We start from the raw sequence: 70,355 nt of genomic DNA, 5'->3' as shown, positions 1-70,355 counted from the left end.
CTGTGTTTGTTGAAACATTATTTCATTATTCATAAATAATGTAAACATTATTTACAATAGCCAAATTATGCAAGCAGCCTAAGCGTCCACCAATAGATGAATGGAGAAAGAAGATGTGGCATATATATATATATATATGTATATGTACATATATATATGAATATTATTCAGCCATGAAAAAGAAACATTTTGCCATTTTTAACAAAGTGGGTGGAGCTAGAGAGTATTATGCTAAGAAATAAGTAAGTCAGAGAAAGACAAATACCATAGGATCTCACTCATGTGTGGAATTTAAGAAACCAAAAAAATGAACAAAGGAAAAGAGAGAAAGAGACAGAGAAACCACAAAACAGACTCTTAACTGTAGAGAACAAACTGATGGCTGCCAGAGAGGAGGTGGATGGGGGGTGGGCGATGGGTGAAATAGGTGATGGGGATTAAAGAGCACACTTCACGCAATGAGCACTGAGTAATGTATAGAATTGTCGAATCACTATATTGCATACCTGAAACTAATATAACGCTGTATGTTAACTATACCGGGATTAAAATTGAAAACGTAATTGAAAATTTTAACAAAAGGAAGTAGGGAATACAAAAAGTACCCATTGATTGAAAATTGCAGGAAGACACTTCCACCCCTGGAATTGGAAGAGAGAAAGAAAAATGGTGCAGATCCCACGACTGCAGGTGAAGAAAATCACTGGAGGGAAGTCTCGTGAGCCCATGACAACTTCATATGGATAGAGCCCTGCAGTCACTCGAATGAAGCCTGCATGCCATTGTGACATTGAGAGGGCTTTAGGCCACAGTGGGCCCGTGCATAGCAGTTGTCTTAGCTTTTGTTTGCCATTGATTTGCGGATGACTTTGACAGAGCTCTGGAGTTCGGGTGGAACATATGGTTGTAAATGGATGTTTAAGACTTTGTGTATCTATTAGAAAACTTGTCCCATAAATTGAGACCCACCCGAGTCATTGCTGAGTAGAATTCTCCAGAAGAGACTGTATACTAAAATAAATGGAGTAACACATAACAGTAAGAGGTTCTGGACAAAGGGGTAAGGTCTTCTTCTAGTGGATGCATCATTGCAATGTTTCTGTAAGTTTGAAAATGAAAAACTGTGTTCCTGAGGTAAAACGTATTGTGTTGAACACAGCTTCTTAGCCCATCCACAGAGTGTACATGATCTAGCTGGGTCGTGGGAGTGCCTGCTGATTGGGAGTTGATGCGTGAAGTCAATTTACAGGTGGACATAGGGTCTTCAAACTCTGGTGTGTGTCCCAGATGGCCCCTGGACCGGATTCCCAGCACTATGAGCTGAGCGAGTAGGGCAGTGCACACAATGAGGAAGTGTTATGGAAAATTGAGGAGCATATCAAGCATTTCTGATGTTTTCCTACCTTCTTCCTTCTAGGTAAGGATACAGAAAAGAGATGTAGACATCACAGGACCATCACTTCATGGCAAGAGTTGGTGAGTAAGGGGGAAAAAAATACAATCTCTGATGTCCATGGCCTTTGATGCCCAGGGTGTGGGGTCCCTTTGTAGCTCCCAGCTTGTAGCAGGGTGTCTGAGCATGCGTGGGTACGTGGGTATGTGGTCTGCAGGATGTAGTCAGTAGGGGTACATCAAGTGACACATTTCTTTGATGAACCTCAACCCATCAATCCTGTAGGCTCCACTGTGAGGCAAGAAGTAACAAATGGCTTTGAGAAGTTTACAACATAGAGTACATTGGTGTTTTGTGTTCCATTAGAGATGTTTACAACTTGGGATAAAGATCCAACACAATTGTTTAATGCTTCTTAAATATATGATGTAAAATATTATTAATAAGTCCTCTTAATGAGCAGAAAAAGCCCTACTTTGATTTTATGTATCTACAGATATCATTTACTGCTAAATGGAGGCAATTTTATTCATGCTTTTCATCTTTATAGATGTGAATTCTGACGATACTTCCCTCTTTTCACAGATGTGAAAAGAATGAGTACGTGGTAGCTATGTCATTCTATTCTTTGAATTCTTTTGAGCTATAGGCTAAAGACGCCATTGTAATTTATCACGTTGTACTTATACAGTTTATCATTGTAATTATTTTTGATGATTTTTCGGCCCCAGCTAAATTAGTGTGATTTTATAAAAACAGAACTAGAAACCACTTCACTTAAACATTTTGTGTCCACAAATTACTTTAAGTTGTTAGGGTTTTGTTTTTTTTTTAAGTCTGCATATCTTCACATGCAGAGTCCAGGCTCTGTGTGAAGAGTCTGATGGAGGCGTGCCTGGGTGGCTCAGTTGGTGGCTCAGGTCATGATCTCAGGGTTTGTGAGTTTGAACCCCACATCCGGCTCTCTGCTGTCTCATCAGGATCTCTACTATCAGCCTGGAACCCGCTTCAGATGCTCTGTCTCCCTCCCTCTCTGCCCCTCCCCTGCTCATGCTCTCTTTCTCTCTCTCAAAAATAAATAAATCTTTTAAAACAGAGAGCGAGTCTGATGGATGAAGATATGTCTTCTGTCTTTGGTAATCGGAACAGGAGGGATCATGTAAATGAACATGAGGAGGGTTCAAGTGACCACATGTAGGTTATGGTAACAGTAGATGTGGATGTTATGATCTAGAAGTGACCCCTTACAAGTTTCATCCCCCCAGTATGTGTTTGCCAGTGAAGATCAAAGTTCTAGAGACTCCCTGGGACTTCACCCTGGGCCAGAAGGGACATGTATGACTAGCACATCCAGCTGAGGATGAGGACAGGAGCCCAGGGACTCGGTGGGCCTTGGGGATAACTACTGTCTAACCCCATCCATCACCCTCCTGTACCATTTGTTCTAAGGGTCACCGTTTAGGACTTTAAAATCCCAATAATAGTCACTTTGATGTGACCATAAAACAGTGAATGAATTAAGCGACTGAAAAGCAATGGTGTTAGGTAAGAGTCATTTCAGGTGAACTGGAGTCTTATGCTGAAGTAACACTCTGTTCCCACTTAGGACAAATAAATATTCCTTGTTGGCAGAGTTCATGACATTCACTTTCATATTTGATTTGGGGAATCAGGTGGTTTCGTTTGTTTGACATGCTGCTTATATTTTCCCCTTTCTGTTACACAATCACAATAGCTGACATTTGCTTCCAGACACCGTGCTGGGCATTTTTCCTGCATTCATCTGTTTATCCTAACACAGAAAACTTTTCTGATATCCCCACAGGTAGAAAGTGCCAGATCTGAGCTTGAACCCAGGTAGTCCGGGCCCAAAGTGGACCTCCTCCCCACTACACAATAAATGAAAATATGCAAATTTTGAAAGATTGAAACAGTATTTCAGATTCAAAGCAGAGCATAAAGCTATCATGTTATGATTCTGGTTGGGACAGCGCTGAATTTTTAAAAATAATTTGAAAGCGGTCAACATCTCTGCATTTTTTAAATATTTCCTTTCAAACACCATGTGCTTCTGCTTATTTAAGGACTACCTTTTATACCTGTGAGTCAAGTCTGATTTTATCCTTCAGAGTTTGCATATTTCCAACAGGTACATTACATGTCCATGTTGCCATTATGGTTCCTGTTGCCAGTGGCATCATTTTTTCCATAATGTCATGTAATCCTAATAGCTGTTTTGTAGGAAAGGAGTAGGTTTTTATAGCTGACTCTATGTTCAGTTAACTTTATGAATTCTCACCAGTTCTAAAAGTTTTACTCAGTAGATTCTCTGAGATTTCCTTCACTGTCGGGGGGGGCGGGGCTGTGAAGGTTCCCCATGTGGGCTATGCAATGTGGTGTCTCTCCCGATCAGATGGAGGCCACCACACGTGCAGTGTCCCAATTGGGTGGCAGCCACTGGTGTGGGCAGTGAAAGAATTCACCCAAGGCAGAGCAGAAAAGATACAAGTTTGTTGAGTTCACTGCAAGGGAGGGTGGGCAGGACAGCCAAGGAGAGACTGTCTGCCACAAGGCAACGGTGGGGTGGGGGGGTGGCTGTAGTTAAAGGGCAGAGTGATAGAGTATGCGAACGTCTGGAATTTTCCAGCTTTTGGTACCTGTGCTTCGTTGTAAGTAGCCCATTGGTTAGTTAGGGCCTCTGGCTATTTCAAGGTGAGTCACTTAATGAGCCTGTTTGTACCCAGTTCAGTGGCCAAGTTGCCATTGCTCAAGCCTATTGCCTAAAAGCAGACTCTACACTGACAGTTGATCAGCTGTCTATAAACGTGACCTATCCATTCATTTGTTTTTCTTATATGGATGTTTTACCTTGTTTGAAGAGAATATTCTCCACAACGTGTTTTCCTCCTATCTGTCTTTGATAGAGCTTATTTTGAGGAGAGTTTTAGCTTCACAGCAAAATTGAGCAGAAACTACAGAGAGTTCCCATAGATCTCCTACTCACGCATACACACAGCCTCCCCCAGCATCGACATCCCCGCCAGATGGTACATTGGTTACAACTGATGGGCCTCTATGGACACGTCCTTATCGCCCAAAGTCCATGCTGTACATTGGGGTTCATTCTTGGTGTCGTACACTCTATGCCTTTTGTGAAATGTATGTGATGTGCACCCCCCCCCTTTTTATACTACAGAAGAATTTCACTGCCCTTAAAACCATCTGAGCTCTGCCTGTTCGTTCCTTCCTCTCCCCAACCACTGTCTTCTCAATGTCCCCATAGTCTTGACACTTCCAGAATGTCTTCCACTGAATGCAGAGATCCAGTAAGGCCCCAAGTCCCTTGGAGAAGCTGGAGCCACTCAATGGGAGGAGTCTGGGTTCCTGAATGACTGGATGTGGTCACGGTGCATCATGGACAAGCCACTGGGAGCACCCTGCTCTAGGTCAATGTAACAATTATTTAGAACGTCCAGCAAGGTGGAGCAAGTTATCTATGGTATTGTCTAGAAACACTAGCTCATGGTGATCATGACAAGCTATTGACTTTTATTCCATTTCATGGTCATTCTTTTTAAATTTTTTGATGTTTATTTCTTTTTGAGAGACAGAGACAGAGAGAGACAGAGTGCAAGCAGGGCAGGGGCAGAGAGAGAGAGGAGACACAGAATCTGAAGCAGGCTCCAGGCTCTAAGCTGTCAGTACAGAGCCTGATACGGTGCTTGAACTCAGGAGGCATGAGACCACGACCTGAGCTGAAGTTAGACACTTAACCGACCAAGCCACCCAGGCGCCCCGATTTCAATGTCATGTTTAAGTTCTCCACACATTGTGTGCCCATTCCTTGCCCACACCCTGTGGGGACCCTTCCCCCTCACCACTCTTGGACCTCCAGCACGTCACGGAGCATCTTCCCTGTCCAGGCCAAGTACATTGCACTGAGATGTGCTAATAACAAACCATCATTTTTAATCCACTGATATAATAAAAAATAAGTAGAAAATTAAAGATATGTAGCCTTTTTGGAGATAAAGAAATATCAGAGACTCAGAAATGACTTCTGCAGCCAAATAGAATAGATTGGCACTTGGCCCTATCTCTGAGCAGTGTCTTTTCCAAAAATACACAATCCAACCACTGAAAAATGGTTTCTAAACAACGACAGTACTTGTAATTGTATTTTTAATACATAGGAATATTCAGTGTGAAATAGTTCTTACATCCTGTTTTACTCTTAATCAGTTTCTCTCACCTCTTGGGTCTTTACTCAAATGTCTCTTGCTCAGTGAGAAGAGTAGCAGTTTTAGATTTTTCCAAGTCTCCATGTCGGGCTCAGTAGAAGACAGCTGATTTTATATATTTGCTTCAGTCTTTTTTTTTTTAATGTTTATTTATTTTTGACAGAGAGAGTGAGAGACAGCATGAGCGAGGGAGGGGCAGAGAGAGAGAGGGAGACACAGAATCCGAAGCAGGCTCCAGGCTCTGAACTGTCATCACATAGCCCGATGCAAGGCTCGAACTCACAGACCGCGAGATCATGACCTGAGCCAAAGTTGGACGCTCAACTGACTGAGCCACCCAGCCGCCCCTATTTGCTTCAGTCTTAAATGTTGCAACATCACATGTCACGTAGCCTCTGAAAAATTCCACTGTCCATTTATGAAAGAATGAGAGTAACCCAGGAAAATGGAACTTAATATTATTATTAAAATAACATTCCTCTCAGTCCCACTGAGTCTTGGGCTCCCCTCAGCAGTCCCTGAAACCACTGAAGTGTGTAAATGTGTGTGTACATATTTCTCCTCTGTAACATTTCTCCTCTGTGTACCAAAAAGCAAAAACCAGAGAGGGCTCTTAACTTGAAAGATTAAACACATGTGCAGGATTCCAGAAAGAACATCAAAATTCATAATTAGCATTATTATTATTACCTCAGCAAATGAATAGAGAAAACCTCGTAATTATATGAGTAAAGTTAATTTGATCAAATCTTGTTATCATTCTTAGTAGAATTTCTAAGTGAAGAAAAAACAGAAGAAAACTATTTAGAACCAAGAAAAAAAAATCCATTTTCAAAGTCAACAGCAAACCTCACTCCAAAAGAGTGAGTGTTAAAAATACTTCCATGAAAATCAGGGAAACAGAATGTCTGTTAGATTCATTGTTAGTCAATGTTGGTTTGTAAGTTCTAAATGTCACGTTAAAATAAGAAGAGGAAATCAGCATAAATATTTCCAAATGAGATAAAATACTTTCTTTTGCAGGCAGTTCTATTCTTACACCAAGAGACATGAGACATGTCACAAACTCTCCTGGAAGTATTAAAATGATAAGATGAGATACTGTGTAAGTGGCTGTATATGTGCTCAACGTATAAAAATACAACAGTTTCTGTGCGGTATGAGATAGCCGGTGAGAATCGTACGCGGCCAAAGGCATCCCATTTGCCAAAGGAACAAAATCATAAAATACCTAAGAACAAATCAGAAGTAAGATACACACCATGTCTTTGGATGTTAATTATAAAAGTGCCAATCGTTCCAAAATGGATACGTAAATGTAATATACTTTGGATCTGGCTCCCATTGGAGCTTTAGCAAGGAACTAGATAAAATTATTTTAAAATTCATATGGAAGAATACGTGTCTGACAACGGCCAGAAGATTAGGATGAACATGACTGGTGACTTGCTGTGTAAGATACTGAAACTTACTGAAAAACAAACAAACACAATTTGCCTTGATCCACACTAGTGTTGGCACAGAAATAGACAACCATATCTAGAACATAATAGAGCGTTCAAAAATGGATCCATATAGGGGTGCCTGGGTAGCTCAGTCGGTTAGGCATCTGACTTCAGCTCATGATCTCGTGGTCCATGAGGTCAAGCCCCGCATCGGGCTCTGTGCTGGCAGCTCAGACCCTGGGAGCCTGCTTCGGATTCTGTGTCCTCCTTCTCTCTTGGTCCCTCCCCCACTCATGCTCTGTCTCTCAAAAATGAATAAATGTTAAAAAAATTTTTTACAAACTCTCTTTAGGACAGACATTGCTAATAACCGTCTGGAAGAAAGAAAACATGACCTCTACCCCTTATGCTATAAAAAATTGAACCTGCCTTTAAGATTAAAATATAAGACACTAGGAGCTTTCGTTAAATTGTTAGGGTGGAAGCCACATGGCTTCTGGATAAGGAGTGAATCCAAAGTGAAAAAATGAACACTCTCGAGGATCTTGTCATTATTAGTCCATAAGTTGGTGAACGGAACAGGTATGTTGTCTCCTGGAATACTGCTCCCTAGGTTAATTAAGGACAATATGTGTTTGTACAAGGACTAAGAGCTGTCTGGCCAGACCTTGGGGAGGTGTTCCACAAGGAATGCTCACCCGCCAGACACCTCACACTCTCTCCCTCACCTCCTTCACCTGAGCTCAGAGGTCGTCTCTTCAGGGAGTCCTTTCATACTATGTGCTCTGGGTTTCAGGAGTAGATTCCCATGATTCATCGCTTACATACAACAACCAGTGCTCATCCCAACAAGTGACCTCCTCAATGACCATCACCCATTTCCCTTCTGCCCTGTTCCCCCCATCAACCCTCAGTTTGTTCTCTGTATTTAAGAGACTCTTATGGTTTGCCTCCCTCTCTGTTTGATACTATTTTCCTCCCTTCCCTTCCCCCGTGTTCTTCTGTTAAGTTCCTCAAATTCCATATTTGAGTGAAAATATATGATATCTGTCTTTCTCTGAATGACTTATTTCACTTAGCATAATACCCTCCAGTTCCATTCATGTTGTTGCAAATGGCAAGATTTCATTCTTTCTCATTGCCAGGTATTATTCCATTGTATATATAAACCACATCTGTTGTATCCATTCATCAGTTGATGGACATTTAGGGTCTTTCCATAATTTGCCTATTGTTGATAGCACTGCTATAAACATTGGGGTACATGCCCTTATGAATCAGCACTTCTGGATCCTTTGGATAAATTCCTAGTAGTGCTATGGCAGGGTGGTAGGGTAATTCTATTTTTAATTTTTTGAGGAACCTCCACACTGTTTTCAGAGTGGCTGCACCAGTTTGCATTCCCACCAACAGTGCAAGAGGGATCCCTTTTCTCCACTCCTCACCAGCATCTGTTGTTTCCTGAGTTGTTCATTTTAGCCACTCTGATCGGTGTCAGGTGGTATCTGGATGTGGTTTTGATTTGGATTTCCCTGATGATGAGCGATGTTGAGCATCTTTTCATGTGTCTGTTGGCCATCTGTATGTCTTCTTTGGAAAAGTGTCTATTCATGTCTGCTGCACATTTCTTCACTGGATTATTTGGTTTTTGCTGTTGACTTTAGTAAGTTGTTTCTATACTTTGGATACTAATCCTTTATCACATATGTCATTTGCAAATATCTTCTCTCATTCCGTAGGTTGCCTTTTAGTTTTGTTGATTGTTTCCTTTCCTGTGCAGAAGCTTTTTATCTTGATGATGTCCCAATAGTTCATTTTTGCTTGCATTTCCCTTGCCTAGGCAGGAAGTTTTTATACATTTTAGACAAAGAGATCATAAAACTGTGCGGAATTGATAAGAGAAAGAAAACTTAATTTTGAGACCTATAATTACTAGGAAGTTCCAAACAGAATTTGGGCTGCAGTGATAAGTCAGTAAAAAGTAACAAGGAGAGTCTTCTGGGCTCTCAATTTTCTATCTCTGGCGATAAGGATGTCTCTTGACTTCCCAATACAGGGAAAACAACTTGTATGGGGAGATTTATTTCCTGCTTTCAGGGCAACAGAGGACAGTCTGAGTGTCTTTCTTGAACCGATTGTCTCTCAGTTAAATTTATTTCAGATAATCAATACGCCAAAGTGGCAAATTTGGGTGCAACCTACCCTAGGGCCCTACAAAATGCATGTTCAGTAAAAAATTTATGAACATGAGTGTAAGAACTTGGTCAGTGGGAGGACCCAGTGGAGGGACTATCAATGAGAGAAAAGGTTTCCCGGGCAGAGACTTGATGGTGAGGAAGTGACAATGGAATTGAACAAAAGATAATTCCAGACTACGGTACAAAACCCAAGAATCATCAGCAAAGATATGGGAGCCCCAGCATGGTCTGACTTGCATTGCATCATGTGTTTACTCTCTGGGCTACTGGAGATTATTGCAAGATGTGAGGGTGGGGGGGTTGAAACCAGAAACCCTGGGGGCCGGAAGCTTGTGAATGATTCTCTTCAATGGGGCAGCAAAGCCTTCCCTGTGAGGGGACCTAACAATCCCACTGAGCCAGAAGTGCAAAGCAATATCACTCCAAGAACTTGTATCCCACTGGGGATGGAGATCCTAAGTGGCTTGTGATACAGGAAGGAATTCTGGAATTTCACTTAAAAGTCAACATGGGTGGAGAAGCGATAGACGTGCGGGGTATTAAAGGGATGAAACAGATGTGTCTGAGTCCTGTTCATCGGTTTGCGCATAAGTGAGCATACTCAGGGGAACACAGACAGACAAGTGTTTTCCTTAGTTTTAGGGCTATGGGCACAGAGGAGTATAAAAAATCCCCAAAGATAATTTGAGCTCGCTTCCAGAGAGGATTCCTGCTTGTGGGTTCAAGCAACCCAGGCATTGGGGTGGAAGGAACTGATTCAGAGCACCGGCAAATAGCTACAGCCAACCTGGGTTTCACCTGATTGCAGTTTTGCCCGCTTCCCCAAAAGTCCATGTTGTTCAGGTCCAAGCATGCAGTGAGTCCAGGCCTTTCTGTTTTGACTCTGTGCAAAGTTGTTGAAGGTTGGCTGTTACTCTAACATAGACGCTTCCTTTATCTTCTTGTCATACCCGCCAAGAAGCCTCCCTGAATATCACCTGGTAAGGGAGTCATTTTCCATGATCCCATAATTTGTAAAGCACGGTCTTTGCTGGGCCTCTGTGGGTAAGGTAGACCCTGCTTCTACAACCACTGCAAGAGGTGACGTCAAAAGCTGAGAAAACGTGACGTTTGCTCTCTTCCCACCTTCAGAGTCCCATCAGTGCCTATCACTGGAGAACCTAACAAGGCAGCACTGGCAAGAGACTCTGGGATACTTAACTCACAGGCCTTCAGTTCTAGTGACAGAGAGATGAGTAGACAAAGCAACTCTAGAGCTAAGAAAATATAGAGCCTACCTGGCATACCATGATTTAATCTACAGAGACTTGGTTTTAGCTCCAGCCTGCTGGAGACCACTTGCCTGACCTATAGAAAAGTGAATCGCTGGTATGTTTGTTGCCTACAACATGATAACATGACTTATTATCATAATAAATACATTAATTAATCAACACATAAGCTTTATTGGTCAATATCTGTGTATTGGCTAATGCTGGCATAAGAAAACTTCCTTGAGGTCTGATGTCTTAAACCCAGGGTGGCAGATCTACAATGAGAGATTGGGGAAGATGCTCAAGCTATGTGTATATAAATATTAGAGTATAATGGAGATTAAAGAGGATCAATACTGGGGTGCAGCCCATTGAGTATCTGACTCTTGACTGCGGTTCAAGTCATGATCCCAGGGTCATAGGATCGAGCCCCATGTCCAGCATGGAGCCTGGTTAAGATTCTCTCTCTCTCCCCCTCTCTCTGTCTCTGTCTCTCTCTGTCTCTGTCTCTGTCTCTCTCTCTTCCCCTCTCTCTGCCCCACCCCCGCACCTCTGCCCTGCTCGTGCTCTTTCTCTCTGTCTAAAATAATGATAATAATTATGACAAAATTAATAATATTGTGAAGATCAATACTCACAAGGAGCCAGTTACCTTTACTGTCCACTTCACTACAAAAGACTACTCAAGAAGAAAGGTCTTTCTGATAAGCAAAGTATAAACGTAAGCAAAGGATAGTCTTGAGATGTGTACAGTGAGTATTAATTCATTGGTTTCCTGGCACACCTCACAAGTCCTGAGGTGATTTGGCCCCCTTCTTCATGCAGCTCTTCCAAAATTTATAACCAACTTCACTCAACCTGTTAGTCATGCCACAGGGAAGCTGCTATAGTCCTTAGGCTAAAGGTGGAGAATATCTGTTTATTTTCATCATCCTAAGTGGCATCTGAGTGCCATTTACTTAAGTGTTGGCAGAAGACTCAAGTTCCCCCTTATTCAACGGTACATTTGATGAGGTTGTGACCTGCTGTCTTCAAGTTTCTCATTCACATGTGGGGCCCGACTTACAATGAAGAGCATGTACGTCAGGGATGGACCAGCACACCTGACTGACTGTGGGGATGGTCATGAAGAGTGGGGAGCACTTGTCCTTGAATGCTGCAAGACCTCCCCTCTGGGATTGCTCTCTGTAACACCAGTCGCTCATATAGAACACATATATTCTAACAGAGTCTCACCTTGGTCTGGTAGCCTTGACTCCAACTTAAAAGGAGATCAGGATGAAGGGAGAGTCCTTGACATTCAAGAGTCTTCTGTTGGCGGAAGAAAAATGCTGGCCTTCTCCCTGGAAATCTCATGGGCCCATGACAATTTCATGTGTGAAGTGCTTCACAGCCCATTTAATTGAAGCCTGTATGTTTCTTGTGTCATGGGGGGGGCATGGGACCACTGTACGCTTATTACATGTAATCGGTTTAGTGTGTAATTTGCCAGTGGATTTGTGTATGAATTTGCCTGAGTCCAAGAATGGGGTATGATATAAGGTAGTGAGTTGATGTTCAAGACTTTGCAAATCTGTGGAAAATTTTGTCTCATGAGTTAACACTCTTCGTCTTAGTCTTATTTCTAACAGTATTGCCACAGAGAAGGTGTATATGGAGCAAAGGGACTAACTCATCCACAACCCATGGAGCTGGGTAAATGTGTATCTGTTCTTCTTGGGTACATAGCAAAGCATCATCATCTATGAGTTGGTGGCTATTTTCAAATACAAAGTTAACACTTTATTGCTGAAGCAGAACGGGATGAACAAAACTCTGCCTCCCCAGGAAGGAAGGAAGGAAGGAAGGAAAGAAGGAAGGAAGGAAGGAAGGAAGGAAGGAAGGGTCATGCCATCCAGGGAGAGTGCATGACACAGCTGGGTAAGAGGAGGACCCCAGTAACAGGTGGTAATGTATGAAGTCAATGTGAAGTTGGAGGAAGGGTCCTCAAACTCCAGATTGTATCTGAAGGGGCGCCTGGGGGCACCTGGGTGGCTCAATCGCTTAAGCATCTGATTTGGCTCAGGCATGATCTCATGGCTCATGAATTCAAGCTCCGCATTGGGCTCTGCACTGACCGTGGAAAGTCTGCTTGGGATTCTCAGTCTCTCCCTCTCTGGCCCTCTGGCCCCTCTCATACATGCCCCCTCGCATGTATATGTTAACGACTTATGGACAAACTCTAGAGAATCCCTGGGATCTCAACCTCAACCAAAGGACACGTGTGCCCAGCACATCCTCCTGTGAAGAGGGGCCCCGAGACCCTGTGTGCCTTGGAGATACCTGATATCTATCTCCACCCACCACTCTCCTATGCCTTTAGTTCCAGTATTCGGTGTTTAGGAATTGAAAATCACAACGGCAATTTCAATGTGGTCATAAAACAATACATCAAGTGACCGAAAGGTAATGTGGGGGAAATGTTAACTGAGAGAAATCCCACGTTACCGGAGAGACATCCCAACGGAACCGAAGCCAAACTCTGAAGCACACTTTGTTAGCCTTTAGGATAAATAAACATTCCTCGTTGGAAGAGTCAGTTCGAGTCAGTTCGAGATCTACTTGGGAGTGAGCTGGTTTATTGGGCTTGATATTCTAGTTCCACATTTTCCTTTCTGTTCCATACTGAAGTAGCTGACATTTACTGCCAGACCCTGTGCTGAGCATTTTCCTTTAATACTTCGTTCACCCTAACATCAATCCGATGAGGTAGGCACTATTATTCTCACCTAATTGTACAGATGAGGCACCAGGCTAAGAGGGTTAGTAACTTGCTGATGTCCCCACAGGTAGAAAGTGCCAGAGCTGAGCTGAACCAGTGGTCTGGCCCTAAAGTTGGGCCCTTCCGCACTGCTCACACCGCTCAAAAGATGAACACATTCTGCTCTGAAAGATCCAAACAGCTCCTGAGAATTCAAAATAAAGGGTAAAACTGCCCCCAGTGTGGGGCTGGATTGGATTTATAAAATAATTCGAGAATAATGGGCTTCCTTAAGTGTTCTAATATTTCCTTCAGGAGGAAAGTGTATGCCTCTGATGTTGTGATTCCTTTCATATCTCTGTAAGTAAAATTTCTTGATTGTATCCTTACAGTTTTGCATATTCCCACTTACATACATTTCAACATATTTTTGTTGCTGCTATTGTTCTGTTCCCAATGGCATCCTTGTTTTTCATGATGTCATGTCATGAGGAGAGCAGACTGATCAGAAAGTGATTGATCTTTACATGCTAATCTTATTTTCAGCTACATTAAGAACTTTTATCAGTTCCAATACTTTTTTCCAATACTTTTTTTTTTTTTTTACAGATCAACGATCTGTATGTGGTGACAGTTCCATTGGTTCATTTTTTTTTCTGATTGTTTTCTTGCTTGAAGGGAATTTTTTTAACAAGATGTTTCCCTTTTTCAAATCGCGTTTATTGTTTTAGAGAAGTTTTAGGTTCACAGAAAACTCGAGCAGAGCCCGCGGAGTTCCAATGTGCTCCTCACCCCCACACATGCACAGCCTCCCCCACCATCAACTTGCCACACCGGACGGTATGATTGTTACCACCGGTGAACCCATACGGACACATCATCAACACTCACAGTCAGTAGTTTGCAGTAGATTTCACTCAGGTTTTACATGTTTGATGGCTTTTGACAGATCCATAATGACATGTATCCAGCATCATAGTCTCATACACCAGCCTGCAAATCCTCTGCAGTGTGTATACTCATCCTTCTTTCCATCCCAACCAACAGACCCCGCTGTTGGTTACCATCTCAATAATTCTGCCTTTCCAGGATGTCATATAGCTGTAATCATACAGTACACAGCTCTTCAGGTTGGCTTCTTCGGTAATATGTATTGAAGGGTCTTCCATGCCTTTTCATGGCTCACAACCCAGCTTTAAGAGCTCAATGCCATAGAGTTTTAGAACTATATTCCAAGTCCGAAGGGATCACTGTTTCTTCAGCCATTGACCTACCGAAGGACATCTTAATTGCTTCCGAATTTTGGCAACGATGAATACAAGTGCCAAAAACATCATGTGCAGGTTTTGTGCAGACGTGTCTTCAGCTCCTTTGTGTAAATACCAAGAAACACAAGAGTATGTTCACTTTCACAGGAAACTCCCAAACTGTTTCCCAAAGTGGCTGTACCATTTTGCGTTCCCACCCGCAATGAATGAGGGTTCCTGTTGCTCCACATCCCAACCAGCATTTGGCGTTGTCAGTAAATTATCCTTTTTAAAGAGTAGTAGAAGAAGCAGAGAACTGGAGACAGAGAGACAGGAAGAAACTAGCTTGAGGATCATCGCCCAGAAGAAGTCAACGAAGTCAGAAACTGAGATGCAAGCAGAGAATTTCAAAGCCCTCCACCTCCGTTCCATCTGACATGTCACCACCCCCACCCACCCCAACGGAAGGTACCACTTTGTTACTTTATCATTCACAAGCCACCGTGCCTGGGCGAGACCTACTGTCTTCTAAACTGAATGAGTTTGAGCAAGGTCCTTGCCTTCTGCAAGTTAGTTGACTCAACTTAAAAGAGGAAATGTAATCGCATGTAAATTTGTAGCGATCATCGGAGATGATCAATTATGTCTGCGCGTTGTCCGGCCATAGCTAGCAGGCAAAAAATAGTGCTGCTCTTTTCATTACCACTGTTATTGGCCACAAGAGGCTTTGCAACCCAAACCACCTGCATGGAGGACTACACTCGTACATTTCAGGCAGAATCAGCTCACTATGACTTCGAGGACTGGACTTTAATGGAACATGATATTTTCCATCCCTCAGCCCCTGCCAAGCACCATTCTGTTCTCTATTTCTATGAATCGGACTACTCGAAGTACCTCATATCAGTGGGATCATGCGGTATTTGTCTTTTCTAGTGGCTATTTTCCCTTAATGTACTGTCCTCAAGGTTCACTCAAGTCGTATCACGTGACAGGGTTTCCTTGCTTTAGAAGGGTGAATGTGAAGAATATTACACGCACGTACCATATTTCATTGATTGATTCGCCTACCCATGACCACCGGGTGGTTTGCACCTCTTGGCTATTGAATAACACTAGTATAAACATGGGTATGCAAATATGTCTTTGAGAGCCTGCTTTCAATTCTTTTGCCTATGTCCTCAGAAGTGAACTTGACTGACTGACCGTATCGTAACTCTACTTTTAATTTTTTGAGGGACGTCCGGCCCTTATCCTCAGAAGCTGCATCATTTTACATTCCCCCCAAAATGCACAACACTTCCTTTTGCTCCACACCCTGGCCCACTGTTATTATTACCTTTCTTTTTTTTCTTTTAATGATAATCACAATAATGGATATGAAAAGCCCGTGTGATTTTGACTTGAGATCTGAGGCCCAGCATGCGTGTACTGGTGCAAATGAGCCCAGAAGCGTCTCACCTCACCCACTCATTCTGCTCCCACATCTCACACAGTCAAATGGAAACTCCCCTTGATTTGGCCCATCCTGTCTCTCCAGTCACAAAGCCTTCCCTGTCCCACCGTATACTGTGGCAGGTATTACATGTTTTGGGGTAACCTAGGTACCTGTTATTCCCCAGCCACGTGGTTTATGCCATCTTGTCTTGTCTCAAGCTCTTTCCTCAGGAACCCCTCTCCAGCTATTCCTTGATGTCAGAATTCTATATACCCTGCAATGGCTCTCACAGGGGCTCCCTCTGTATAACAAGACTGACATCCTAATACCTTCAGTAGGAAGTTTCCACGCCTCCCCTGTGCTCCCAGAGAGCACGCTGCTCATAGCTGGGGAGAGGCCAAGGACGAGCCCCTTGGGTAGCTCTATTGCCTGGACCCTGATGACTCAGAAGATCTGACCCTTCCAGTGGACAAGAAAAGCTAACGAGGAGCTTCTTTTGGTCAATGGAGAGCCTGACTTGATTTGAAATATCTTTTGATACTTTTAAACATCTGAGCTTAGAATAGCAAATTAGTAGTTGGGGAGGGAGTCTTCCCCGTGGCATCTTGGGATACCGAAAACCACTCATTGCTCTTACTCTGACTCTGATGCTATTGACCTTTCTGCAACTCACCTGCCCAAAGGAAAACGCGGCCTGGCAAGCATCATTTCACATTGAAGATATACTCTAACCAAGAGTAGTGGTTTCTTGATTCATAGTCCTTCGCTTATTGGAAGAATATTTGCTTTTCCTCCCCTGTGTGCCAGGCACTATGCTTAAGTAACGATGAGCAAAACCAGAGGCTGCGTCTTCAGTCAAGGAGTTCATGTCCAGGGGGGTGTGCATCAACTAACTGACTATACGCTTGTAAAACTACAAGCTGAGTTTTTGCTATAAAGGAGAGGCGCCTGGTGCCAGCAAGGCCTGTATATGGGAACATTCACCAAGTCACTGAGGTCTGTGACACCAATGGACGGCATGAGCCCTGAGTAAGGAAGGGAGGGCTGAAAGCCAGGCCCGTGACGTGACCACATGTTTATTTGGGCAGCACGAGGGAGGCCCTCTAGCTATAAATAGTCCTGGGCTCCTCAGGCTCCTGAGTTCAGCCACTAACTGCTCACCCTTCACTAAAGCTGAAAACTCAAAGCAAAATAAACCATGAGGCTGTTCCTGAGTGTCCTGCTGGTCGCTCTGGCTCTTTGCTGCTATGAGGGTGAGTATCATTTCTAATCAGACCAGCACCAGCCCTGGTGAGTACCCTTCTCTGAACTAGGTCAACCTAAGTGGCTTTCTTTAAAAAAAGAAGAAGAAGGGGCAGAAGAGCTAGTGTTCTCTGAGTCTCTAAATAATAAGTCTTCAAGGGGGCTCTGGGAAGCAGCAGCACTCACTATATCTACTAGTGAGTAGATCTCACTGTATCTGCCAGTCCCCTGCTTTTCCATGAGTACTACCAGTTAGTGCAATCGTGGGATTTCTGTTCATCTAGATCAATTCCAGCCATCTATTCAACAATATTTTTGTATGTCTTCTTACCCGTGATACGGACCCACGTCTTCCTGAGTTGTTCTAGTTCATCTGACTTTTTAAACACCCTCCTCTTTCCCCGTGTTGCCTCTGATTGAACCTCTCAACTTCTATGATCAGGGCTCAGATCAGAGCCTAGTAGGGCACTTCCCGGCTGCAGCGTGATTACAAAGACAGGGGGGCGGTGGCGGGGGGGGGGGGGGAATAGAGAGCCCACACCAGAAACAATGGTCACTTTCAGGCATCCGCACCATTTCAGTGGGGTCAGGAAAGAGCCTCAGTTCCTGTCTCTCACCCTCTCTAAGGAATTCTGAACATCACTGCAGGGAGAAAAAAAACAATCATAAATAACTTTGTGTATAAGCTTTAAAGTTGTTCAGACTGGTGACCTGGGGAGTTGTTTTGTATGCATGTGTTCAACTTTATTACCGTGTCTGCATCCAATAACAATCTTATTCTTTCATTTAGTCTCAAACTAGCATCTTCCAACATATATATAGTTTGATCTGCTCTTATCCAAATACCCACCCTCCTCTGCTCTCTGGTAAGGTCTGACTCTACTATTCACTTACAATCTTGATACTCAGGGGCCCTTGGGTGGCTCAGTCGGTGAAGTGTCAGACCTTGGCTCAGGTCATGTTCTCACTGTCTGCAGGGTTCAGGCCCCACGCCCGGCTCTGTGCTCACAGCTCAGAGCCTGGAGCCTGCTTCAGAATCTGTGTCTCTGGGACGCCTGGGTGGCGCAGTCGGTTAAGCGTCCGACTTCAGCCAGGTCACGATCTCGCGGTCCGTGAGTTCGAGCCCCGCATGGGGCTCTGGGCTGACGGCTCGGAGCCTGGAGCCTGCTTCAGAATCTGTGTCTCTGGGACACCTGGGTGGCGCAGTCGGTTAAGCGTCCGACTTCAGCCAGGTCACGATCTCGCGGTCCGTGAGTTCGAGCCCCGCGTCAGGCTCTGGGCTGACGGCTCGGAGCCTGGAGCCTGTTTCCGATTCTGTGTCTCCCTCTCTCTCTGCCCCTCCCCCGTTCATGCTCTGTCTCTCTCTGTCCCAAAAATAAATAAACGTTAAAAAAAAATTAAAAAAAAAAAAAAGAATCTGTGTCTCCCTCTCTCTCTCTGTACCTCCCCCCCACACACACACACTTCTTGTGCTCTCTCTCTCTCTCTTTCAAAAATAAATGAACATTAAAACATTAAAAAAAATAAAAAATTGATACTCAAACCTCCTCTTCTCTGATATTCAAGGCAAAAACAAGGTGTCATCCTGTGCAGGCAAACCTTAATTGTTTGAATTATAAAGAAAGTGAATGTCAGCAAACCAAGAGCGTCCTGGGAAAAAGGATGTGCTTTAAAAAGGATAAAAACTGAACTAGGGATTAGTAAGCCTGTATTCTAGTCCTGGCTCTTCTATACTTCCTTTGAGATGTGAGGAAGCCCCAGCTGCCGTGTCGGAACTGCTGTGCGATGAGATCATAAAACCCCTGGGGTTCCTGTCTAATTCTAACCTCAGGGAACCCAGGAAATGCGTGATTTTCCTTATATCGATTGCATTTCTTTTTCTTCGCTAGCCAATGCGTCGGCCTGTCCAGCCTTTGTTGCAGATCTCTCAGGCTTCCTCTGGAAAACTCCAGGTCTCTTCAAGCTATCACTTGCAAAATATAATGCACCTGAAGAAGCCGTTCAGGCCGTTTTGGATGTGAAGAGTTGCACAGATAACATCTCCATACCCAGAAAAACGATACTTACAGAAATATTGGTAACTTCTTTCTTCTTTGTGCACAGAGGCTTCTGCTCAGCTTCCTTAGCCAGGAAGGCAGTCAGGGTGCCGCTCTGTCGGGGGCGCAGGTGGCGGAGCCTCACAGCTTGCTCCTGAGAGGGTGACAGGTGGCCACAGGGTGGATGGCGTTACATGTGGCAGCTACACTAAGTCTGGGCACATTCCTGTTCAGGTCACTTCCCTGGGCGCCAGGTGCCCCATAGTGCCCTGAGGAGGAGGACAACTGGGACCCCACGCAGTGGTGTTAAAGGGTCAAAGTGTGGCTGCCCCCCTGCCTGGGAGCTTTCCTGAGGCCGAGCTCCCCTCGCCCAGTGGACACAGTCACTGGGGAATCTCGTGTCGGGTGTTGGGATGTTGAATAGGGAGACAGCTGGAGGGAGGGAATCAGCTCGGTGCCCTGACAGCATGGAGGGCAGCTGGTGCGGGCAGAAGGGGGACACCGAGCCAGCTCCTGCAGAGCCAAGGCCTCTCCCCACCACAACTCGGCCCACTCCGCCACTCCCCACCTCCCATTCCGTCCCTTATGGAGCCCGCAACCACACGCCTTGCTCGCTGTGCCTCCTGTGTCCACGTGTGAAGGTGACACGCCTAAATTACATCTTTGTCAAAAAATAAGATACTTAAAGGAGACTCTCAGCACATCGACTGCTGGATTGAGGTCACGAGTTTCCGTCACAAATGCCCGCAGGGACCGAGTTTTCAGTACCCAGGAGATGTGCCATCGGGTTGAATTGCCACACCACGAGCCTGGGAGTCTCCAGCCAGTACCCCCAAAGTCCCCTCCCACCCCTTTTCCAGTCTTTCACCCCTGTATCCCCTTTGCAGTGAAAAGGTAGAGTCCTCTGCCCTGGGATATCAGAGGAAAGATTCCGGGAGGCTCCTCCTTCCACTAGAAACCTCAGCCTCGCACGCAGTCACCTCTGGGTTTATCTGCCAGACTGTGGGAACGGTTTTCTCACGACTTGCATGGTTTGTTGTAATCACCTCAGGTATATTTAGTTGACCGGCCTCCCCGGTTTCCTGTCTTGTGCCCATTCTCCTTGCCTTTTGTCCGTTAAAACTTTACTGACAACTTCTTGTGACTGACAGTCTATGCTCACGTGTCATCCCCAGGGGCAGTATGAATAACCTTCTCTCTCTTTCTTTATCTATTTCAGGTGGAAATCACGGAAAAGTGTGCAAATTAAATCTTACATCGTAGTACCTCTGTCTTGCAGTGATCACCTGATCTTCTGGAAAATGTAAAGGTTTCAACATCTTGCTTCAATAAATCATTTGCCCTGCATTTCTCTACTTGTCTTGTTATTAAACGACACCTTCCGGCCTTGAGCTGGGATGGCTCTTGCCACAAAGTGGCCATTGGGTGTTGTCAATAGTAAAGTTCAGAGCCCTAATGTCCACTTACCCATGGCGGCCTGAGGACGAGGACCCCAGGAGGAAATGTTCGCTCAGAAATCATCCTGAATCACTTTATACATCTCCCATTCACATGGCCTTGAGTGAAAACTGAGTTCCAGGTCAAGGACCAATGAAAACATTCCTGCTACGGTTTTGTATTGAAGGATACCCACAGCCCAGCTGGCTGGCCAGTCATATGCTTCCCAACCAGCAGCATCACTAATGTTTTGTCCTCATCACAAGCACAACCAAACTGCTTGGTCCTCGCACCTTCGCTGTGGCTTCCATCCTATGAACTGTCCCGTGCAATTTGTCTTATGTCCACTTCTGAATTGTTAGTGACTCTCCAGAGTTCCTCCTTCAGTTACGTCTTTTTCCACTTTGCACACACACGTTGCTCATCAGGACTAGACCACTCACCGACACCTGGAGCTGATGCTTTTTCCCACACGTTCTCCCAAGAGCTCCAGAAACAGCATCCAGTGGCCATCGAAGCATCCGCATTCAAAGCGCCACAGTTACTTCCGAAGAAATATATAAAACTGTACACCCTGTCTGCCTACAACCAACTCTCCCTTCCCCGAACCCCCTTTCTGGCTAATGCCCCGAACAAAGAGGTACCCAATGCAGAAAATGTGGGTACATCCTAGGCTCCTGGATTCGTTTCCAGTGGCTGTTGAAAAATACTACCACACACTTGGTGGTTTACATCAATTATTTTCTCAGACTTTGGGTGACAGAGGTCCTCATTCTGTAACACTTGGCAGAAGTCGCGTGTCAGCAGGGCCACATCCCTCTGGAAGATTGAGGCGAAAATCTGTTCATGGCTGCTTCCAGCTTTGATGGCTGGAAACCAGCATTCCCTGTCTTGCCCCCATCATTCTGATCTCTGCCCTCAGACGTCACAGAGCCTTCTCCTTTTCTGTGTCTCTTAATCTGCCTCTGTCTCCCTCATATAAAATATATAGGGTTGCATATATCCTAGAAATCCAGAAAATTCAGGACAAGCTGCCCATGTCAGAATCTAGTTTTTATTGCATCTACAAAGTCCTCTTCTTTTTTTTAATTGTTTTTAACGTTTCTTTATTTTTTTTTAATTTTTTTTTTCAACGGTTTTTATTTATTTTTGGGACAGAGAGAGACAGAGCATGAATGGGGGAGGGGCAGAGAGAGAGGGAGACACAGAATCGGAATCAGGCTCCAGGCTCTGAGCCATCAGCCCAGAGCCTGACGCGGGGCTCGAACTCACGGACCGCGAGATCGTGACCTGGCTGAAGTCGGACGCTTAACCGACTGCGCCACCCAGGCGCCCCAACGTTTCTTTATTTTTGAGACAGAGAGGGACAGAACATGAACGGGGGAGGAGCAGAGAGAGAGGGAGACACAGAATCGGAAGCAGGCTCCCCGCTCTGAGCCATCAGCCCAGAGCCCGACGCGGGGCTCGAACTCACGGACCGCGAGATGGTGACCTGAGCTGAAGTCGGACGCTTAACCGACTGAGCCACCCAGGCGCCCCCCCTTTTTTTTTTTAACCATGAGGGGCATAATTGCAAGCTGCCGAGAATAAGATGTGGGTACGGTTTGGGGTTCCTGGGTGGCTCAGCTGGTGAAGAATCCGACTCGTGATTTCAGCTCAGGACATGATCTCATGGTTTGTGAGTTCAAGTCTTGTGCTGGTCTGTGCATCAAGAATGCAAAGCCTGCTTGGGACTTTTGTCTCCCTCCCTCTCTGCCCCTCCCCCCACTTTCTATCTTTCTCTCTCTCACTCTCAAAAAAAAAAAAAGATGTGTGTATCTTTTTGGTAGCTTACTGCATTCATCTCCCCCCACCCCGACATACAAAACTTCACTGAGTTCTGCCCCCTCCACTCCCACATCCTCACTTCTGAGCTTCCCCTCCTTGCCATCCCCAGGGCTGTCATCACAGTCCAGATCCAGTCCTGTCCAGCTTGGTTTAAGTCTCCTACATGGTTCTCTGGGCTCTGCGATACCCTTCCTGTAGTACATCCTCCTCATCGATGCCACAGTGACCCTCCTCTCAAGCTGTGAATCTCATCTCACTACTATAACCATGAACTACTAGAGGGCATGGGCTTCCAAATGCTATGATATGAGTAAGAAGGCTTTGTGAATCCTAAACTTAGCTCTCAAATCATAGTAGGTAGTTGATGCTACCTCTGGCCGAGAAATAGAAGCTAACAGCTATCTAGTATCATCAATTATTAGCAACGCCTTTAGAGTAGGTGTGTATTTTTAACACATCAGGAAACATGCACACTGAAATAGGTCCCCATTGTGTGAAACGCATTCCATAGTCAGCCTACGAACTATGCTCGGTGGACACAAGGATCATGGAGCTCTTGCAAACTCTGAGAAACGTCCAACTTTTGATGTCGACTCAGCTCCTGATCTCACGGTTTGTGGGTTCGAACTGAGAGTGAGAGAAATCAATAATTCAGAACAACAAATTGTTTCAATCATTATTGTTGTTGATCAAATAGTGAGCACTTACATCTACCGAGCACTCTTATGGGTGGGTCATTATCCCAGAAGGTTTACATGTTCTGTGTCAGTCCCTGCTAGTATCCGGGAAGGGAAAAGATGATTACCACCATTGAATGTGAGGAGGAAGAATGTCTTACTCAAGCGTTCCTCACCCCTGGCTCTGTGTTAGAATCACCCAGGAAGACCTAAAAAGCAAAATGATGCCCAGACTTCCCCCCAGCTGCTATACACACATGTAGATATCTCTGCAGGTAAAACCCATGCAGCCCTCATTTCCTCATCTCCAACTCCTTCGGGTGCCAGCTGCTCAGTGACTAGGGAAGCAGGTGCCACCTGTTGACCGGGAAGAAGGGCAGGACCTCCATGAGACTCCGATGACCCTAGCATCACCACAGTGCTCACCTTGAGAACCTTCTTTTCCTTTTTTAAGTTTTATTTTTATCGAAGTAGTCTCTCCCCGCTACAGGGGGCTCAAACTCATGACTCCAAGATCAAGAGTCCCGTGCTCTTCCCACTGAGTCAGCCAGCCACCGTCTCCCTTAAGACCTTTCCTTAGCTACTTCTGTGGCCCTTCAAGCCCAGTAATTTCAGGTGTATTCATCGGTTACATTGTTATAAAACTAATAAACTCAGGGTCTCATATGGGAACATTCTCCTACATGAGCTGCTGATCAAGAGTGTGAAGTTAGATCAAGAAAGACTGTAAAGGCTGGGGCTGGGAGAAGAGAAGTTGAAAGAATTCATGTTTACTGAGGGCAGAGTTTCTGTCTGACATGGGTTCTGGAAATGGGTAGCCATGACAACATTGTGAATGCACTTAATGCGGCTGAATCGTACGTTTAAACATGGTTCAAATGGTAACTTTTATGTTATGTCTACTTTACCAAACACCCACACGCACCCACGCACGTATACGCACATGTGTGCATGCACACACAGACTCCAGAAGCTATAGCTCTCTGAGGCAGGAGAAAGATAACTAAATGGGAGCAGGCCTGTAATGCAATCTCCACTGGACATACTTCCCCAGAGGGGCTGAACCTCACACTCAAATTATGTCTGGGGTCAACTCTCTGTTGGATTTGCCTCCTAGATTCTTCTTGGTTGAGATACATCTAATTTTCCAGAAACTCTGACTCGAACTCACAACTGAGGTACACTAAGTAGGAAGGATTGATGTGCACAGAGTCTTTTGACTTTGTCCTTGAGGCTTCTCATTGTCCCCCTGAACACAGATGACCACTCTCTGCCCAGGGACCCCCTCCTCCTAGGCTTCTCCCTACATCCATCTTCCTCTCTATGACAAGGTCAACACTCTGAACACAAAACTCTGCTTTTGCCATTGCTCACTTCGAGCAAACGTTCGAAGGTTCTCCATTTTATAGGATATGAAGTTTAATGTCTCTCTTCTGCAATTAGCGTATTCAGGCCTGTATAATAATCAAAACCTCCTATGGTTCCAAGACTGAGATTTCTCCTTTTTTTCTCTCCTTTACTACTACTTTCTCTGCCCCCCAGCAGCTAACCATAGTTTCTGACAGAGCTGGGGCCTAAAATGAGGAGAGACAAGAAGACAAGAAAGTTCTTAACTGACTCATACTCTTTTGCAATTAGTCCATAGTTTCTGGGCCAGGCAGCTCTTTCTCCCATGGATTCTTTCATGGATCTTCAGAAAACCCAGATTACCGAGATCTCTTCATCTCTTTATGGCTTAAAAAAACATTCAGAGTAAAACAAAGAGCTCTGGAAAAATTAAAAATATGACAGCTGGAAAAAAATAACGAGTTGAAGGACAAAGCAGAATCTTGGAACAAAAATAATGTATGTATTACGGAAACAAATAGAGAACACAAATGTTGGAGAAAAGAAAAGCATGTGAAAGCATAAGTCCATGAGACCCAGCTCTCAGGTTTCCAGAATGACACAGATCATGGTGGGAAGAAAATCAAAGAAAGACTACAAGAAAATTTCCTATAAATGAAAAATACGAAATTGAGTATCTCACTCACTCCTCACATCGAAACACATTTCTGTGATTTTTTTTTTTTTTTTTTTTTTTTTTTTTGGACATCACTCAAAGAAAGGTATTTCTTTCTGAAGGAAATACTAGGTCATATCCAAGGATGGGGAATAAAAATCCATTCAACAAGAGACTGGAAGACACAGGAGTAATAGTAAAAATTCACAGGCTTAAACCTTTCATTGTATATGAATGGAGTTCTCTGTGCAGCCAAATGTCATTTAAGCATGAAGATGACTGGAGATTTCCGAAGTGCAAATCTTCAAAAGTTTTACCTCCATTGAGCTTTTTCTCAAAGGGCATGGGAGGATATGCTTTACCAAAAAAGAGTAGATGAGGAAAGATAAGGCAGGGGATCCAGTCAACACAGGCTGTAACACAGGTTTTAATGAATGAATCAATAGAGAACAGTTAACAAAATTGCGAACACGTCAAAACCAGGAGACGCAGTGAAAGAAGTGGTAGCTGAGTATGAGGCTACATGGTGTGGATACGGAGAGACATGGCTCCAATGCTTCTCAGTGGAAGCCGTTTCTCACTGTTCTCCTTTTTGAACAGTGCTTCCTTATCCCTATTTTAAAATGCAAATTTGGAAAAACACAGGACGTTGTTAGACATGAAAAGAAAGGACGGGCTAGAAAAAGAGGGGCCAAAGAAATGGTCAGGTGGAAATTTGGCAAGAAATAGGTTGTGACGTGGCAAATTATCTCAGGTCAACTTGGAATGTACACTGTACCAAACTTAGGAGCAACTTGTGTCTTTTATGGAAAGAATTAATGGATTTCCTTAAGGAACTCATGATCAGGTCAAAAGACAAGACAAAAGAGGAGTGAAAAAAAGATATCAAGTATATTCCTGGGAGGGAGATTCTATCATAGAAATCAAAGGCCTGTAGACATTCACCAAAGAACTAGACCCTTATGAGCTACGCATTCTCCCTGAAGGCAGACTATAGGAGGAGGCCGATGACTGAGTTGGATTTTGAAGGAAAACGAGGATGTGGATGACAGAATGAAGCCAAGGTCCTCCGTGACCAAGAACAAACTTGGGCAAAGCCCTGGACATGACATGAGACTGAGCTCTGCTCACCAAACAACACAGATGCTGACGCTCCCACTGGCACCTGTCTGCACTGGGGCTCTGCTCACTGTCCACCTAACGTGACGCTACCTAGCACTACTGATCTTTCACTACAAAGACAACTGTTTTTAGATATTTCTCTAGCACTAGATTTCTGAATCAAGGCCTTATTGTCAACTGAGGCTGAAAACTTCTTGTTTTGAGTAGACCACCTGAGCATCGGCTAGTCTCTACCACTTGATGCCAGTGGCATACCCCTCACCCTGTGGGGACACCCAAGACATCTCCCGACATTGACAAATGTCCACAGGTTTGGGTGGAAGGAGGGAGTCAGTCAGCTTCAGTTGAAAATCCCTGTCTTCCCAGTGGAAAAGCTTTATATCAGTTCTCCCATGTCCCTCTTGTCATGCCCCCTGAGAACCAGAGGTTCACAGTTGTGCTTGCTTATGGTTGGCAAGAAAATCTTGGCACATAGTGGAGGGAAAATTACTAAGGCAATCTAGAAGATAATGGTGTAGATATCTAATGAGCTGTATGAACTGTCCCACGTGTGTTGGGAGTAAATGGCTAACCACATGTCTCTTGGAAATGTCAAGTTGTGTAAAGTTCAGGGTTTTGGTGAATGAGCCAAGGAGAATTAACTGCAGGCAACACCTGATCCTGGCGTGGCTTCCAAATCCGGTGTGTAGCCTCAAGTCATGGGATAGATCCGGGTTACGTTGGATCAAAGTTCAGTTGGATCAAGGTAATGGTTACTTCTAAGGAACAGGGAGACTGAGGTGGCCCAGTCCATGGAGGGCAGGGGCTCACACTTCCTCCTGCACTCCACATCCCTCTCCCTATTGTGACATCAAAGTCCTCATCCAGGACAAGTGGTCCAACTTTCACACTGTGCAGATGACATGATACTCTATATTGAAAACCCAAAAGATTCCACCAAAACAACTGTTAGAACTGATCCATGATTTCAGCAAAGTTTCAGGATACAAATCAATGCACAGAAATCGGTTGCATTCCTATACACAACAATGAAGCAACAGAAAGAGAAATCAAGGAATCGATCCCGTTTATAATTGCACCAAAAATCATAAAATACCTACCAATAAATCTAACCAAGGTGAAAAATCTATACACTGAAAACTATAGAAACCTTATGAAAGAAAATGAAGAAGACACAAAAAATGGAAAAATATTCCATACTCTTGGAGAGGAAGGACAAATATTGCTAAAATGTCAATGCTACCCAAAGCAATCTACATATTCAATGCAATATCTATCAAAGTACCACCAGCACTCTTCACAGAGCTAAAACAAGCAACCGTCAAATTTGTATGGCACCAGAAAAGACCCCGAATAGCCAAAGCGATCTTGAAACTTTAACCAAGGCAGGAGGCATCACAATCCCAGACTTCAAGCTGTATTACAAAGCTGTACTCATCGAAGTGGAGCCCTGGACTTCCACTCGTGCGTGAGGCGAGCGGAGCCAGAAGTCGAGACCAGAGGCCGAACTCGGGATCTGACAAGATGGCCGGGCTGCCCCGCAGGATTATCAAGGAAACCCAGCGTTTGCTGGCGGAACCAGTTCCTGGCATTAAAGCAGAACCAGATGAGAGCAACGCCCGTTATTTTCATGTGGTCATTGCTGGCCCCCAGGATTCCCCCTTTGAGGGAGGGACTTTTAAACTTGAACTATTCCTTCCAGAAGAATACCCGATGGCAGCCCCTAAAGTACGTTTCATGACCAAAATTTATCATCCTAATGTAGACAAGTTGGGAAGAATATGTTTAGATATTTTGAAAGATAAGTGGTCCCCAGCACTGCAGATCCGCACAGTTCTGCTATTGATCCAGGCATTGTTAAGTGCTCCCAATCCAGATGATCCATTAGCAAATGATGTAGCGGAGCAGTGGAAGACCAACAAAGCCCAAGCCATAGAAACAGCTAGAGCATGGACTAGGCTATATGCCATGAATAATATTTAAAATCGATCTGATCATCAAGTGTGCATCACTTCTCCTGTTCTGCCAAGACTTCTTCCTTTTTTGTTTGCATTTAATGGACACAGTCTTAGAAACATTACAGAATAAAAGCCCAGACATCTTCAGTCCTTTGGTGATTAAATGCACATTAGCAAATCTATGTCTTGTCCTGATTCACTGTTGTAAAGCATGAGCAGAGGCTAGAAGTACCATCTGGATTGTTGTGAAACGTTTAAAGGCAGTGGCCCCTCTCTGCTTTTATTCATTTCCCCAATGATGGTTAAAGTATAAAGCACTGTGAATGAAGGTAGTTGTCAGGGTTAGCTGCAGGGGTGTGGGTGTTTTCTCTTTATTATTTTTTTTGAGGGGGTGAGAGGTAGTTTTAATTTTATGGGCTCCTTTCCCCCTTTTTATGGTGATCTAATTGCATTGGGTAAAAGCAGCTAACCAGTTCTTTAGAATATGCTCTCTAGCCAAGTCTAACTTTATTTAGACGCTGTAGATGGACAAGCTTGATTGTTTGAACCAAAATGGGAACATTAAACAGACATCACAGCCCTCACTAATAACATTGTGACTTTGCTGTCAAGTGTAGAATCCTTCCTTCAAAAAAAGCTTGTGACCATTTTGTATGGCTTGTCTGGAAACTTCTGTAAATCTTATGTTTTAGTAAAATATTTTTTGTTATTCTACTTTGCCTTTGTACAGTTTATTTTACTGTGTTTCATTTTCCCAATGTGACAATCGTATTTAAAAATTAAAACTGATGGAACATTCTGTTTTGGTCTTCACCATCTGACAAGTCGAATGACAAGAGGTGGATTTTGCCAGTTTCTTTTCACTAATACAAACTTGTGTTAAGATATCACTGAATGGAGCATTTATAAGCTGGCCCTGAGCATGCATAAAGCATTGGTATCTGATATTTTTTTTACCTCCTAGAAATTTGAAATAAATGTGTTTGTGTTGTCTGATTAGTTAGATGATCATTGGTGTCTTGCCATGATGTTTGAAAATTACTGTACAGGAGAGTCACAGCAAAGCAGCCGTTGTGACTGGCTTTGTGTAGGACTCACATGTGCCACATTTGTTTGTCTGGCATTTCGGTTATGACCTTTTTCTTAGTTTTTGTCTGAAAACTTCATGTGTAACCACTGGTGTATGATACTATTAGGAAACACCAATCTGATAATCATTTGGGGTTTGCTGAGGCATTTATGAGTCTTCCTTGTAGACCTGACGAGCAGATCTCAAGCAACAGCTTGCATAAGTGTCATCCGAAAGGTTTCTTCCTTTGTGAGCATCAAATCCTCAGTTCATGATTCTTACTTTCATCCTTCAGTATTTGCTCTGGGAGCTATTGTTTGATATTAAGTAATTTTTTCTGCATTGACAGAGTTCCTCCCCTCAGAAAAACTGTTCTTTCCCACCCGTTTCCATATCTAATTTCTGATCCTTATTATTTTTAAGCCATCAGTGTAGCCAGTCCTAAGTATGTAAATGTTAACCTGCGGGTTGGAACCTTTGTCTCTTGCAATTTAAGGTAATGGATATTGTAGCCCATCTGAATTTCCCCTACTCTTTATTCTCATAACTTCTGGAGTTTCTTCAGGATGTGGTGTATTTTATTGTGCTCCTATGTAAGATGAAGAATTATCTATTAAAATTACATTTCAACATAAAAAAAAAAAAAACAAAGCTGTACTCATCAAGACAGTCTGGTACTGGCACAAAAACAGACCCTCAAATCGATGGAACAGAATGGAAAACCCAGTAATGGACCCACAAACGTATGGCCAACTAATCTTTGACTCAGCAGGAAAGAATATCCAAAGGAATAAAGACAGTCTCTTCAGCAAGTGGTGCTGGGAAAGCCGGACAGCGACATGCAGAAAAATAAACCTGGACCACTTTCTTACACCAGACACAAAAATAAACCCAAAATGGATGAAAGACCTATATTTAAGGCTGAAGCCGTCAAAATCCTCGAGGGGAAAGCAAGCCAACCTCTTTGACCTTGGCCGCAGCAACTTCTTACTCAAGACATCTCCGGAAGCAAGGGAAACAAGCAAAAATGAACTATTGGGATTTCATCAAAATAAAAAGCTTCTGCACGGCGAAGGAAACGATCAGCAAAACTAAAAGGCAACCGACGGAATGGGAGAAGATATTTGCAAACAACGTAACAGATAAAGGGTTAGTATCCAAAATCTATAAAGAACTTCTCAAACTCAACACCCCAAAAACAAATCATCCAGTGAACAAATGGGCAAAAGACATGAATAGACATTTCTCCAAAGAAGACATCCAGATGGCCGACACGTGAAAAACTGCACAGCAGCATTCATCATCAGGGAAATACAAATCAAAACCACAGTGAGGTACCACCTCACCCATGTCAGAATGGCTAACATTAACAACTCAGGCAACAACAGATATTGGCGAGGATGCGGAGAAAGAGGATATCTTTTGTATTGCTGGTGGGAATGCAAGCTGGTGCCGCCACTTTGGAAGTCAGTATGGAGGTCCCTCAAAAAGTTAAAAACAGAACCACCCTATGACCCAGCAATTGCACTACTAGGTATTTATCCAAGGGATACAGGTATATTGTTTCAAAGGGACACATGCACCCCAATGTTCACAGCAGCACTATTGACAATAGCCAAAGTATGGAAAGAGCCCAAATGTCCATCGATGGATGAATGGATAAAGGAGACCTATATTGTGTATATATATATATACAAAGAAGATATATATATTGTGTGTGTATAATATATATAAACCCAATGGATTTTGCTCGGCAATCAAAGAGAATTAAATCTTGCCATTTGCAACTATGTGAATGGATCTAGAGAGTGTTATGCTAAGCAAAACTAGTCATTCAGAGAAAGACAAATATCACATGCCTTCACTCATACGAGGACTTAATATACAAAACAGACGAATATAAGGGAAGGGAAGCAAAAATAATACAAAAACAGGGAGGGAGACAAAACATAAGAGACTCTTAAATAGAGAGAACAAACAGAGGGTTACTGGAGGGGTTGTGGGAGGGGGCATGGGCTAAATGGGTAAGGGGCATTAAGGAATCTGCTCCTGAAATCATTGTTGCAGTATATGATCACTAAATTGAATGTAAATTTAAGACAAATCAATTAGGGGCGCCCGGGTGGCTCAGTCGGTTAAGCATCCGACTTCAGCCTAGGTCACGATCTCACTGTCCGTGAGTTCGAGCCCCGCGTCGGGCTCTCTGCTGACAGCTCAGAGCCTGGAGCCTGTTTCAGATTCTGTGTCTCCCTCTCTCTCTGACCCTCCCCCATTCATGCTCTGTCTCTCCCTGTCTCAAAAATAAATAAAACGTAAAAAAAAATTTTTTTAAACAAATCAATTAAAAAATAATGCTTAAAAAAGGAGAGAGGAGAAAGGAGTCTTCATTCAGGAACACAAAGAAAGTGGAGGTAGCACCAGAATGACAGGTAGATGACTGGTTTTAGTGTTGGGTTTGATCCCTGACTTTACTAAAGAGTCAAATGTAAACGTGCTTCTCTCTCGAAATAGATCTAATGATAAAACATGTAATATCATCAGTAGAATCTTTGTATAAATTCAACATCTGCCCTGAAAAGCAGTTACACAACAATTAATTAAGCACCACTCTATCGCTGCCATCACACAATGGCCAGCAATGCACAGGCAGTGCCCTCGGGGAGCCTAACAGAGAGGAGGGACCATGGGATCGGGATTCTGAAGATGTCAGGGGAGAGCTGCTCCCAGAGTGCCAAGGGGTGTCGACAAGGGAGATCCCTAGAGATTCAGGGCCCAGGGAAGGGCAGAAGTGGGCGGGCTGTCTTGGATGTGGCATCAGGAGTGAATGAGGAGTTTCAACCCTGTAGGACTGAGGCAAGGACAGTGGGGAGGGGAGTCCACAGGGAGCAAAGGCCTCCAGCAGAAAACTGGGTGGATGGCGGAGGGGGGCGGTGCACACAGAATTCAACCTGGAGTTCACATAGGGCAGTAGTGTGAGTCAAGATCACCAGAAGCCATTGGAGCCCTAAAGTGGACGTCCACAAGGGTCAAACCAAGGAGGTCGTGTCAGGAGCTATCTCTCAGTCAGAAACACCAGGCTCCTTCCCTAAGGAGCTCTGCCAACCATAAGCGGTGTGCCGTTGGTCAAGTTACGTGACCTCTCTTGTCCCATTATCTACATATAAGGAGAAATGACACGCGCTCCTCATGGGGAAGGGTTGGGGGACAGGATGTGACCTCCAGTTGACCCATGAGCTGGACCCTGGAAACTGGGGGCTCCTCACCCACCTGCCCTGTTCTTGGAATGTGGGTTCCACTTAGCCCTATTCCACCCCAGAAGCTGCTCCAACGACAATGCCTTGAGACACTATGATGTCGTGTTGAGACCATCTGAACTGTGTTCAGTGTGACTGAACCCACTTACTGCCTCTGTACAAAGTTTCTGACTCTGGACCATAGGTGTGGAGATCTACCCATCTTTTTTGTCTTTACTTTAGTTTTTCTAATTTATTTTAACGTTTATTCATTTTTCAGACACAGAGCACAAGCAGGAGTGGGGCAGAGAGAGAGGGAGACCCAGAACCTGAAGCAGACTCCAGGCTCCCAGCTGTCAGCACAGAGCCCCACGTGGGGCTCAAACTCACGAACCATGAGATTATGCCCTGAGCCGCAGAAGACCTGAGCTGAAGTCGGACGCTTCACCGACTGAGCTAGCCAGGTGCCCCTCATGTTCAGTTTATTTATTTATTTTGAGATAGAGACAGGGGGAGAGAGAGCACCGGCGGGGGAGGGGCTGACAGAGTGGGGGGCACAGAGGAGCCAAAGCGGGCTCTGTGCTGACAGCAGAGAACCCGCAGAGAACCCAACGTGGGGCTTGAACTCACAAACTGTGAGATCATGACCTGAGTTGAAATTAGACGCTTAACCAACTGAGCCACCCAGGTGCCCTCCTGTGTCGGTTCCTTTGTTCATTAAACCTGGAGTGGCCACCTTTTCTTCTGTCTCTCCCTGCCCTCTGCATATAGGGACTGGTCTCCGATTATACCCGAGAAACCGGAGAAGAGATTGCCACCAATGGAGGGTGACCACACATCTCAGTTTCCTCAGGAGAATCCTGGTTTATGCTGTTGTCCTGGCACTCCATCCATTTTGTGACCTCTTTCACACTCCAAAGCATCCCCATTTGGCCAAAAAATTTCATCATCACCCGACGCATTGTGTTGTCATCCGATTAAAGGAGGTTTGTACCAGGGCCTTGCATCCAGTGAGTGTTCACCATGGTTTGCTATTCATGTTTTCTTAATTTTTTTAATTCTTTATCTATTTTTGAGAGAGAGACAGCGAGACAGAGTGCAAGTGAGGGAGGAACAGAGAGAGAGAGGGAGACACAGAATCCGAAGTGGGATCCAAGCTCTAAGCTGTCAGCAAAGAGCCCGATGCGGAGCTTAAACTCACGAAACTCAAAATCGTGACCTGAGCCGAAGTCGGACACTTAACCCACTGAGCCACCCAGGCGCCTGCCCCCACTTTTTAAAAAAAAATTTTTTTTTACTCTTATGTTTTCTTGAATTTTAAAAACGGGTAATTGTTCATTGCCTTGGGCCTTGAGAAGATTAATAAACCAACCGGATGTAGAATATGTTTGACAGAGACTACGTGTAAGTTATGTCTCAATGAAACTCTTCCAGGAAGTCAGGACAGTATCCAGTAAGCATGGATCAAAATACCGTGCTCTAGGCTCAAACGTAGGATTTTGCCTGCGCTCTGAACATGATCTTCTCCAGATCTTTCAGAGAATGTGAAGTTGAAGGAAGTTTCCAGGGGTCTCCAATGGTCCTAGACATCCAAAGGTTAGCATAAGGCCTTTCACCTTTTTATGAAATTAATCACTGGCGGCTGACAGGTACATGGCACCAGCTCTGTGCCCAAACCCGTTCTAAGGACATATGACAACCCCAGGATGTTCCCATTGTACAAAGAGACACAGCTGGGAAATCTCCAGACCAGGATTGGCCCAAGGAGAGAGGTGTACCTGGAAAGGCCCAGGTAATGTGAACAACCCACCTTGCACTGCCATCCAGATGGCTCCAAGGCCAGCACCTTTCTGAAAGTTTCTGGCCCATGGAAGTACCTTCCCATCCAAGTCTTAGACTTTGGCATGATCTTACCGAAGAAGAGCTTCACTTTCAAAAAACATGCCGGAGGTTAATGTCCCAGCAGCCTTGGAGGGGAGGGGCAGAACCAGTGTTACAGAATCAATGGGCAAAAACATATGGGTTATCATGTCCCTAAATACCGTCAAGTGGATCAGTATCAGAAACCTACAATTTAAAAATGCCTAAAGACCATCTAAATGTCAAAATAACTCCTTCCTAGGCTTTGGTGCCAATGCGGGAATCACTGGGGATAAAATGGCTCTCACAGACTGTTGTCACTTTTATTAAGTATGGCAAAGCCTCAAATGATCAACTTGGTGTGAGTACATCTCAGGTCTTGCATGAGCCCAAGGACAGGCCAAACATAATTGTGTCGTGCCACATACTTTCTCTCTCTCTCCCACAACACAAGGTATTCACAGTGAAATAGGTACCTGTGCAAATTCACCCACATACCATGGTTTGTCATAATAGGTGATCAGTAAGTGTCACCCAAACACCGAAGCTGAAGGCTAATTTCTGAACTTCACTTGGGGACTTGAGTGAAAGCTCCTTCGGGGAAGAGAAAAAAAGTCAGGCTGCCTACCCAAGCATTGTGGTTTCTTCTATTTCTCCTTGTAACCACTGGCTCGCAAATGAGTCCTTTGTGGGCTGAGTTATTGTTATTTGATTCACCTAAGAATGATCATCATCTGCTGTGGAGGAAACATCGAGGTAAAACAAAAAAATACACCTCTTTCTTGTGGGCACCAAGCACGCGAGGTGGGATTGTAGCCTCGCTGAGCTGGGTATGAAACCTCTGAAGAGACCGGCATCCCAGCAGGTAACAGGGCAAGTCCCTAACAACTGGGGCACCAGGGAGAGTCCCCATTTTGTCCTAACCAAAATGTCTCCCATTTCATCAGTAAAGTCCTTCATTTGAACATTGTCGTTTGGAATGGAGATTGGCAGCAATGGTCAACTGGGCGAGAAAGTACACACAGAAGAACATAACCTTCTTCCCTATTGCTAGCCTGTGCCTAAAGGAGTATTTTTCTTGGCAACTTATGTTCAGGCTGAACGATGGGAAGAAACGAGTCCCAGATCATCTAAACAGCAAACACGGCATTCACAAATAATCAACTCATCTGTCTGGCTCACTCATCAAGTTTCTTTTCTTTCTTTCTTTCTTTTTTTTTTTTTTTTTTTACTTGAGCCAACCTAGTTTCTCTTGTTCCTTTCACCTTCATATCATCTCCACATAAACTGATATGGCTTTTCTAGACTATGAGGCTGTCCTGTCTCTCTCTTGACACCAAGAGGCACACCACCCTCGCTGTCATTCTCTTGCCCAGTACCAACTGCTCTAGAGAGAACCTCTGTACCTGCTGTGCTCTCTGCCTAGAACACCCATCCCAAGATCTTCCCCTTGATAATCATTGTCCACTCATCTAGCTATAGCTGGCCTGGCCCTCTGTACAGGATGCTGCCCCTCATGGCTGTTTTGTTGTTCCCTACAAATCACTTTCTGAAGTCACTCATTCAGTTATGGGCTTTTTATTTATGGTTTTGTGAACATTTTTTGAGCCTGACGCAGGGCTCAAACCCATGAACTGTGAGATCGTGCCCTCAGCCTAAGTCAGGCACTTGACCGACTAAGCCATCCAGGCGCCCCAGTTAGGGGCTTTTTGTTGCCTCCCTTGTAAGAGGTAAGCTCCACAGGAGCAAGGTCCTGGTCTGACAGCTGAATCTGGGGCATGCAGCACAGAATCCACTCATGGGGGACGCTCATGGTTACCTTTGAACAATGGATGTTTTGGTGTTTTTTTATTGTTGTTTTTTTTAATGTATAAAAATTTATTGTCAAATTGGTTTCCATACAAAACAATGGATGTTTGGATGGATGGATGCTTGCGTGGATGGATGGATGGATGGATGGTACCTCCCATTTATGCATGATTACCTTGTTCTAAGCCCGGCAGTAAGTTCTTTACAGAGTGTCTGTTATCCTTGCAAAACCAGGTGTGGTCTGATTTATGCGCATTTTAGAAATGAGGCAAAAGAAGCTTGAAATAACCAGCAATTTAACTTGCCCTAAGACACTTCATGACTAGGTCCTGCATCCAAGATTTAAACCCACATCTTGGGGCGCCTGGGTGGCTCAGTCAGTTGGGTGTCCAACTTCAGCTCAGGTCATGGTGTCACAGTTTGTGAGTTTGAGCCCCGTGTCATGTTGGGCTGGCTGCTGTCAGCTCAGAGCCTGCTCGGTTTCTCTGCCCCCTCTCCCCCTGCCCCTCCTCCCGCTCATGCGAGCTCGCTCTCTCTCTCTCTCTCTCTCTCTCAATCCCTCTCTCCCTTTCTCAAAAATAAACACTGAAAAAATACAATAAATCCACATCTGCTTGAGCCCAGTCCTTACCACCATTCCTCCATTCAGCACTGCCTCTGCTGAGCGATCAGGTGCTTTGCTTTCTTCATCCTTTGAACCAATGGGGAAAAAAAAAAATCCCAAACAACTAAAAGAAAGATTATTCATAGATTCAGAATAGAATGAATTTATGAAATTTAGTTAATGAATTGAGATAGTCTTTGTACAAACAGCCTTTAGAGAAAGTTAGACATTGTTAGGATTTGCTAAACGTCCAGGCCCTTGTCAAAAGTGTCTATGGACACGGGAAGTCTGCCCTCCCGAGGAGCTGTCTGGTATTGCACCGAGCCCAGCTGCGTGGTGAGCCCACAGGAACACAGGATATGAAGCTTTCCATCTGTTGAAGAAGGAGGACAGGTGGAAGGAGACTAATAAAGACCGCAACAGTAATAAAACAACAAGGATGACCACACAGGTGCACTCTGTCGTCGTTTCATTAGCTAGCAAGCACTTTTGCATTGATTTCATCTAAAGCCATGTTATCATTATGGCAGTTCCAAAATAGTTTTGAGTCCAACAAGCTGTCTCCTTGGTTTCTACAAACAGGGCACAGGCTGGCTGGGCTGATTCTTGCTGTCATTTCCTGGCCCAGTGCCACGTTTACTGTGTGACTCAGTCCCTCACTTCGGGGAGGGCTTAAGGTGATGGCCGGGAGAATAAAAGGAGGAGTTCTAGGTGCTCAGCTCCCAAGTGAGTTCTTTCTTCTCTGCCACGTCGGACTGACCGGCTAACGCCAGCTGCCCTCAACCATGAAGCTGCTGAGAGTCCTTGTGCTGATTGCCCTCCCCCTTTACTGCTTGGCTGGTGAGTTCTGTGCAGCAAGGACAGGTTCGGGGCTAAAGGTGGTGTCAGGGCCCTCTGGAAGACCTCCTGTTCCCCAAATTCAGGCCAACAGGCTCCACCTCATTTCTTCAGTGTCTTTGTTTTTCATGGTTATGTAGTGTTTGGCTTCTCTGGGCTGTGGAGGTAGTGCAGGGGTGGAAAGGGAGCACAGATATTTTCAGGCTTAAGGAAACCCTAGGTCCTGAGTTTACTCTCTGAGAACTGAGAACTCAAGACCATTCACCATCATCTTTCTGAAAGTATGAGTCTACTGGGACGCAGATTGGATGACCAACATCCTAGGTGCTCCCAAAAAGGGGCTTCAGGGCTACGGAACTGAGATCGCTTTTATGTGTTTTCTTTCAGGTTCTGGATGCCCATTTCTAGAGGAAGTGGTTAACAAAGCAATCAGTCCTGAAGTGAGCGTTAGTGAATACCAAAATTTTCTTCAGGATTTTGCTCAGACTACTGATAAAAAAGAGGCCTTGGCTGATGTGAAGCAGTGTTTTCTCAACCAGTCAAACGAAACTCTGCACAACTATGCACAGATGATGGTAATTACAGTTTCTTCTGATGTGCTTTCAAACCACGGGGCAGGGACTAGTAGGCTCTACGTTTGTCACTAATGATGCCAAAGCAGGTGTTCAACGTGCTTTATTTTATTTCAGTGAATGTAATTGTGGCTGCATGTGAGTACTCTGACATCAAGAAAGCCAGCCAAGGTCCCAGTGCCGATTTGCCTCTGCGCTTCTTGGAATCTTTAGTGAATGATAAATGAAAAAGGCAAATGAGGGACAATATTCACATAAAGGCTGAACTACCCTTCAGTATCCTAGTACACACTCACACGTCCACACACAAACTTTCTCTTTTTTTCTTTTTTTAAGTTCATTTATTTACTTTAAGGGGCAGGGGGAGAGAGCACGCATAGAGGAGGAGCGGACACAGGGAGAGAGAGAGAATCTTAAGCAGGCTCTGCCCTATCAGTGCAGAGACAGACGTGCCTCAATCTCAGGAACTGGGAGATCATGACCTGCCAACTGAGCCACCCAGGAGCCACAATATTTTTCTTTTTTTTTTTTTTATTCTTTATTTATTTTTGAGAAAGAGACAGAGAGACAGAGTGCGAGTGGGGGAAGGATCAGAGAGAGAGACACACACACAGAATACAAAGCAGGCTCCAGGCTCTGAGCTGTCAGCACAGAGCCCAACGTGGGGCTCGAACTCATGAACCACGAGATCATGACCTGAGTCAAAGTCGGATGCTTAACCGACTGAGCCACGCAGGCACCCCTCATTTTTTTTCTTTATTTTGAAAATTTTTTTCTTGCTTTTTATTAAGTACACTCTCCACCCAACGTGGGCTCGAACTCACAACACTGAGATCAAGAGCCACAGGCTCTCCCCACTGAGCAAGCCGGGCATCTCCACACTCATTTTCTATCAAGGTAAAACACATCTGATTCTCAAGAAGTCCCTTACTTGTAGAAGTGACCGGCAACAATGATCCCCTTCTTCGTAGGAACAAATAATAAAATGTTCATGAGAATGTTTTAATAGAGTCCAGAAGAACCCATTATGAAGAGGATTCTGTACCTCTTACTAAAAGAATTTAAAGTGTGCTTTCAAGCAATCAAAATTTGTCAGTATAAATGATGGGATTCCTTGACTATTAATTAAAGACCCCATAGATGACAAGGACAGATCATGGGTATGAATCTGCCTTGGGGGATGGAATTGTTGAAAACAACAAGCAGTGTTTCGTTCTCCATAATGTATTCCCTATCTTGATACTCCTATGGAAACATTCCAGGGTAGACAATTTAGAAATACTGCCAAAGCTAAAGCTAAAAGTGTTTATCACTCAGAAGAGCCAACATGGATGAACCTTGAGGACCTTATGACAAAGGAAATAAGCCAGCAAAAAAAAAGACAAATATGTTGCATGAGTTCATTCATATCAGTTTTCTAGAGTAGCCAGTCTCCTAGAAACAGAGGGTAGAATGGTGGCTTCTAGGGGTTGGGCTGGTATGGAAAATGGGGGTTGTTCAGTGGGTATAGAGTTCAACAATAGCAAGACGAAAATGTTCTGGAGATTGGTTACACCACAACATACATAGACTTAACGCTGCAGAACTCTATACTTACAATGATGAAAATGGTCAATTTCATCTTATGTGTATTTAGCATAACTAACCACTTTAAAAAGTGAAATTCCCTTCAATCAAGGATAATGGGATGGGGTTTTATGTTGATGTTTGTTTTGAAGTTTATTCACTTCGGAGAGAGAGAGAGAGAGAGAGAGAGAGAGAGAGAGAGAGAGACAGAGTGTGAGCAGGGGAGGGAGGGCAGAGAGAGAGGGAGACACAGAATCTGAAGCAGGCCCCAAGCTCCGAGACGGCAGCTCAGAGCCCATGGGGCTCGAAACCACGAACCGAACCGTGAGATCATGACCTGAGCCTAAGTCGGACGCTTAACTGACTGAGCCACCCAGGTGCCCCTGGAATGTTTTCTTTGAAAATGTCGATTAGACCGATCGCTTGGAGTGCACATCTCCACTGTTTTGTACGTGTCAAAGGTAAAGGTCTCGGTGTCAGACCGTTTTCGGTATTTCTAACACGTAAAGCCACGCCAGAACTCAAAAACTACCCATTTTCTTGTATTTGGGCTGAGACTTAACGATTCTTTGTTGAAATAAATACACCCTGATAAATATAGGGATCCCTGATGGGGAAGAGATCTGGAAACACCAGCACCTGTTTGGCATCAGTAAAGTCTCCTGATCGTTACCATGAGAGACGAGATCACTCTGATCTTGACTCGAGCACAATCCTTCTTGGATACCAGATGTGTGTGGACAAATCCTAGAAGCCAAGAAGAAATGCGCGTTTTTCAACTCTTGACTTTGGAACAGAGAGCTGAACATCGGAGTGATGTCTCTGTGTTTGTTTTCCAGCAAATAATGTATTCCAGTACATGGTGTGTCATTTTTTAACTTTCCCCAAGACCGGAGACCCCGAGGACTACAGAGAATGGTCAGCAACTGACAGCCGGTGAATATAAACCACGACTTTTCTTCTTTCTCTTTTCATCTATAAACTGCAAGACAACTGTTGAAACCTCAAATACATTTTCATTTCAATAAAGCATCTGCAAATGGAAAATTCTTTTCATGTGATGTGATCAAAATGGAGGCTGTGGAGAGCCTCCCGTGCCTGAGCTCACGCCCACACACACGCTCATAGGGAACTGTTCCTTGGAGAGCACATGGGTGAAGGACTGAGGAATCTGAAAAACGCTCTGTTCCTTCCCACGTGTAGCACAACAGGGGTCCTCACTCCAGAAATGTGCTTTTCCATCCTCGTGGCCCCCATTTTCCCTGGGACTATCTCTGAAGTCCTCAAGACCTAGGCTCTGCTGATTGGGCTGCATGCAGTACCCCTGATCCACTGGTGCGGCAAGGCCCTCCTCTCAGCCCTCTGCACCTGACCCGAGTGAGTGGGGTCAGGAGTAGAGCCAGGGAGAGATGTGACTTATCCAAAGCAGGGGTGAATCCTGGCTTGATTTTATTTATTTAATTTTTTTAATTTTAATTTTTGAGAGACAGTGAGAGAGAGGGGGGGGCATGAGCAGAGGAGGGACAGAGAGAGAGGGAGACAAAGAATCTGAAGCAGGCCACAGGCTCCCAGCTGTCAGCACAGAGCCTGACCGGGGGCTCCAACCCATGAACCATGAGATCATGACCTCAGCTGAAGTCAGATGCCTGACTGACTGACTGAGCCACCCAGGCGCCCCATAGAATTTATTTGTCTTGTAATGTTTATTTATTTATTTGAAGAGAGAGAGAGCACGAGCAGGAGAAGGGCAGAGAAAGGGAGAGAGAGAGAAGCCCAAGCAGGTTTGGAGCTGTCAACACAGAGCCTGATGTCGGGCTCAATCCCACCAACCCTGAGATCATGACCTGAGCTGAATCAAGAGTCAGACACTTAACTGACTGAGTCACCCAGGCCCCCCCACCAAAATGTTAGAATTTCTTTAAAACAATTAACCAAAAGTGACTGTCATCATAATGAATATAGACCCATGAACCAGAGTGGAGCATACTCCTCTTTATACCAGTGCAGTTGTAAGGTATGGTATTTAATACAGTTTTTATGGAAACTGGCCAAAAGGACCTAAGACCTACAAAAGTCATAATGGATCCCTGTCATCTACCTTCTCCCACACTCCTCAAGGTCAGTGACTCCATTAGGCCCAGGCTAATGGACCCTTGTCCATTTCCACATCTTAAAAGATCCCCCCTATTACACACACACACACACACACACACACACACACACACACACACACATTTATTAAGAACTCATGGGCCATACTCAGTTCTCAGTGCTTTGGGTGTGTCCTCAGTGGGGAAGAAAGCCCACCCCTCTCTCTGCCTCTCAATACTGGGAACCTCAGTCCACCCTCTCTTTCTGTTTTGGACCATAAGAGGAGAGGAAAAGGAAGACATTTGGCCATAGGAACTGGAGATGGACACATAGATATGCAGAAATTTGCTTCTGTCCAGAAGGACCCTGGCCCATTTCATGAATGAGTCTACCCAGGGAACAGAGCAAATTTCATGCAAGAATTGATAATGAAGATGATTGAAGGACTGGGGCAGCAGAACGGGAAGAGGAAGGATGCCCGATGATTAATCGTTGGAAAAGATAGTACTAAATCTAGAACTAGAACAGGAAAAAGAAAAAAGGAGATTGTATAGAAAAATAAATCCAGTAGTACATCGACGAATGTGCTTAAGGGTAAAGGTATATGGATGTTCTCCTCCTGCATTACACCATTACACCATTTGTGTAACTCTGAAGTTATTTCCAAGGACAAAGTTAAAAACTGCATTCCTGAGGCAAAAACGTATTGTGATGAGCACAGACTCTTCATTCTTTCCCTGATGATGAACGATGTTGAGCATCTTTTCATGTATCTGTTGGCCATCTGGATATCTTCTGCCCATTGACAAATGGGATTATTTATGGGTGCCTAGGTGGTTCAGTCATTAGGCATCTGACTTTGGCTTAGGTCATCATCTCACGTTCCATGGGTTCAAGTTCTGTTTGGGTGTGCCCTGCTTCTCTCTCCACCCCCCACCCCCCCACCCCGCCCCATCCTGGGATTCTCTCTCTTTCTACCCTTGCTTACTTGCATTTTCTGTCTCTCTCAAATAAATAAATAAATAAATAAATAAATAGATAGATAGATAGATAGATAGATAAATAAATAAATAAGATTATTTGTTTTTTGTGGTGCTGAAGAGAATATTCTCAACAATGTACTTTCCTCCTTTTTTTTGGTCTTTAATAGAGCTTTTTCTGAGAGGAGTTTGAGATTCACAGCAAAGTTGAGCCGAATGCACACAGAGTTCCCATAGATCTCCTACTCATGCATATGCACAGCCTCTCCCACCGTCAACATCCCCACCAGATGGTACGTTGGTTACAACTGATGGGCCTCTATGGACACGTCCTTATCACCCAAAGTCCATGGTGTACATTCGGGTTCATTCTTGGTGTCGTACACTCTATGCCTTTTGTGAAATGTATGTGATGTGCACCCCCCCCCCCATTACAGTACAGAAGAATTTCATTGCCCTTAAAACCATCTGAGCTCTGCCTGTTCGTTCCTTCCTCTCCCCAACCCCTGAGAACCACTGCTCTTCTCAATGTCCCCATAGTCTTGACACTTCCAGAATGTCTGCCACTGAATGCAGAGATCCAGTAAAGCCCCATGTCCCTTAGAGACACTGGAGCCACTCAATGGGAGAAGTCTGGGTTCCTGAATGACTGGATGTGGTCACGGTGCATCATGGACAAGCCACTGGGAGCACCCTGCTCTAGGTCAATGTAACAATTATTTAGAACGTCCAGCAAGGTGGAGCAAGTTGTCTATGACATTGTCTAGAAACACTACCTCATGGTGATCACTAAAAGCAGTTGACTTTTATTCCACTTCATGGTCATATTTTTTCAGTTTATTTATTTATTTTTAGAGAGAGCATGCTTATGCAAGTGGGAGAGGGGCAGACAAAGAAGGAGAGAGAGAGAATCCCACACAGGCTCCGCACCGTCAGTGCAGAGCCCCACGCGGGGCTTGAACTCACGAAACCATGAAATCATGACTTGAGCCAAGATCAAGAGTCAGACGCTTAACCAACTGAGCCACCTAGGCACCCCAGAGTCAGTTTTAAATTCGCAGGGGCACCTGGGTAGCTCAGTCGGTTACGCGTCTGACTGTTGATCTCAGCTCAGGTCATGATCTCACGATTTCGTGAGTTGTAGCCCCACATCGGGCTCGGTGCTTACAGCCTGGAGCCTGCCTGGGATTTCTCTCTCCTCTCTCTGCCCCTTCCCTACTTTTACTGTGTCTCTCTCTCCCTCAAAATAAATAAATAAACATTAAATTTTTTTTTCAATTCTCCACAGACAGTGCACCCATTCTTTGGTTCGCTGTGGGAGCACACAGCATCTTCCCCGTCCTGGCCAAGTGCCTTGTACTGAGCTGCACTAATAATAAACCACCATGTTTTAACCCACTGAGATCGTAAAAAGTAAGTAAAAAATTGAAGATATATATGCATTTTGGAGGTAAAGGAAAAAGATCAGAGACTCTAAAATGACCTCTGCAACCAAATGGAATAGATTGCCACTTTGCACTATCTCTGAACAGTGTATTTTCCAAAAATACACAACCCGAAAAACTGACTTTTTGTTTTAAGTTTTTTTTTTTTTATTGTGAGAGAGAGAGAGAGAAGAGAGAGTCCAAGTGAGCAGGGGAGGGGCAGAGGGAGAGGCAAAGAAAGAATCCCAAGCAGGCCCCGCGCTGTCAGTGCGGAGCCCGTCATGGGGCTCAAACTCACAAATGGTGAGATAATGACCTGAGTCAAAACCAAGAGTCAGATGTTTAACCACCTGAGCCACCCAGGTGCCCCTAAAGAATTACTTTTAATTGCATTTTTAACACATACGAATATGCAGTGTGCAGCAATCCATAAATCCTGTTTTACTCTCTTTTCAGTTTCTCTCACCTCTTTGGTCTTTACTCAGACGTCTCTCTCTCGGTGAGAAAAATCTTTGGATTTTTCCGCGTCTCCCCATGTCGGGCTCAATAGAAGACAGCTGGTTTTACTTAGTTGCTTCGGTCTTAAACGTTGCAACATCACATGTCCAGAAGCCAGATTGCATGGGGATGAGGAGTGAATGGAAGGTTAAAAAGCGAACGCGCATCGTCCAGGGTCTTGTGATAGCTGCTCCGCACGTTGGGCAACAGAACCTAAGTGTGTTATTTTCTGGAATGTGTTCCCTGAAATAACTGAAGACCGTACGTGTTTATGGAAAAACTAAGAGAACTGTCTGACCAGACTCTAGAAAGTGCTTCCACCAGGAATGCTCGTTTTTCAGACACTTCACACTCTCTCCCTCACCTCCTTCAGATATGGGCTGAAACATTACGTCCTCAGTGAGGCCTTTTCCTTTCAGTCTGCTTTGTGATGGTCAAAGCCTGTTATCGATAGTGCCGCTATCGACTAGGAGTGCCTGGGGCACTCACTGGGCCCAGGGCCACTTGCTTGATGGTTCACAGACACATTCTAACTGGAGCTTATGTGGTAACTAGTCCAACCCTGCAGTTCTTGTTGTGATTGTAAGGAGCGCCTCCATAAAACCACCCAGGGAACCTTAAAAAATGAGGTATATTGCCTCACAGTTGTGGAAGCTAGAAGTCCAAGATGGAGATGTTGGTCGGGCCAGGCTCTCCCTGAAAACTCTAGGCCGGGACCCTCCCTTGCCTCTCTCTAGCTGCTGGACACTGCTGACAATCCTTGGGTTTTCTGGCTTGCAGACGCATCACTCTAATCTCTGCCTCCACCTTCCCATGGTCTTCTCCCTCTCTGTGTCCCAGTTTCCATCTTATCATCACATTGTTAGGCCACCTGGTGAGGCCCAAGTCCCCAGGGTACACAGACACACTCTTGTCAGGTAGGACTTGCCAGGGGTTTAAAGAGCTTCTCCCAGGAGCAAAGGGCAAAGGCCACATCTTTCTTTGGGTAAGGTGAGTCCTTTACTACACAAACTTCACTCTGTAAACAGACTCTCCACGTGGTGGAAAAGATGACCACCAGTAGCCCCAAATCGACAGTCTCTCTATTTAGCGGCTGCAGTGGACAAAACTTCTTTCTTCTAATGTCCAAACTTCAGTTCTAGAGAAGTTACATAGTTTGGCCCTGCTTGGATCACACGGTCACCTTTTGAGCCAATTACTGTTGCCAAACAATCATGGAGTATCATGATTGCCCAGATTGGGTTTATGGGTCCATGCCAATGGCTGTGGATTCAAGGTCTATAACCAGGGAAAAAAAAGGGAATGAATACGGTCAGGACTTGGTCAATAAATACCAGCTTCCCCGGTCTTTGTCCCCACTGCCAACTTGAGACCAACCAGGGAGAGCCAAACATGTTCCCCTAAGCAATCAAATAGGATGCCTACTTCCGGCGAGCCCGCCTCCAGCTTCCCCCCACCAATAACTTCCAGTCAGAGCACACCTGACATTTTCTCCCTGCCTGTCATTGAGTCCCTGCCAAACACAAGCAATGGTAGCTGATTCCTCGGCTATAGCAAGCTCTGAATTAAAACGGACCCTGGAGCAGAGGCTGGCCTTCTTCAGCTCTGGGAATCAGAGCATCACACCAAACCTTTACCTCGGGCTTTTGTCTCTGGTGCCTGCCTACCCACCTATCCGCAGCCACGTGCAGTTCGTTTCAGCCAGTGACAACGTCACCTCTTTCTCTTCCTCTGAGGAACATAAAATCAGAATGTGAGTGTTTGACAGTAACTTTGCTATAGGGGTGGCTGAATCTGCTGTAATTTTTAAGAAGAGCTTGTATTGTGTTTTTTGTTTTTGTTTTTTTTTAATGTAAGCTCCGCACCCAACATGGGCCTCGAACTCACGACCTCAGGATCAAGGGCCGCATGCTTCCCAACTGAGCCAGCCAGAAAATACAAGCCAGGAAGCTTGTATTCCTAATCTTCAATAGTAGCAAATTGCTTTTGACACAGCTCTGCCTTGTGCATTCATTTCCTCTACACTGTTTTTCAATCTTTTTTTTTTTTTTTTTTTTTTTTTTTTTTAGTTTATTTATTTGAGAGAGAGAGAGAGAGAGAGAACAATCCGGGGAGGGGCAGAGACAAGGGGAGAGAGAGAGAATCCCAAGCAGGCTCAGCACTGCCAGCACGGAGTTCAACGCGAGCCTGTCCACCAACCGTGAGATGATGACCTGAGCCAAAATCAAGAGTTGCAGGCTTAACTGACTGAGCCACCCAGACGCCTCACTAAGGAACTTCTAATGATGGAAGACACAGAACTAGTCACTCTTCTTTCCTGGGGAAGTGGAGGTAAGGGAATGATAAACATAATAAACATAATAATAATAATAATAAATAATGGCATAACAGCAGCCCCGTGTTAATTAAGTAATTTAAAGTTTAAAAAATGTAAACTCCTATTGGAAGGACGCTGGTATTAGGAATGGGGGGGTGGTGGGGGGATTGGTCAGAGCCTTAAAGGAACTCTCTGGGGCAGGCTGGAGAAAACGTGTCAACAACCGCAAAAAGATAAGGGCACAGGTGGTTTAAGCAAGGAATGTAGCACTGGGCTCCTGGAAGCTCCGAGGGAGTTCGCTGGGGGTTTCAGACGCTTCAGTGCGCCCCTGGCACGGAACCGGACCAATTATAGTTTATTTTCTTTCTGTTCTTTACGAAAGGTTAAAAAGAAAGACGATGAAAAAGAAGAGATTTCAACTGAAACGAATTAACTACCAAGCCTGAGAAACACCTCGGGCCGACAGGAAGGATCTCCGCGCGCGCAGCACTGCTTTTCAATCTTCGGTGGCAAAACCTTGGCACCTCACTTCGCGCATTTTGCCACCAACACCCCGCGTCCAGCCCCAAAGGAGTTAGAGGAGGTTCCCCGAAGCCCACCAGGAAGCTCAGGTGGGTGGAGGGCCAGCGTGGTACCCGAGCCGGGAGCCAGCCTGCTGGGGTCCTGCCGGGAGCCCAGACGAGGGCACAGTTGCGAGGCGCTTGCGCGGCGGCCCCGGGTCGGGGCTTTACGGTAATTGCGCGGCGCGCCGGCCCCGCCTTCGTGCGCAAGCGCGGGGCCGTTGTGGCGGAGCGGTTGCGAACCCAGCGGTCTCCCGGAAGAGCTCGCGGAGGCGGTGGGCCGCGCGGGTTCGGAGGCCGGCCGGGCGGCTCGGCCCAGCCTGAAGCCCCTGCGTCTGCGTCCGCCGCCCGCGGTGTCCTCGGTAAGTCGACGGCTCTGCCGGAGTCCGGGAAAGCCCCCTGCGCGGTGCCGGGGTCCGGGACGTGGCGGGTGGGACCGACGAGTTAGCACCACACGGGAATGTCAAGGCTAAGGGATTCCAGTGAGATGTGGCGCATCTCTTTTTGGGGGGGGGGCTGGGAGGACTGGGCTTCAGCAACGCGGTGTATCCCCTAGAAGTCCGTGCCTGTAGCCCAGTTTGTCCCTACACGGCCTGGACCGGGGATGGCCCCGGGGAGCCTGGATGCTCAGTTTCGCTGGCAAGGGCATGCGCAGTTCACACCAGCGCACCTGCCCTGGGTCCGCAGCCCTCCAGACCTGTTAGATAGGGCCTGTCTTACCCCACCAGGAATTATCCTGAGACCAGCGTTTCCCCCCCACTGCAGTAGTGATGAGGAGGTTGGAATTGTGGTTGCCCTCAGACCCTTTTTCTTTGAGGCCTGTCTGGCGATCATGGCTGCCAGCAGTCTCCCAGTCCTAAGCTCTAACAGTCCCAAGATGGCTTCTGATATCCAGCAAGATTTGGCTGCTCTAGTAACTTTGCTTTGAAACTGGTTGGACCCTGACAGCCCGGTGTCTTTCCCAGAGGCCCCACCTGTGCCCCGGGCTACCCCTACATGGCCCACAGTGTGGTGCCTGTCTGCAGATATGCAGGACTTACAGTCCCGGAAAAGGGACCATCCCAGGGGAAACCGAGACCGGAAAGAGCCCATTGGTAGGGCTGGAGCTCTGGCCCTGGAGGCTAGGCCCCCGGCACAGGTCACGGGGCTGGAGTTCTCCTGAGGCCAGATGGCAGCCTGTGGGAGGGGGTCCCAAAGCCCTGGCCCAAAGCCTGAAGGTGTTGGAGGTGCGGGTTGGAGGGGAAGGGGGAGGGAGACCATGGGGCACTCTGGACATTTTGTGTAAAGTTCAAAGCAAGTTGTCTCTGTCCCCCGCCCCCATCCCCCATTCTCTCGGTCCAGGAAATTGCTTGAGGCTGTAAACCTTGCTTCCCTTCCAGAGGTAGAAACTGGACATAGTCTCCAGTGGAATCTCCCACAGGAGCTTACATCCAGGGTAGTTTTCTTGGGCCTGTTCAAAATGACACTTTCATTTTCCTGATCCCTAGGATCTGTCGACATGAATCCCGTCATCGTGGTCCACGGTGGCGGAGCCAGTAATATCTCTAAGGACAGGAAAGAGCGGGTGCGTCAGGGCATCATCAGAGCTGCTACCGAGGGTTACAAAATCCTGAAGGACGGAGGGAGTGCAGTTGACGCTGTGGAAGGAGCTGTGACCGTCCTGGAAGATGATCCTGAGTTCAACGCAGGTAAACTTGCACTGCAGTTAGTAAATGATGCCAAATCAAGTTAATCTTCTCCCCCCTAAATACATCGAATCTGAAGTGTCAATCTAAGAAGCTTTTCAGTATAACTTCATATTTTAAGTTGACCAAGTTGCTTTAAGAATTTTTTAAATTCAGGGTTGCCTGGGTGGCTCAGTCAGTTAAGCGTCCAACTTCACTGAGGTCGTGGTCTCCAGGTTTGTGGGTTCCAGTGCCGCATCGGGCTCTGTGCTGACAACTCAGAGCCTGGAGCCTGCTTCAGAGTCTGTGTCTGCCTCTCTCTCTGCCTCTCTCCCGCTCATACTCTGACTCTCTCTCTCTCTCTCAAAAATAAATAAACATACATACATACATAAAAGTAAAATAGAGAACCTGAAATCTAGGGATTAAAATACTTTGGGGGATGATACCCACCTGCCCAACATCTGTCAAAGAAAAGAATTTCAGGAAATCTGAACCAGTTAGTCATCAAATACTTCCTGAGTCTTGTTCATCCCCTTGCTTCTGCGCTCTTCAACACTTACACAAAATTTCTGAAGTCTGCCTGACCATAGATGAGGCATAAGTGCATCGTTATGGCTCTGTTGGTTGAGCCAGAATTTACCAGATGCTACTCCTTGCCAGCAGGAGGAGTGGCTTGCTGTTTCAGAGGGAGGCTTGTTAAATTACATACAGTTAGCAGTCAGGGCCCTCTGGCTGACAGAACACCCACTTATTCACAAAGGACTGTGTTGGAACAGGTCTTCTGGTCTCCCACCCTCTCTAAACTACCGGGATCAGTCATCTGCATGAACTGGGAAGTATGAATTCAGAATTGGAGTGGCTAGTTCTCATCTCTTTGCCCTGTACCAGAGCCTGCCATTCTAAGTGACTTGCTTCCACTGTCCCAGGTGTCTGCTCTGCAGCACATTAAGGGAAAAGAGAGTAGAATCATGCAATACGTGGCCTTTTGAGTCTGACAACACGTAGCTTTTGGAGTCTGGATTCTTCATGTAGCATAATGCGTTGGAGGGCCATCCGCGTTGACACAAGTACGAATAGTCCATCTGTTTTTACTGTTGAGTAGTATTCCATTGTATGGATATACCACAGTGTCAGTCATTCACCAGCTGAAGGACATGGTCGATTTGGGGCCATTACAAATCGCTGTAAACAGTTACATACAGGTTTTTGTGTGAATGTGAGTTTTTGTTTCTCTTGGGTTAATATTGAAGTTGGTCATGTGGCAAGTATATATTTAACTATTTGAAACTGCCAAACTGTTTTCCAGAGTGACTCCCACTTCCATTCCCGCCAGCAGCGTATGAAGGCTCTAATGACTCCACATCCCCACAAGCACTTGGTGGTGTCAGTATTTTTTATTTTAGCCATTGTCGTAGAGGTGTGGTGGGACCTCGTTCTGGTGGTAATTTCTGGCAAACGATGTTTATTTTAACATCTTTTCAAGTATTTTGTGAATTTCTTTATTGTGTTTTTTATTATTATTGAGTTTTAAGAGTTCTTTATATAGTCTAGATGCTGGTCTTTTATTAGATACGTGATTTGCAAATATTTTCTTCCAGTCTGTGGCTCGTCTTTTCTTTCTCTTAGCAGTGTCTTTCAAAGAACAGAAGTTCCTTATTTTGTAGGAATCCCATTTTTTTTAATAATTTTTTTTAATGTTTATTTATTTTTGAGAGAGAGCGTGAGCAAGGGAGAGGCAGAGAGAGAGGGAGACACAGAATCCGAAGCAGACTCCAGACTCTGAGCTGTCAGCGCAGAGCCCGATGCAGGGCTCGAACCCACAAACTCCAAGATCGTGACTTAAGCCAAAGTTGGACACTCAACCAGTTGAGCCACCTAGGCGCCCCTGGAGGAGTCCCATTTTTTAATGGGTTGTGCTTTTTGTGTCATACCTTAAGAAATATCTGCCTAACCCAGGGTCACAAATGTTTTCTCTTACGTGTCTTCTAGAAATTCTATAGTTTTAGGTTTTATATTTAGGCCTCAGGTCCATTTTTAATAATTTTTTGGCATAAGGTATGAGTTATATGTCAAGGTTGTTTCTGCATGATTGTTCCAGTACCAGTTGTTGAAAAATCAACCTTTCTCCATAGAATTGCCCTTCCTCCCTTGTCAAAATCAGTTGACTTTCTATGTATGGGTCTATTGGTGGATTCTATTCCCTTGGTCTGTATGTGTAGCCTTTCACCAATACGACACTGTCTTGATTACTATAGTTTTATATTAAGTCTTAAAATCAGGTAGTAAGAGTCGTGTGTGTGTGTGTGTGTGTGTGTGTGTGTGTGTGTGTGTGAGAGAGAGAGAGACAGAGAGAGACAGAGAGAGAGAGAGAGAGAGAGAGAGAGAGAGATTGTTTGGACTATTCTCGTCCCTTTGTCTTTCCCACAAATTTGAGAATCACCTTGTCAAGTTTTTACCAAAAAAAAAAAACAAAAAACTTGCTAGGATTTTCGGTAGGACTGTGTTGACTCTATAGATCAGTTTAGGACAAACTGAAATCTTAACAAGACTGAGCCTTTCAATCCAATACTTCCAAACCACAGTATAAACTTCCATTTATTTAAATCTTTGATTTCTGTGGCACCTGAGTGGTTCAGTCAGTTAAGCATCTGACTCTTGATTTCAGGTCAGGTCATGATCTAACACTTCGTGAGATCAAGCCCCGAGGCAGGCTCCATGCTGAGAGTGAGAACACTCCTTGGGATTCTCTCTCCCTCTTTCTCTGCCCCCCTGCCCCACACTTTCATGCTGTCTCTCAAAGTAAATTAAACATTTAAAAAATAAAAATAAAAAAAGTAAATCTTTTATTTCTTTCATCAAGCGGGGGAAAGGGGTAGAGGGTGAGAGAGAATCTCAGGCAGGGTCAGTGCTGTCAGTGCAGAGCCCCATGCAGATCTTATGAACTATGAGATCATGACCTGAGCCAAAATCAAGAGTCGGTCGGCCGCTCAACTGCTCAACTGGCTGAACCACCCAGGTGCCCCTGTAAATGCTACTTTTTAAGATTACAGTTAGCAGTATGTGTTGCTAATATATGAAAATACAGTTGAGTTTTTTTCATACTTGCCATCTGTAGATTTTCTTTGGTGAGGTGTCTGTTAAGATCCTTGTCTGATTTTTTAATCAGGGTGTTTGTTTTCTTATTATTGAGTTTTAAGAGTTCTTTGTGTATTTTGGATAACAGGTCTTTATGAGATGTGCCTTTTACAAATACTTTTTTCCCAGTCTATGGCTTGTCTTCTCATTCTCTTGATAGTGTCCTTCATACGGCAGAAATTTTTTGTTTTAATGAAGTCCAGCTTAATTTCTTTCTTTCATGGATGGCGATTTTGGTGTGGTATCTAAAAAGCCAAACCCAAGGTCATCTAAACCTTCTCCTGTGTTATCTTCTAGGAGTTTTATAGTTCTGCATCTTACATTTAGATCTGTGACCCATTTTGAATGGTTTTCATGAAGGGTGTAAGGTCTATGTCTAGATTCGGCTTTTTTGCATATGAGTGCCCAGCACTATTGTTCAAAGACTTATCTTTTTTGCTGCATTGGATTGCCTTTGTCCGAAGACTCTGAACCCAATTCCAGTGTGTATGAGTTTTCCCACACCAAGCACTTTTCCTACACCAGCTGGGTATCCTACAATTCGGCTCATTTCTGACACTATCTACCTAGACATAGCATCAGATTCCACAGGTCGAGGGCTCAGTCCCACCAGACTGTGCTCCACTTCAGACGCCAAGTGTAAATTCAGGTTGTTCCTTGTGCTTCTGACCTACTGGCTATAAATCAGAGGTTCCCACGACCCCCTCCTTGGGTTCAATCAGTTGCCAGAGAGGCTCAGAGAACTCAAGAAACCAGTTTACTCATTAGATCACCAGTTTATTACAAAAGATACAAATCAAAAGCAAGATGAAGGGGTACAGAGACAGGTGCCCAACAAAGGAACTTCTGTCTCCTTGGAGTTTGGGGCCTAGTACAGTGGCACATGGAAGCATTCTGGTTCTAACCCGGAAACCGTTCAGACCATATCCTTTTGGGTTTTCATGCCACCTCCATTACATAGACATGGTTAATTAAGTTCTTGGCCGCTGGTGACTGATTCAGCCTCTAGTCTTTCTCCCCTCCCTGGAAATCGGGGACTGGACTGAAAGTTCTAACCCTCCAGCTATGGTTGGTTCCCTTGGCAACCAGCCCCCCCCCCCCCCATCTTTAGGGGGTTTCCAAAAGTCACCTCATTAACATAAACTGAGTTATGGGTGAAAGCAGTTTGTCATGCGACAAGATATCCATTTCACCTTTGTGACACTGAAGTGATTTATGGAACTGAGGACGAAAGACCAAAAGTCGTAATAAAAGATGCTCCCATGGCACTCAACCCCTAGGAAATTCCAAGGGTTCTGGGAGCTGAGAGCCGGGAACCATGGGCAAAGACCAAAACATGTGTTTGTTATAAATCACGATGTCACAACTCCTTTGTCACAGATCATTTTACCATATATGTATGTGGGTCTGTTTCTGGGCTCTCTGTTCTGGCCCATTGATCTATTTGTTCTTCACCAATACCACACTTTCTTGATTACCATTGCTTTATAGTAAATGTCATCTGCAAATAGAGACCATTTTGTTTCTTCTTTTACGGGCTTTATGACTTTTATTTATTTTCCTTGCATATTCCTCTGGCTAGACCATCCAATATTAGGTTGAATAGGAGTGGTGAGAGCAAACATCCTGTGCTAGTCCCAATTTTAAAGGGAAAGTCTTTCACCATTAAATAGAACGTTGGTTGTAGGATTTTATGGGTTCCCTTTATCAGGTTGGGGAGGTTTCCTTATTCTTAGTTTCCCAAGACTTTCTATCAGGTATGAATGTTGAAGCTTATCACATCCTCTTTCTGCATTATTGAAATGACCATATGGTTTTTCTTTTGTCTGTTGATATGGTGGATATCGATTGATTGGTTTTCTAATTTTGAACCAAGCTTGCATCCCTAGGGTTAACACCCCTCTGTCATTATGTGTTATCTTTTTTATTTATTGCTTGATTAGATTTGATAGTGTTTTCTTAAGGATTTTGCATCTATGTTCAAGAAAGATAGTGATCTGTGGTTTTATTTTCTTCTAACATCCATCTGGCTTTGATAGGAGGGTAATGTTGGCTTCAAATGATGAATTGGAAAGTACCCCTCCTCTTCTGTTTTGCTTGAAGAGTTTGTATAAAATCAGTATTATTTCTTTGTAAAAGTTTGGTAGTGAAGCCATCTGGGCCTGGAATTTCTTTTGGCTTTTTGTTTTGCTTTAATGGAAAGTTTTTTGCTAAGAAATCAATTTCTTCATTAGGTGTGGGACTATTCAAGTTATGTTTCTTCTTTGAGCTTTTTATGTTTTTCAAGGAATATTGCTATTTTGAATAAGATGTTGAATTTATAGGCTTAAGAGTTGTTTGCAATATGTCTTTATTTTTTAACGTCTGTAAGGTTTGTAGAGAGGTCCTCTCTGTCATTCTTGATTATTTGAATTTCTGTCTTTACTTCTTGGTCAGTCTAGCTAGAGTTTATCAAGTTTTTCTTTTGTTTGGTTTCTTTTTCAAAGAACAGTAGCTTGTGGTTTTAGGAGGGTTTGCAGATTTTGAATTGTTTTTTCTCTTATTCTTTTTCTCTTCGGAATTTAAATGATTTATCTCTGTTATTTCCTTTCTTCAGCTTACTTTGGAAATAATTTACTGTTCTTTTTAGATCATAACTTGAGACCAGTCTTTTCTAATACAAGCACTTAATGCTTTAAATTTTCCTCTAAGTCCTGCTTTGATTGCATCCTACAAGTTTTCACATGTCTCTTCATTTTCATTCTGTTCAAAACATGTTATAATTTCCCTTGTGACTTCCTCATTGAAGCATGGTTTATTTACAAGTGTGATAATTTCAATGTATTTGTGGATTTTCCAAATATCCTTCTCATTTTTATTTTAATCATGTGACAATCAAAGGACATATTTTGTGTGATGTACATTCTTTTGAACTTTGTAAGGTTTGGTTTTTGGCCCAGAATATGGTCTGTCTTGGTAAATATTCCATTTGCATTTATAAGAATATGTACTCTGCTATTGTTTATTGAAAGTTATATAAATTTCAGTAAGGTCAAGTTGGTTGATAACGTTATTTGGATCTTCTACACCTTGATTTTCTATTTCTGTTGATTCTTGAGAGAGGGATGAGGAGGTCTTTAATTGTAATTGTGGATTTCGCGATTTCTCTTCTCCTTTGACTTCATCAGTTTTGCTTCATATGCTTAGAAATTGTTGTTAGGTACACAGACTGCTGTCTTCTGTGTGAACTGATCCCTTCATCACTATATAACGTCATTATTATTTAACATTCCTTGTCCTAGAGTCTACTTTGCCTGATACTAATCTAGCTGCTCACACTTTCATTTAATTCATTTTAGCATTGCATAGCTTTTTCTGTTCTTTTACTTTTAACCTATTTGTATCTTTATATTTAAAGTGGATTTTTTTCAGGAGGACATAGTTGTATCTTACCTTTTTATGCAATTTGACCATCTCTTCTTTTTATCAGGGTGTTTACACCATTTACATTTAATGTGATTATTGATACGATCAGGTATAAATCTGTCAATCTTGTTATTTGTTTTTTATTTGTCCAATCCATTCATTGTTCCTTTTTTTCCTCTTCTGTCATCTTTTGGGACAATTGAGTGTTGTTTATGATTCTGTCTTCTTTTGTTGGCCTAGTAGCTAGATAGTTTTTTAAGGGTGTTTTAGAGTTTATACTATACATCTCTCATTTGTCACAGTTTGCCTTCAAGTAATATCATACTTCACGCATAATGTAAGAACCTTATAACGGCATACTTGTTTTCCCTCTGGTAGCCTTCGTGCCATTATTGTCATGTATCTTACTTCTGTGTATGTTATAAATTGCCTAATATGTTTTTTTTTCTTTAAATGGTTATATTTTAAAGATATTGTTAAAATAAGGGGGAAAAGTATTTCTGCTTAGCCACATACTAGCCATTTCCAGTGCTTTTCCTTCCTTGGTGTGGATCATGACTGTTGTCCACTGTCCTTTTCCTTTTTCCTGAAAGACTTGCTTTAACATTTCCTGTATTGCACGTCTTCTACGGGTGAATTCTTTCAGCTGTTGTGCATCTGAAAGAGTCTTTGTTTTCAGTTTTTGAAAGATACTTTCACTAGGTATTAAATTCCAACTTGACAGGTTTTTTTTTTGGGGGGGGGGTTGTTGTTTTTAATTTCAGGACTTTAAAGATGTTGCTCCACTGTCTTCTGGTTTGCATCATTTCTGACAAGAAATGTATTCTCATTCTCATCTTTTTCTCACTTCCGAATGTGTCTCGCTCTATCTACTTCTAAGATTTTCTATCTCCGGGCTCTTGGGTGGCTCAGTTGGTTAAGTGTCCAACCTTGGCTCAGGTCATGGTCTTGCCGTTTGTGAGTTCCAGCCCCATGTCAGGCTCTGTGCTGACAGCTCAGAGCCTGGAGCCTGCTTCAGATTCTGTGTCTCCCTCTCTCTCTCTGCCCCTCCCCTGCCCATGCTCTGTCTCTCTTTCTCTCTTTCTCAAAAATAAGTAAACATGAAAAAAAAATTTTTTTTTTAAGATTTTCTATCTGATTAGACCAAGGTGTTTGATCATAATGTGCCTGCATGTAGTTTTCTTCATGTTTCTTTTGCTTGGAGTTTATTGAGCTGCTCAGATCTGTGAATTTATAGTATTAATCAAATTTGATATTTTTGTATATTTTTTTTTCTTAAATATTTTCTTGTCCCTCTGTCTCCCCTCTCCTTTTAGGGACTCCAATTATATACATAGAGTGGGTTACTTGAAATTGTCCCCAAGCTCATTGATCCTCTGTTTGGTGGGTTTTTATCCTTTCTTCTTTTTCATTTTGGATAGTTTCTATTGCTATCTCTTCATAGTCATTACTATTTTCTGCTGTTGTGTCTTACTTTGTTTTAATCCCATCCAGTGTATTTTCCACTTCAGACTTTTTTTTTCATCTCTAGAAGTTCTGTTTGGGTCCTTTTTATGTTTTCCTCCATGTCCTGGTACATATAGAATATAGTTACAACAACTGTTTTATTAACATCTTTGTCTACTAATTCTGTCATTTATGTCATTTATGATCCATTACCATTAAGTGGGTTCTTTTTCCTCCCTATTATGGGTCATATTTTCTTACTTCCCTGTGTGCCTGGAAATTTCTTATTGGATACCAGACATTGTGAATTTTACCTTTTAGGTACTGGATAGTTTTGTAATCCTTTAAATATTCTTGAGCTTTGTTCTTATCCCATTTTACAGATGAGGAAACAGGCACAAGAGGTTAAGCATAGCTAGACTCATAGGCATTATCTAGGCAAAAAAAAGTTGGAGAAAGCATGCTGGTGGTAAGGAGAAGAGCATGCACAAGAGCCCAGAGTAGTGAGAACTTACGATACTTTCAGGGAAACCTAGTGTTTCAGTAAAATGTAGCCAAGGAGGGGAGATAAAACCAGCAAAGGAGATCAGAGACCAGATCAGGGTTTCGTCCTTTTTATTTTGTAGGTAATGGGGCACCAAGCCAGATTTGTGTTTTCAAACATGCTTCTCTGGCAGCAAGTAGAAGATGAACTGAAGTTGGCAGCTTAGGGACGCCTGGGTGGCTCAGTCAGTTGAGCATCCGACTTCGGCTCAGGTCATGATCTCACGGTTCATAAGTTCAAGCCACGTGTCAGGCTTGTTGCTGTCAGCACAGAGCCCACTTTGGATCCTCTGTCCCCTTCTCCCTCTGCCCCTTCCCCGTTTTTACCCTCTCTCTCTCAAAAATAAAACATTTTAAAAAATAAAAAATAAACAAAGTCGGCAGCATAGAAGAAACCTGGGAGCCATTTCTAAGTTCTTAATTCTTGCTTTTCAACTTCTCTTTGGTTTTAGGTTGTGGATCCGTCTTGAATGTAAATGGTGACGTGGAAATGGATGCTAGTATCATGAATGGAAAAGACCTGTCTGCAGGAGCTGTCTCTGCAGTCCAGGGCATAGCAAATCCCATTAAACTTGCACGGCTTGTTATGGAAAAGGTATGTGACTGAAGCATCCTTTTTTGCAAGAAATTGCTACCGCCATACTTCAGTGACTAAATAGGACTTTTTAAGTACTTTAGTACTTCAGTGACTAAAATTTCCTACTCTAGGGAATTGCTTGCAAGCACTGTTCTCCTAAAGTCATATAAAAGAACAGAAGCAATCTATTTAAATTTGTCAAATAAGCCAAGACTCCAACTCTGTTGACAGTGTAGTTTGACTAGTAATCCCTTGACAGTAATTAACTGTTTTCATGTTGTCTTCCTGTATTTTCTTCAGTTTTCTCTCAATGCATATGACTTAACACATACAAACGGAACAGACCTTGTTTAATAGTATGCGTTAAATTGGGGCGCCTGGGTCGCTCAGTCAGTTAAGCGTCCGACTTTGGCTCAGGTCATGATCTCACAGTCCGTGAATTCAAGCCCCGCGTCGGGCTCTGTGCTGACAACTCAGAGCCTGGAGCCTGCTTCGGATTCTGTGTCTCCCTCTGTCTGCCCTTCCACTGCTTGCACTCTGTCTCTCGCATTGTCTCAAAAATAAATAAACATTTTTTTAAAAAATTCAAAAAAAAATAGCATGTGTTAAATAAAAATGAATTCTGTTCTCTAAACTTAAGATCCTAGTAATATTCCATCATTTGGGGGTTTTTTTGAAAATACAAAATCTCGAGAGCGCCAGGCTGCTCAGCATTTAGGGAAGCAAGCCAGTGGAATTTGCACTTTTGAGGTTTTGTACCCAGAGAGAACTAATTATAGCCATACAATTGAAGCAGTTAAGAAGATTTTAACTGTTTCAGAAATCTAACCATTTCCCATTTCTTTCTGGCTGAAGACCACTCATTGCTTTCTGACTGACCAAGGTGCAGCAAAATTTGCGACAGCCATGGGGATTCCCACAGTTCCTAAAGAGCAGCTGGTGACAGAGAGAAACATAAGACGCCTAGAGAAAGAGAAGCATGAGAAAGGTGCTCCAAAGCCAGACTGTGAAAAGTAAGTGTATCTGCGGCTCACAGTCTGGGGAGTTACTCGACTGTGGAAGTTTGACAAATCTCTGATCACCTACAGTTCTTAAATAAGTCAAGAATCACTTGGTAGTTTCAGTGTTTGTACAAAATAATTCATAGTACAGAATGGAAACACTGCTCTTCTGACTCTTAAACTTGACCTCATTTATTACTTCTGTGAATAACCACTCAAATTAGGCCGAGACCTCCTTCTCCAAGATGACTGAATGGAAGAGTGCCTTGTGTTAATGTGTTAACTACTGGATGCTTCCTGATCAGTCTGTTATTGAAAGCAGACCAGGCAGGCTCTGTATGATCTATCCTCTGAAGTTACTTAAACACTCTGTCCTAGTACAGAGAAATCAGGACAGCTCTTACAAGTTTGAATTAGTCATATGTTCTGAATTACGGTTTTCTATATTAGATTTCAAAATCCCAAATAAAAGCCCCCTTATTCAAAGCAACATTTGAAAAGTAAAATTTGAATATGGCCTGGCAGTTTATAATGGGATATAATCTATTAACCCTGCGTACTCTTGAAGATTTATCATTTTTAACCAGCAGTATACTTTAATATCGCCTAGGGAGCTTTTTCACAGTACGCACGTCTGGCCCGCCTCCGCAAAGAATCTAACCCAAGAGGTCAGAAGTGAAGAGGCCAGGCAGGTGTGTTAGGAAAAAGTGTCCAGGTAATCCTGATGTGTCCCCAGCTTAAGAATCTATTTTACACGATTGGCCATATATTGGTAGCTGTTGATAAGGTTGTACGTACCTGTAAGCTGGAGTCACAGGAATGGGGCTGCTTTATTGATGGTCCGTGGGTGTTTTAATACATGTTGCCACATCGCTTTCCAAAAATTCTGCAATAGCACACCTCTCCACCAGCCATCATTGCCCCTAGATGTAAGCAAGAGAGACCCTGCCCCGGGTTCTATACTTCAGAGGACCCCCATGTCACAAATACACAAAACAGTTGGCTTATTACAGTCACCTGGGGCGCCTCTGTCACTCAGCAGTGGCCTGCATGACCCATAACCCTCATCATCCACTCTTGTGATTAACACCATTCAGCCCCCAGGGAAATGCTTCTCTGCATCTTGCTCTGTGTCTTGGAACCAAAGAGCACCTAAATCTAAAGATTTGTGGACTGTGCCACTGCTGATACCAGAAATGGACACTGCTTTGGAGTGGGGGAAGAATGGAGCAGCAGAAGGACTTAGGTAAGAGAAAAAGACAAATGAATAGCTTGTCAAATAAATTCTTAAGCAACAAAGTATTGTTTCCCAATAGTGCCAGATATTCAGTTTCCGGCCTCCTTACATGTTTTATGCTGCGGTTCTGGCGGGATTCATGATTCGTGAATTAGTACAATGTCTGTGAGACTCAAACGTGAGGACCGATTGCCGTGACTCTCAAATTCGCGGGTATGTAGGCCTAGACCAGCACGGTCCAGTAGAAAGACAAGAGCTACGTTTGAAGCCACATTAAAAATCCTAAAAAGAAACAGGTGAACTTAATATTGTTTAACCCAGTATATCCAAAGTGCCATATCAGCCTGTAATCAATATAAGAAATTATTTGAGATATTTTACATTCTTCTTTCATACTAAATCTTCAAAACCTGCCCCATATGCTATGCCTGCGGCCCATCTCCCTGGGGGCTGCCCACGCTTCCAGAGGCCAGGGGCACAGGTAGCTCGCACCTGCCGCGTTGGACAGTGAGGGTCTGGACAGAACCTGCGTGAGGAACCAGCTCTTTATGTTGGCAGCTGAATGGACGCTGAATGTTAGAATTCGGAATGGTTTTATTTTTGTAATATGTTAACATTTTCAACATTTGAGTAGTTTTGTTTCAAAATCTTGTATTTGCTAAGTGTAATTCATGTCTGACTTTAATGTTGATATTTACTATAAATAGATAATTTGGCATATTTCAAGATACACTTGAAAGTGTATCTGCAGTTCATTTATATTGATTCGGTTTTATTTGCTCTTCGTGTTTGATGAAAATACATCCTAATTTTGTACACTTTCAAGACAATCGCATCTTTTTTAATCCCTAGACAATTGAAAATGCGTGTTAAGTCAAGATTTTGATACGAAAAAGAATACAAAAGTGGAACTCACAAAGGAAAACAAAAAGCTGAAAGGAAAAAAAAGGAAAACAATCTTCCAGGACACACTCCGTGTGCATTTTAAAAAACAAAACAGTAAAGTAAGCGGCCTCCTTCCAGGACAATCCACTGAAAGTTCATAAGCAGGACATTCCAGCTTCTTGGTTCAGTGAAGATTGAATTACCCATCAAAACAGTGAAAATTAACGAGCATAGCATTCTTGCTACATCCTCAATTTGAGTAGTTCAGATGAAATCCCAGCAGTGCACATTCTGGACTAAAGGAAGATGACGTCATTGCTCATCATGAAGATTCACACACCGAAAGGACGCAATTGCTAGGATTGGAGGAAACAGGCGATAGATGAGAGCGGAAAAAGGAAAAGACGACACGGAACATGGACGTGAGGTTCTTGGAAGAGTAATACCGCGTGTCCGATATTTAGCGAGGGCGGATGATGCTTTGCATGGCACTCTGTCAGCACAGTGTTGACAGAACCCACTAGAAAATTTCCGGGCTTGGTAAAAATTATTTCAAAAGTTGATAAAACACCGAACATGTAATTAAGACAAAAAATAACGAAACTAATATGGTCACTGTCTAGGATAGAGAATTCAGACAGATTTTTTTTGTATGTTTTTTTTTTAGTTTTTTTGTTTTTGTATTCTTGAGAGAGAGAGAGAGCATGAGCGAGGGAGGGGCAGAGTGAGACAGGGATGCAGAATCCAAAGCAGGCTCCAGCCTCTGAGCTCAGACGGATTAATTTAATGGGTAATAAGAGATGAAATCAAATACATAAATTTTTTTTAACAAAATACTCTGTTCAGCTAGAAGGTACCATGGTCAGAAGACCTCTGGAGCAGCTAACATTTATATGTATCACTATGCGAGCCAGCGAAGAAAAACAAGTCAAAGTCAGTGGACATTTTATTGGCTTTATACCTGCTTTTTGAAGTAGGTGTTTTGGATTAAGAGAAGTGGAAAACTTTCCATCTTGGTCGTGAATTTAAAAGACTCTCGGGGCGCCTGGGTGGCGCAGTCGGTTAAGCGTCCGACTTCATCCAGGTCACGATCTCGCGGTCGGTGAGTTCGAGCCCCGAGTCAGGCTCTGGGCTGATGGCTCGGAGCCTGGAGCCTGCTTCGGATTCTGTGTCTCCCTCTCTCTCTGCCCCTCCCCTGCTCACATTCTGTCTCTCTCTCTCTCTCTCTCTCAAGAACAAATAAACATTAAAAAAAAAATTTTTTTTAGAGACTGTCAAAAGCAAAATAAAAGATACCGTGAAGGGGGCGCCTGGGTGGCGCAGTCGGTTAAGCGTCCGACTTCAGCCAGGTCACGATCTCACGGTCTGTGAGTTCGAGCCCCGCGTCAGGCTCTGGGCTGATGGCTCGGAGCCTGGAGCCTGTTTCCAATTCTGTGTGTCTCCCTCTCTCTCTGCCCCTCCCCCGTTCATGCTCTGTCTCTCTCTGTCCCAAAAATAAATAAAAAACGTTGAAAAAAAAAAAATTAAAAAAAAAAAAAAAAGATACCGTGAAGTTTGGCCAAGAATCCAGAAGTATTCCATGTGACAGGTAGGCTCACAGTTTAAATCTCTTTCTAGAAGGTGTGCCCCTGCTGTGCCGACAGCATCAATGTTGTGGGACAGGAGAGGGTCCGATCCGAGAATCACATTGATAAAAAGAGTTCCGTGAAACCACACAAGATCCTCAAGGAGAAAATTATGGACTTTAACAGTGAAATTAATTTTGAATTTATGCTCTCTATAGTCACTTAGTAGGAACTGTTCATTTCTATTGATAAGCTTAATAAAACCTTTAAAAATCTTTTTGGCTATTTTACATCTAAAAGGATTGAAAACGTGAAGTTTAGGGAAACAAAATCAAACTGGATGTGAAGTAAGCGAGAAAAATGACATTCCAATAAAAGGAAACCGAAAGAAGGAAGCAAAAATACTTGTGTGACTTGAAGGAGAAGATTCGTGTACAAATAACCCCCAGACCAGCTCCCATAGAGGCTGTTTTTCTGTTTATTACGTATCAGAGTATCATTTGAAGAGAGATTTGCGTACAAAGAACATACTTGTGCTTTAAGATTTTGTATAATACGCCGAAGATACCCTGCGTGGATCTAGATTCCTGTTTAAGGTGACAGAAACGACTACAGCAAGCGATTGTGATTTATTTGATCAGATTAAAACATTTAGTAGAGTCTTCTGTTACAGCATTTTACCACATGCTGCCCTCGAGCATGTGAGCGTGCCAGTGTTCGAATCAGGAGGCACTTCCAAATCCAAGGATTGCTTGAGGAATTTTGTCGGTCATTCCAGCTGCTACTGCCTCAGCAGAGTGAAGCTTCGCCAAATTAAAATTAACTAAAAACCTGCCAAGAACTACACCGACTCAAAAAGATCTGTCTTATCTGGCAGTCGGTCAACAGAACAGAATGTTGTACGGACATACAGCTACAAGAGCAGCGGCTTCCCAAACTGAAAGCAAAGCAGGAGAGCCAGTCTTGTGGAGTAGACACTCAATCACTTACTGGGCCAGCCATCAACGGAGAACCCAGATGGGCATGATCATAATGAAATTAAGTCACCGCTGGTAGTTTGCCAAATTTCAGCCACATAAGAGCCATAGCTTTACAATATTTTTAAAAGCCTATGCATCGCTCTAAGAGAATAGAATGTATTTACAACTTCCAAGAAGTAAACATGGGGTATGGACCTCCATTTGTATTTGTAATCTTGCCTCAACGTGGGTCTGCCACCAGCTGAGACTGGGACTGCCTCTCTTCCTCTGACATGAGAAGGGTAACCTTGTCACTTTAATTTTTTTTTTATTTAGTAGGGTATTTTTAATGTTTGTTCATCCATTTTTGAGAGAGTGAGTGACCGAGCACGAGCAGGGGAAGGTGAGAGAGAGAGAGGGAGACACAGAATCTGAAACAGGCTCCAGCCTCTGAGCTGTCAGCACAGAGCCCCACGCGGGGCTCGAACCCACCAACTGTGAGATCATGACCTGAGCCAAAGTCGGATGCTCAACCGACTGAGCCACCCAGTCGCCCTAAACTTGTTGCTTTAATTTGCTGTTCCTGGACTATTAACAAGTTTGAGCATTTGGCATTTGTCTGTGGTTCATTCGTTTCTGTGAATGTGCCTGTGTCCTGTGATCATTTTTTCTTCCTTGCCGTTGCGTCCCTCCTCCTCAGTGTTAAGGCTGTCTTCTCTGTTAAAAAAATGTTTCCAGCCCAGCCTGCTTCTCCCACACCACAGCACCACCCTCACACAGACCACCGACTCTTCAAACCCCCTGACCACTCTCTAGTTCCAGTCTCATCTCCCTCTGCCAACATACATTTGCTAGAATAATCGTGTTAAGAGAGACTTTGTGTACAAATGTGGCATACATACAGAGGTGCATAAATCTTTTTTAATAACTCATGTAATTTTTTAATTTTTTTTTTTTTCTTTTTGAGAGAGAGAGTGCACAAGCCAGGGAGGGGCAGAGAGAGAGGGAGACACAGAATCCAAAGCAAGCTCCGGGCTCTGAGCTGACAGCAGAGAGCCCGACGCGGGGCTCACACCCACGAACTATGAGATCATGACCTGAGCCGAAGTCGGACACTTCACCGACTGAGCCACCAGGCACCCCAGATGTGCATAAATCTTATGTACCCCTAGTGAGTTTTCACAGGGTGGACACACCCATGCAATCGGCCCCCAGATCAGGAAACAGCATATCGCCATTCCTTTTCTTCATCGTCCGGTTTCTCAGATTCATCCATGTATTGTTTGCAGCGGCAGCTTACCGCCCCCCCCACCCCCCGCCGGCATCATTCTGTTTCGTGGCTGTGTCTCCACTCATTTACTCCACCTCTGCTGGACATTTGTGTCGTTTTCCGTTTTCCATTACTACGAACCGTCCTGCTGCGAACATCTGGGTGTCCTCTTTTGGTGAACACTCCACATTTCTGCCGGAAGACTGTAGAAACGCTGGAGCGTTGTTGCTAAGTCAGCTTCAGTGGATTCCACCAGATGGTTTTCCAAAGGGGTGTGGGCACCAGTTTACGTTTCCAGCAGGAATGACGGGGCATCCCAGCCCTGCACGTCCTGGCCACACCTGGTACCAAGTCTTCCTCATTTTAGCCACCCTGGTGGACGCGCGTCGTGGTAAGAATAGTATTTTTAAAGCTTAACTCCTCTTGTGACAAGATGAGCCTTGGCTCAAGTGCTCCAGTGTCTCCCCGCCTCCCGAGTGAAAGCCCTGACGACGGCCTTTACGTAGGAGAACCAGGTGATTTAGTATTCAAATTGGAACTTGATTTTGAGAGCGAAGGTGAAACAAGCAGGGACAAAAGGCATAAGTCAGGACTGTCGTAGGTAACCGGGGTGCACGGTCACCCCGCCCATCAGAGCCTTCATGGTCTGGCTGCTGGCCGTCCCTCCTCACTCTCCCTCACTTTATTCTCTCCAGCCACAGTGCCCTCCAGATTCCATGAGTTTAGCAATCATGTTGCTGCTTCAGGAGCGTTCTCCCCAGCGATCGGCACAGCTTGCCCTCACCTCCTTCAGAGAGGCCCTGTGTCGAGGTGTCTCCATGCTTCTGGACTCGTGGTAGTTTTTCCTGTCGTTCCATAAAGCAAATTTGTATTGCTCTGCTGCCCTCTGCCCCCCAAACGCAGGCTGCACAGGAGAAGGGACGTGGTCGATTCAGCTCCCTGCTGTGCCCGGCACTTTGTGCCTCAAGTACAGTTCATTATAGAACCTGGGTGGCAGGTATAGAGCTGTGATTGTACTGTATTATATTCTTCTCACTTTTTTACTTGAAAATGTATAATAAAATGTTAGAGAAAACAATAACCTGTCTCGTCTTTGCAGCAAGTGCCATGAAAGAGGCAAAGTGGGGTCTGACGGGCAGCATCAGCCTCACCTGGGAGGTTGTGAGAAATGCAGGGTCTTCGGTCCCGCCCTGTACCCACCAACTCGGGATCTCTGGGGTGGGCCCGGGGATCCAAGGGGTTTTCATGCACACTGAAGTTTGAGATGCGCCTTTTGTTTTGAGGGAGCATGCGCATGAGCAGGGGAGAAGGGCAGAGGGAGAGAGAGAGAATCCTGAGCAGGGGAGAAGGGCAGAGGGAGAGAGAGAGAATCCTGAGCAGGGGAGAAGGGCAGAGGGAGAGAGAATCCTGAGCAAGGGAGAAGGGCTGAGGGAGAGAGAATCCCAAGCAGGCTCCATGCTCAGCGCAGAGCCAGATGAGGGGCTCGATCCCATGACCCTGGGATGATGACCTGAGCCGAAATCAAGAGTCAGACGCTCAATCGACTGAGCCACCCTGGTGCCCCAGCACCCAGTTGCTTTGTCCCCATTTTTTGGTGGGGAAAATGAGACCCAGAGAAGAAAACTTAGCAAGTAAGTCACAGCTAGAGGTCAGAGGTGCTGGGATCAGATGTGCTCTTGAAGCCGAGGTCTAGAAGAGTGTCTAGTAATCTACCCGACCTGCAGAATAAAAAGCAAACGGGCTTTCTTTTCCATTTCCGTGAGTCAGGAATATTGGGATCAAAGTGTGGCCCGTTTGCCATTAACCTGTAATGTGGGAATGTAAGTGCTGTTAAGTTACGTTGTTACCTGTGGGAGTGTTTCTCGTCTCAGCCTGTCACTTCTCTATTTTTGGCAGAAACCTAGGAACCGTGGGCGCCGTGGCCTTGGACTGCAACGGAAACGTGGCCTACGCGACCTCGACGGGGGGCATCGTGAATAAAATGGTCGGCCGGGTTGGGGACACGCCATGCATAGGTGGGCCTCACCAATGGCTCTGCCCCTTCCCATCCACAGTCACCCACCTGGCTTTGGGGAGGACTTGGAGAGGGAGACAGGGGAGGCTCCAGTTGTCCCCCATGAGCCCCCGAGGGCCTCTTCCCTCTAGCCCCGTTTTCGGGATCTGCAGACTTCGTCCCAGAGGGTTACATACACGAACCCTCTTCCCAGTCCTGGGCTCAAATTAACAAACAGAAAAAGCTGAGAATTTCAGTGGGCAGTTACTGGATCTGAGTGGCATGAAAGCCACACGTTGCTGATACAGCGACGTTACGGGTGGAAGTGTTTGCGTGGACACCGAAGCACATGGCCTCATTCTGGAAGCGGGGTGAGGGGCGGGGGTAGGCGTGGCTATATATGCCTTGCCCTGTGCAGACCACCCGCGTGCCCTCGGGGAGCTGTTCCAGGAAGGGTCAGTCCTGCCCTCCCTCCCAGGGCTCCCTTCATCCCCCTGGTTTCAGGGTCATCACCTGGCGCTTTGTTCACACTAAAGCGTCACAGCTACTGACCTTTGTCCACACTTTGGCACTCTTTGGGATTCAGTATTTACGTAGCCTTAGACTTGATCTGTGTTTGACTTTCTTCACTGTTGTCACTTTTTTGGGGCAGGATCTGGAGGTTATGCTGACAATGACATTGGTGCCATTTCAACAACGGGGCACGGGGAGAGCATCCTGAAGGTGAATCTGGCCAGACTCACTCTCTTCCACGTAGAACAAGGTACATAGAACAAATGCATACTGTCTGAAGACGAGTGAACGGAAGGTCTTCGTAAATAGGAGGGAAAGTAGATGAAACCCTTTTTAATTTGCTTTAGATGTTCCTTTCAGGCTGTTACCTACTTTGACTTCTTCCCACCTTCTGTTAGGATTTGGAAAGAAGTGCGTTTAGAATATTGTCTGCGTTGGGCATCTTGGGCAGTAGAGAGACTTTGAGCCTGGGTGTGGGAGAAAAGCAGGTCTGCTTAGGCTGATGTCAGGCTCTGCCTCAGTGCACAGAGGGTCTTTTACGGTGAGGACCCTTCTAAGAAGCATTCACATAGAAATCGTTTGGGGGCACCTGGGTGGCTCAGTCGGTTGAGCATCCAACTCTTGATTTTGGCTCAGGTCATGAGCGCACGGTTCGTGAGATTGAGCCCCACGTCGGGCTGCATGCTGACAGCATGGAGCCTGCTTGGGATTCTCTCTCTCCCTCTGTCTCTGCCCCTCTCCCACTCGCACAGGCACATGTGCTCCCACACTCGCTCACTCGCTCTCGCGATAAATAAGCATTTAAAAAAAAGAAAAAAGAAATCATTTGCCCAGAATCTTTGTTAACTCACTTTGGTTTTTCATACTACAAATGATTTTCCCATCAGATTTCTTTTTATTGAAAGGTTGTTTCACAGCCTCTCCTTGTTTTCAGGAAAAACACTGGAAGAGGCTGCCGACATGTCGTTGGGTTATATGAAGTCAAAGCTGAAGGGTTTAGGCGGCGTCATCTTGGTCAGCAAAGCAGGAGACTGGGCAGTGAAGTGGACCTCTGCCTCCATGCCCTGGGCGGCCGCCAAGGACTGCCAGCTGCACTCTGGAATTGACCTTGATGAGACCAATGTCACTGACCTGCCCTAGGGCCGTGAAGATTGTATTCTAGGTGCTATCCTGGAAGGAAAGTCCAGCTTCCTGGTGTGGAGATTTAGCTTAATTAATTAGATCTAGAAATGGAAAATTCTGCAGTCTGTCACTGTTTTGTCGCCTTGATCAATGAGTATCTGAGTGTTTGGTTGAGGGGCAGATCCGAAAGTGCTCAGAGAAATCCCCCTATTAAGGTCAAAGTAAGACTAGTCCACATGACCAAGTCCTGAGTCTTTCTCCTGAATCGGCCCCAGCGTCTTAGGTTAGAAAGAAATGACATCATCTGATGGGACAGCAGCCGCCTGCGTGCAGGGAGCGTTGTCTGGTAGTGGGAGACCCCCAGCGGAGCGGGGGGGCCCAGACAGACGCTCCCGGGGTTCCCACGGTTGCAGGCTCTCCACGGGACCCAGTGAAGGGCGAGGCGGGAAGGAAAGGACCCAGCGGCATATCTGAAAGTACACAGAAGCAGCAGAGCTGGTGGGCCAAGTCCCGGAGAACCGCAGAATGCTGCGGAGTTCACTTTGAGTCAGAAGAATGTCAGGGGAAAGAACCTGGAAGAGGATAAACTGAGTTTTCTAAGAAAGTTCGGGTCTCCTCTGACTTACTAATGTAGAGCTGTTTGCAGACACTTCAAAAGTGCCCCCTGGAGGTGAGGGGTCTTGGGGGGGGGCGGGGCTCTGCGGAGCTCCTGCCAGCCTGAGGGCCCTCCGGGACTCCCACGGGAGTCCGCCCACCTGGCATTTGCCACCAGCCTCCGCCCGCTGGAGGCCCTCCGGGTCCTCGTGCTGGGTAACAGGGCCCCGGACCTCCCCGCCTCGGCCATGACGGGGGCGCCCAGCCCACAGGGCTGCACGGGGGCCTCCTGCGTCCTCGCGCTGTCTGGTGGGCGTGTGCACAACGTGGTCGGCACGGGGAAAACAGTAATTTCCTCAGTGGAGGCTACTTCTGTTAATCTCTCTTTACACTGGAAATGGTATTTCTGCTGTGATAATTTTTTAGTCTTGTCAGGTCTTCTCTCTGGAAAGAAACTGCTTAACTTAAAATTCCATGTGCCACTAATAAAATCTATTTTGAAAGAATAACAGTGTGGTTAGGAGTCACTGTTGACAGAGACCAGAGTGTCCATATTGGGCATGTTGGAGGGTGTTCAGAGGAAAGGAGCCTTTTCTGAACAGGTAAGGGAGAGACCCGACCGCCGCTCACGGGGATCAGCAGGGCTAATGATCAGCATTCTCACGGTTTGCCAGACAGCCGCCAGCTTCCAGCTCCCGGTGGGAAGAGACTCATAAATATGGAGAACAAACAGGGTTACTGGCAGGGGTGGGCTAACTGGGTCAGGG

At 44.6% G+C, this 70,355-nt stretch overlaps 4 protein-coding genes and 1 long non-coding RNA gene across 6 annotated transcripts; 4 read left to right on the top strand and 1 right to left on the bottom strand.

The window, feature by feature from the left end:
* The first annotated feature begins 17,068 nt into the window (after positions 1-17,068).
* Positions 17,069-20,580, top strand: LOC132662571 (secretoglobin family 1D member 2-like). Its single transcript, XM_060608032.3, has 3 exons — positions 17,069-17,208; positions 19,087-19,274; positions 20,453-20,580. Exons 1-3 carry the CDS (start codon positions 17,154-17,156, stop codon positions 20,480-20,482), a joined length of 273 nt encoding a protein of 90 aa, XP_060464015.3. The 5' UTR covers positions 17,069-17,153; the 3' UTR covers positions 20,483-20,580.
* Positions 20,581-27,741: 7,161 nt separating this feature from the next.
* LOC132662572 (ubiquitin-conjugating enzyme E2 N) lies at positions 27,742-28,970 on the top strand. The gene has a single exon (XM_060608034.3). It carries the CDS (start codon positions 27,823-27,825, stop codon positions 28,279-28,281), a length of 459 nt encoding a protein of 152 aa, XP_060464017.3. The 5' UTR covers positions 27,742-27,822; the 3' UTR covers positions 28,282-28,970.
* Positions 28,971-37,005: 8,035 nt separating this feature from the next.
* On the top strand, positions 37,006-41,548 carry SCGB2A2 (secretoglobin family 2A member 2). 2 transcript variants are annotated; one of them, XM_060606934.3, is made up of 3 exons: positions 37,008-37,671; positions 38,056-38,243; positions 40,646-41,548. In XM_060606934.3, the coding sequence occupies exons 1-3, from the start codon at positions 37,617-37,619 to the stop codon at positions 40,682-40,684; spliced, it is 282 nt and encodes a 93-aa protein (XP_060462917.2). In that variant the 5' UTR covers positions 37,008-37,616; the 3' UTR covers positions 40,685-41,548. The 2 variants fall into 2 exon arrangements, with proteins under 2 accessions (XP_078289695.2, XP_060462917.2); XM_078433569.2 differs by lacking the exon at positions 40,646-41,548 and having other exon boundaries at positions 37,006-37,671; positions 38,056-38,315.
* Positions 38,342-47,815, bottom strand: LOC144612975 (uncharacterized). Its single transcript, XR_013550251.2, has 3 exons — positions 47,554-47,815; positions 44,768-46,077; positions 38,342-38,447 (listed from the first exon to the last, which is right to left on the bottom strand). It is a non-coding gene; the product is annotated as an uncharacterized LOC144612975 (long non-coding RNA).
* A 91-nt stretch (positions 47,816-47,906) lies between these two features.
* ASRGL1 (asparaginase and isoaspartyl peptidase 1) lies at positions 47,907-69,109 on the top strand. The gene is made up of 7 exons (XM_078433568.2): positions 47,907-48,038; positions 49,164-49,364; positions 58,325-58,467; positions 59,305-59,462; positions 67,263-67,381; positions 68,012-68,122; positions 68,807-69,109. The coding sequence occupies exons 2-7, from the start codon at positions 49,175-49,177 to the stop codon at positions 69,010-69,012; spliced, it is 927 nt and encodes a 308-aa protein (XP_078289694.1). The 5' UTR covers positions 47,907-48,038; positions 49,164-49,174; the 3' UTR covers positions 69,013-69,109.
* Positions 69,110-70,355: the final 1,246 nt, after the last annotated feature.

This window comes from Panthera onca, chromosome D1 (assembly GCF_046562875.1).
Source record: "Panthera onca isolate mPanOnc1 chromosome D1, mPanOnc1 haplotype 2, whole genome shotgun sequence".
In the NCBI taxonomy this organism is placed as follows: Eukaryota; Metazoa; Chordata; class Mammalia; order Carnivora; family Felidae; genus Panthera; species Panthera onca.
The sequence above is the reverse complement of the archived record's forward strand: the minus strand, read 5'-3'. Positions and strand labels throughout refer to the sequence as shown.

What these genes read in the sequence shown, in the direction of transcription:
- LOC132662572 (XM_060608034.3), top strand. Translation starts at nt 27,823, where the DNA reads ATGGCCGGGCTGCCCCGCAGGATTATCAAGGAAACCCAGCGTTTGCTG.
- SCGB2A2 (XM_078433569.2), top strand. Translation starts at nt 37,617, where the DNA reads ATGAAGCTGCTGAGAGTCCTTGTGCTGATTGCCCTCCCCCTTTACTGC. An exon ending in CCCCCTTTACTGCTTGGCTG is followed by an intron (nt 37,672 to 38,055) that starts GTGAGTTCTGTG and finishes GTTTTCTTTCAG; the next exon opens with GTTCTGGATGCCCATTTCTA.
- ASRGL1 (XM_078433568.2), top strand. Translation starts at nt 49,175, where the DNA reads ATGAATCCCGTCATCGTGGTCCACGGTGGCGGAGCCAGTAATATCTCT. An exon ending in TGATCCTGAGTTCAACGCAG is followed by an intron (nt 49,365 to 58,324) that starts GTAAACTTGCAC and finishes CTTTGGTTTTAG; the next exon opens with GTTGTGGATCCGTCTTGAAT. An exon ending in TCTCTTCCACGTAGAACAAG is followed by an intron (nt 68,123 to 68,806) that starts GTACATAGAACA and finishes CCTTGTTTTCAG; the next exon opens with GAAAAACACTGGAAGAGGCT.
- LOC132662571 (XM_060608032.3), top strand. Translation starts at nt 17,154, where the DNA reads ATGAGGCTGTTCCTGAGTGTCCTGCTGGTCGCTCTGGCTCTTTGCTGC. An exon ending in GGCTCTTTGCTGCTATGAGG is followed by an intron (nt 17,209 to 19,086) that starts GTGAGTATCATT and finishes TTTCTTCGCTAG; the next exon opens with CCAATGCGTCGGCCTGTCCA. An exon ending in CGATACTTACAGAAATATTG is followed by an intron (nt 19,275 to 20,452) that starts GTAACTTCTTTC and finishes TATCTATTTCAG; the next exon opens with GTGGAAATCACGGAAAAGTG.